Here is a 72,089-nt window from a genome sequence, read left to right as displayed (position 1 = left end):
CACATTGAATAACAGATAGTCCTTACTGCTATTAGCCCATAGAAACACATTGAATAACAGATAGTCCTTACTGCTATTAGAAACACATTGGATAACAGACATTCCTTACTGCTATTAGCCCATAGAAACACATTGAATAACAGATAGTCCTTACTGCTATTAGCCCATAGAAACACATTGAATAACAGATAGTCCTTACTGCTATTAGCCAATAGAAACACATTGAATAACAGATAGTCCTTACTGCTATTAGAAACACATTGAATAACAGATAGTCCTTACTGCTATTAGCCCATAGAAACACATTGAATAACAGATATTCCTTACTGCTATTAGAAACACATTGAATAACAGATAGTCCTTACTGCTATTAGAAACACATTGAATAACAGATTGTCCTTACTGCTATTAGCCCATAGAAACACATTGAATAACAGATAGTCCTTACTGCTATTAGAAACACATTGGATAACAGACATTCCTTACTGCTATTAGCCCATAGAAACACATTGAATAACAGATAGTCCTTACTGCTATTAGAAACACATTGAATAACAGATAGTCCTTACTGCTATTAGCCATTAGAAACACATTGAATAACAGATAGTCCTTACTGCTATTAGAAACACATTGAATAACAGATTGTCCTTACTGCTATTAGCCCATAGAAACACATTGAATAACAGATAGTCCTTACTGCTATTAGCCCATAGAAACACATTGAATAACAGATAGTCCTTACTGCTATCAGCCAATAGAAACACATTGAATAACAGATAGTCCTTACTGCTATTAGCCAATAGAAACACATTGAATAACAGATATTCCTTACTGCTATTAGCCAATAGAAACACATTGAATAACAGATAGTCCTTACTGCTATTAGAAACACATTGAATAACAGATATTCCTTACTGCTATTAGAAACACATTGAATAACAGATAGTCCTTACTGCTATTAGCCCATAGAAACACATTGAATAACAGATAGTCCTTACTGCTATTAGCCAATAGAAACACATTGAATAACAGATAGTCCTTACTGCTATTAGAAACACATTGGATAACAGACAGTCCTTACTGCTATTAGCCCATAGAAACACATTGAATAACAGATAGTCCTTACTGCTATTAGAAACACATTGAATAACAGATATTCCTTACTGCTATTAGCCAATAGAAACACATTGAATAACAGATATTCCTTACTGCTATTAGCCAATAGAAACACATTGAATAACAGACAGTCCTTACTGCTATTAGAAACACATTGAATAACAGATAGTCCTTACTGCTATTAGCCAATAGAAACACATTGAATAACAGATAGTCCTTACTGCTATTAGAAACACATTGGATAACAGACAGTCCTTACTGCTATTAGCCCATAGAAACACATTGAATAACAGATAGTCCTTACTGCTATTAGAAACACATTGAATAACAGATATTCCTTACTGCTATTAGCCAATAGAAACACATTGAATAACAGATATTCCTTACTGCTATTAGCCAATAGAAACACATTGAATAACAGACAGTCCTTACTGCTATTAGAAACACATTGAATAACAGATAGTCCTTACTGCTATTAGCCAATAGAAACACATTGAATAACAGATAGTCCTTACTGCTATTAGCCCATAGAAACACATTGAATAACAGATATTCCTTACTGCTATTAGAAACACATTGAATAACAGATAGTCCTTACTGCTATTAGCCAATAGAAACACATTGAATAACAGATAGTCCTTACTGCTATTAGAAACACATTGGATAACAGACAGTCCTTACTGCTATTAGCCCATAGAAACACATTGAATAACAGATAGTCCTTACTGCTATTAGAAACACATTGAATAACAGATATTCCTTACTGCTATTAGAAACACATTGAATAACAGATAGTCCTTACTGCTATTAGCCCATAGAAACACATTGAATAACAGATAGTCCTTACTGCTATTAGAAACACATTGGATAACAGACATTCCTTACTGCTATTAGCCCATAGAAACACATTGAATAACAGATAGTCCTTACTGCTATTAGCCAATAGAAACACATTGAATAACAGATAGTCCTTACTGCTATTAGAAACACATTGAATAACAGATAGTCCTTACTGCTATTAGCCCATAGAAACACATTGAATAACAGATATTCCTTACTGCTATTAGAAACACATTGAATAACAGATAGTCCTTACTGCTATTAGAAACACATTGAATAACAGATTGTCCTTACTGCTATTAGCCCATAGAAACACATTGAATAACAGATAGTCCTTACTGCTATTAGTCCATAGAAACACATTGAATAACAGATAGTCCTTACTGCTATTAGCCCATAGAAACACATTGAATAACAGATAGTCCTTACTGCTATCAGCCAATAGAAACACATTGAATAACAGATAGTCCTTACTGCTATTAGCCAATAGAAACACATTGAATAACAGATATTCCTTACTGCTATTAGCCAATAGAAACACATTGAATAACAGATAGTCCTTACTGCTATTAGAAACACATTGAATAACAGATATTCCTTACTGCTATTAGAAACACATTGAATAACAGATAGTCCTTACTGCTATTAGCCCATAGAAACACATTGAATAACAGATATTCCTTACTGCTATTAGAAACACATTGAATAACAGATAGTCCTTACTGCTATTAGAAACACATTGAATAACAGATAGTCCTTACTGCTATTAGCCAATAGAAACACATTGAATAACAGATAGGCCTTACTGCTATTAGCCCATAGAAACACATTGAATAACAGATAGTCCTTACTGCTATTAGCCAATAGAAACACATTGAATAACAGATAGTCCTTACTGCTATTAGAAACACATTGAATAACAGATAGTCCTTACTGCTATTAGAAACACATTGAATAACAGATAGTCCTTACTGCTATTAGCCAATAGAAACACATTGAATAACAGATAGTCCTTACTGCTATTAGCCCATAGAAACACATTGAATAACAGATAGTCCTTACTAGTATCAGCCAATAGAAACACATTGAATAACAGATAGTCCTTACTGCTATTAGCCAATAGAAACACATTGAATAACAGATATTCCTTACTGCTATTAGCCAATAGAAACACATTGAATAACAGATAGTCCTTACTGCTATTAGCCCATAGAAACACATTGAATAACAGATAGTCCTTACTGCTATTAGAAACACATTGAATAACAGATAGTCCTTACTGCTATTAGCCAATAGAAACACATTGAATAACAGATAGTCCTTACTGCTATTAGAAACACATTGGATAACAGACAGTCCTTACTGCTATTAGCCCATAGAAACACATTGAATAACAGATAGTCCTTACTGCTATTAGAAACACATTGAATAACAGATATTCCTTACTGCTATTAGCCAATAGAAACACATTGAATAACAGATATTCCTTACTGCTATTAGCCAATAGAAACACATTGAATAACAGACAGTCCTTACTGCTATTAGAAACACATTGAATAACAGATAGTCCTTACTGCTATTAGCCAATAGAAACACATTGAATAACAGATAGTCCTTACTGCTATTAGCCCATAGAAACACATTGAATAACAGATATTCCTTACTGCTATTAGAAACACATTGAATAACAGATAGTCCTTACTGCTATTAGCCAATAGAAACACATTGAATAACAGATAGTCCTTACTGCTATTAGAAACACATTGGATAACAGACAGTCCTTACACTGCTATTAGCCCATAGAAACACATTGAATAACAGATAGTCCTTACTGCTATTAGAAACACATTGGATAACAGACAGTCCTTACTGCTATTAGCCCATAGAAACACATTGAATAACAGATAGTCCTTACTGCTATTAGAAACACATTGAATAACAGATATTCCTTACTGCTATTAGAAACACATTGAATAACAGATAGTCCTTACTGCTATTAGCCCATAGAAACACATTGAATAACAGATAGTCCTTACTGCTATTAGAAACACATTGGATAACAGACATTCCTTACTGCTATTAGCCCATAGAAACACATTGAATAACAGATAGTCCTTACTGCTATTAGCCAATAGAAACACATTGAATAACAGATAGTCCTTACTGCTATTAGAAACACATTGAATAACAGATAGTCCTTACTGCTATTAGCCCATAGAAACACATTGAATAACAGATATTCCTTACTGCTATTAGAAACACATTGAATAACAGATAGTCCTTACTGCTATTAGAAACACATTGAATAACAGATTGTCCTTACTGCTATTAGCCCATAGAAACACATTGAATAACAGATAGTCCTTACTGCTATTAGCCCATAGAAACACATTGAATAACAGATTGTCCTTACTGCTATTAGCCCATAGAAACACATTGAATAACAGATAGTCCTTACTGCTATTAGAAACACATTGGATAACAGACATTCCTTACTGCTATTAGCCCATAGAAACACATTGAATAACAGATAGTCCTTACTGCTATTAGCCATTAGAAACACATTGAATAACAGATAGTCCTTACTGCTATTAGAAACACATTGAATAACAGATTGTCCTTACTGCTATTAGCCCATAGAAACACATTGAATAACAGATAGTCCTTACTGCTATTAGCCCATAGAAACACATTGAATAACAGATAGTCCTTACTGCTATCAGCCAATAGAAACACATTGAATAACAGATAGTCCTTACTGCTATTAGCCAATAGAAACACATTGAATAACAGATATTCCTTACTGCTATTAGCCAATAGAAACACATTGAATAACAGATAGTCCTTACTGCTATTAGAAACACATTGAATAACAGATATTCCTTACTGCTATTAGAAACACATTGAATAACAGATAGTCCTTACTGCTATTAGCCCATAGAAACACATTGAATAACAGATAGTCCTTACTGCTATTAGCCAATAGAAACACATTGAATAACAGATAGTCCTTACTGCTATTAGAAACACATTGGATAACAGACAGTCCTTACTGCTATTAGCCCATAGAAACACATTGAATAACAGATAGTCCTTACTGCTATTAGAAACACATTGAATAACAGATATTCCTTACTGCTATTAGCCAATAGAAACACATTGAATAACAGATATTCCTTACTGCTATTAGCCAATAGAAACACATTGAATAACAGACAGTCCTTACTGCTATTAGAAACACATTGAATAACAGATAGTCCTTACTGCTATTAGCCAATAGAAACACATTGAATAACAGATAGTCCTTACTGCTATTAGAAACACATTGGATAACAGACAGTCCTTACTGCTATTAGCCCATAGAAACACATTGAATAACAGATAGTCCTTACTGCTATTAGAAACACATTGAATAACAGATATTCCTTACTGCTATTAGCCAATAGAAACACATTGAATAACAGATATTCCTTACTGCTATTAGCCAATAGAAACACATTGAATAACAGACAGTCCTTACTGCTATTAGAAACACATTGAATAACAGATAGTCCTTACTGCTATTAGCCAATAGAAACACATTGAATAACAGATAGTCCTTACTGCTATTAGCCCATAGAAACACATTGAATAACAGATATTCCTTACTGCTATTAGAAACACATTGAATAACAGATAGTCCTTACTGCTATTAGCCAATAGAAACACATTGAATAACAGATAGTCCTTACTGCTATTAGAAACACATTGGATAACAGACAGTCCTTACTGCTATTAGCCCATAGAAACACATTGAATAACAGATAGTCCTTACTGCTATTAGAAACACATTGGATAACAGACAGTCCTTACTGCTATTAGCCCATAGAAACACATTGAATAACAGATAGTCCTTACTGCTATTAGAAACACATTGAATAACAGATATTCCTTACTGCTATTAGAAACACATTGAATAACAGATAGTCCTTACTGCTATTAGCCCATAGAAACACATTGAATAACAGATAGTCCTTACTGCTAATAGAAACACATTGGATAACAGACATTCCTTACTGCTATTAGCCCATAGAAACACATTGAATAACAGATAGTCCTTACTGCTATTAGCCAATAGAAACACATTGAATAACAGATAGTCCTTACTGCTATTAGAAACACATTGAATAACAGATAGTCCTTACTGCTATTAGCCCATAGAAACACATTGAATAACAGATATTCCTTACTGCTATTAGAAACACATTGAATAACAGATAGTCCTTACTGCTATTAGAAACACATTGAATAACAGATTGTCCTTACTGCTATTAGCCCATAGAAACACATTGAATAACAGATAGTCCTTACTGCTATTAGTCCATAGAAACACATTGAATAACAGATAGTCCTTACTGCTATTAGCCCATAGAAACACATTGAATAACAGATAGTCCTTACTGCTATCAGCCAATAGAAACACATTGAATAACAGATAGTCCTTACTGCTATTAGCCAATAGAAACACATTGAATAACAGATATTCCTTACTGCTATTAGCCAATAGAAACACATTGAATAACAGATAGTCCTTACTGCTATTAGAAACACATTGAATAACAGATATTCCTTACTGCTATTAGAAACACATTGAATAACAGATAGTCCTTACTGCTATTAGCCCATAGAAACACATTGAATAACAGATATTCCTTACTGCTATTAGAAACACATTGAATAACAGATAGTCCTTACTGCTATTAGAAACACATTGAATAACAGATAGTCCTTACTGCTATTAGCCAATAGAAACACATTGAATAACAGATAGGCCTTACTGCTATTAGCCCATAGAAACACATTGAATAACAGATAGTCCTTACTGCTATTAGCCAATAGAAACACATTGAATAACAGATAGTCCTTACTGCTATTAGAAACACATTGAATAACAGATAGTCCTTACTGCTATTAGAAACACATTGAATAACAGATAGTCCTTACTGCTATTAGCCAATAGAAACACATTGAATAACAGATAGTCCTTACTGCTATTAGCCCATAGAAACACATTGAATAACAGATAGTCCTTACTAGTATCAGCCAATAGAAACACATTGAATAACAGATAGTCCTTACTGCTATTAGCCAATAGAAACACATTGAATAACAGATATTCCTTACTGCTATTAGCCAATAGAAACACATTGAATAACAGATAGTCCTTACTGCTATTAGCCCATAGAAACACATTGAATAACAGATAGTCCTTACTGCTATTAGAAACACATTGAATAACAGATAGTCCTTACTGCTATTAGCCAATAGAAACACATTGAATAACAGATAGTCCTTACTGCTATTAGAAACACATTGGATAACAGACAGTCCTTACTGCTATTAGCCCATAGAAACACATTGAATAACAGATAGTCCTTACTGCTATTAGAAACACATTGAATAACAGATATTCCTTACTGCTATTAGCCAATAGAAACACATTGAATAACAGATATTCCTTACTGCTATTAGCCAATAGAAACACATTGAATAACAGACAGTCCTTACTGCTATTAGAAACACATTGAATAACAGATAGTCCTTACTGCTATTAGCCAATAGAAACACATTGAATAACAGATAGTCCTTACTGCTATTAGCCCATAGAAACACATTGAATAACAGATATTCCTTACTGCTATTAGAAACACATTGAATAACAGATAGTCCTTACTGCTATTAGCCAATAGAAACACATTGAATAACAGATAGTCCTTACTGCTATTAGAAACACATTGGATAACAGACAGTCCTTACTGCTATTAGCCCATAGAAACACATTGAATAACAGATAGTCCTTACTGCTATTAGAAACACATTGGATAACAGACAGTCCTTACTGCTATTAGCCCATAGAAACACATTGAATAACAGATAGTCCTTACTGCTATTAGAAACACATTGAATAACAGATATTCCTTACTGCTATTAGAAACACATTGAATAACAGATAGTCCTTACTGCTATTAGCCCATAGAAACACATTGAATAACAGATAGTCCTTACTGCTATTAGAAACACATTGGATAACAGACATTCCTTACTGCTATTAGCCCATAGAAACACATTGAATAACAGATAGTCCTTACTGCTATTAGAAACACATTGAATAACAGATAGTCCTTACTGCTATTAGCCCATAGAAACACATTGAATAACAGATAGTCCTTACTGCTATTAGCCAATAGAAACACATTGAATAACAGATAGTCCTTACTGCTATTAGCCAATAGAAACACATTGAATAACAGATAGTCCTTACTGCTATTAGAAACACATTGAATAACAGATAGTCCTTACTGCTATTAGCCCATAGAAACACATTGAATAACAGATAGTCCTTACTGCTATTAGAAACACATTGAATAACAGATAGTCCTTACTGCTATTAGAAACACATTGAATAACAGATTGTCCTTACTGCTATTAGCCCATAGAAACACATTGAATAACAGATAGTCCTTACTGCTATTAGCCCATAGAAACACATTGAATAACAGATTGTCCTTACTGCTATTAGCCCATAGAAACACATTGAATAACAGATAGTCCTTACTGCTATTAGAAACACATTGGATAACAGACATTCCTTACTGCTATTAGCCCATAGAAACACATTGAATAACAGATAGTCCTTACTGCTATTAGCCATTAGAAACACATTGAATAACAGATAGTCCTTACTGCTATTAGAAACACATTGAATAACAGATTGTCCTTACTGCTATTAGCCCATAGAAACACATTGAATAACAGATAGTCCTTACTGCTATTAGCCCATAGAAACACATTGAATAACAGATAGTCCTTACTGCTATCAGCCAATAGAAACACATTGAATAACAGATAGTCCTTACTGCTATTAGCCAATAGAAACACATTGAATAACAGATATTCCTTACTGCTATTAGCCAATAGAAACACATTGAATAACAGATAGTCCTTACTGCTATTAGAAACACATTGAATAACAGATAGTCCTTACTGCTATTAGCCAATAGAAACACATTGAATAACAGATAGGCCTTACTGCTATTAGCCCATAGAAACACATTGAATAACAGATAGTCCTTACTGCTATTAGCCAATAGAAACACATTGAATAACAGATAGTCCTTACTGCTATTAGAAACACATTGAATAACAGATAGTCCTTACTGCTATTAGAAACACATTGAATAACAGATAGTCCTTACTGCTATTAGCCAATAGAAACACATTGAATAACAGATAGTCCTTACTGCTATTAGCCCATAGAAACACATTGAATAACAGATAGTCCTTACTAGTATCAGCCAATAGAAACACATTGAATAACAGATAGTCCTTACTGCTATTAGCCAATAGAAACACATTGAATAACAGATATTCCTTACTGCTATTAGCCAATAGAAACACATTGAATAACAGATAGTCCTTACTGCTATTAGCCCATAGAAACACATTGAATAACAGATAGTCCTTACTGCTATTAGAAACACATTGAATAACAGATAGTCCTTACTGCTATTAGCCAATAGAAACACATTGAATAACAGATAGTCCTTACTGCTATTAGAAACACATTGGATAACAGACAGTCCTTACTGCTATTAGCCCATAGAAACACATTGAATAACAGATAGTCCTTACTGCTATTAGAAACACATTGAATAACAGATATTCCTTACTGCTATTAGCCAATAGAAACACATTGAATAACAGATATTCCTTACTGCTATTAGCCAATAGAAACACATTGAATAACAGACAGTCCTTACTGCTATTAGAAACACATTGAATAACAGATAGTCCTTACTGCTATTAGCCAATAGAAACACATTGAATAACAGATAGTCCTTACTGCTATTAGCCCATAGAAACACATTGAATAACAGATATTCCTTACTGCTATTAGAAACACATTGAATAACAGATAGTCCTTACTGCTATTAGCCAATAGAAACACATTGAATAACAGATAGTCCTTACTGCTATTAGAAACACATTGGATAACAGACAGTCCTTACTGCTATTAGCCCATAGAAACACATTGAATAACAGATAGTCCTTACTGCTATTAGAAACACATTGGATAACAGACAGTCCTTACTGCTATTAGCCCATAGAAACACATTGAATAACAGATAGTCCTTACTGCTATTAGAAACACATTGAATAACAGATATTCCTTACTGCTATTAGAAACACATTGAATAACAGATAGTCCTTACTGCTATTAGCCCATAGAAACACATTGAATAACAGATAGTCCTTACTGCTATTAGAAACACATTGGATAACAGACATTCCTTACTGCTATTAGCCCATAGAAACACATTGAATAACAGATAGTCCTTACTGCTATTAGCCAATAGAAACACATTGAATAACAGATAGTCCTTACTGCTATTAGAAACACATTGAATAACAGATAGTCCTTACTGCTATTAGCCCATAGAAACACATTGAATAACAGATATTCCTTACTGCTATTAGAAACACATTGAATAACAGATAGTCCTTACTGCTATTAGAAACACATTGAATAACAGATTGTCCTTACTGCTATTAGCCCATAGAAACACATTGAATAACAGATAGTCCTTACTGCTATTAGCCCATAGAAACACATTGAATAACAGATTGTCCTTACTGCTATTAGCCCATAGAAACACATTGAATAACAGATAGTCCTTACTGCTATTAGAAACACATTGGATAACAGACATTCCTTACTGCTATTAGCCCATAGAAACACATTGAATAACAGATAGTCCTTACTGCTATTAGCCATTAGAAACACATTGAATAACAGATAGTCCTTACTGCTATTAGAAACACATTGAATAACAGATTGTCCTTACTGCTATTAGCCCATAGAAACACATTGAATAACAGATAGTCCTTACTGCTATTAGCCCATAGAAACACATTGAATAACAGATAGTCCTTACTGCTATCAGCCAATAGAAACACATTGAATAACAGATAGTCCTTACTGCTATTAGCCAATAGAAACACATTGAATAACAGATATTCCTTACTGCTATTAGCCAATAGAAACACATTGAATAACAGATAGTCCTTACTGCTATTAGAAACACATTGAATAACAGATATTCCTTACTGCTATTAGAAACACATTGAATAACAGATAGTCCTTACTGCTATTAGCCCATAGAAACACATTGAATAACAGATAGTCCTTACTGCTATTAGCCAATAGAAACACATTGAATAACAGATAGTCCTTACTGCTATTAGAAACACATTGGATAACAGACAGTCCTTACTGCTATTAGCCCATAGAAACACATTGAATAACAGATAGTCCTTACTGCTATTAGAAACACATTGAATAACAGATATTCCTTACTGCTATTAGCCAATAGAAACACATTGAATAACAGATATTCCTTACTGCTATTAGCCAATAGAAACACATTGAATAACAGACAGTCCTTACTGCTATTAGAAACACATTGAATAACAGATAGTCCTTACTGCTATTAGCCAATAGAAACACATTGAATAACAGATAGTCCTTACTGCTATTAGAAACACATTGGATAACAGACAGTCCTTACTGCTATTAGCCCATAGAAACACATTGAATAACAGATAGTCCTTACTGCTATTAGAAACACATTGAATAACAGATATTCCTTACTGCTATTAGCCAATAGAAACACATTGAATAACAGATATTCCTTACTGCTATTAGCCAATAGAAACACATTGAATAACAGACAGTCCTTACTGCTATTAGAAACACATTGAATAACAGATAGTCCTTACTGCTATTAGCCAATAGAAACACATTGAATAACAGATAGTCCTTACTGCTATTAGCCCATAGAAACACATTGAATAACAGATATTCCTTACTGCTATTAGAAACACATTGAATAACAGATAGTCCTTACTGCTATTAGCCAATAGAAACACATTGAATAACAGATAGTCCTTACTGCTATTAGAAACACATTGGATAACAGACAGTCCTTACTGCTATTAGCCCATAGAAACACATTGAATAACAGATAGTCCTTACTGCTATTAGAAACACATTGGATAACAGACAGTCCTTACTGCTATTAGCCCATAGAAACACATTGAATAACAGATAGTCCTTACTGCTATTAGAAACACATTGAATAACAGATATTCCTTACTGCTATTAGAAACACATTGAATAACAGATAGTCCTTACTGCTATTAGCCCATAGAAACACATTGAATAACAGATAGTCCTTACTGCTATTAGAAACACATTGGATAACAGACATTCCTTACTGCTATTAGCCCATAGAAACACATTGAATAACAGATAGTCCTTACTGCTATTAGCCAATAGAAACACATTGAATAACAGATAGTCCTTACTGCTATTAGAAACACATTGAATAACAGATAGTCCTTACTGCTATTAGCCCATAGAAACACATTGAATAACAGATATTCCTTACTGCTATTAGAAACACATTGAATAACAGATAGTCCTTACTGCTATTAGAAACACATTGAATAACAGATTGTCCTTACTGCTATTAGCCCATAGAAACACATTGAATAACAGATAGTCCTTACTGCTATTAGTCCATAGAAACACATTGAATAACAGATAGTCCTTACTGCTATTAGCCCATAGAAACACATTGAATAACAGATAGTCCTTACTGCTATCAGCCAATAGAAACACATTGAATAACAGATAGTCCTTACTGCTATTAGCCAATAGAAACACATTGAATAACAGATATTCCTTACTGCTATTAGCCAATAGAAACACATTGAATAACAGATAGTCCTTACTGCTATTAGAAACACATTGAATAACAGATATTCCTTACTGCTATTAGAAACACATTGAATAACAGATAGTCCTTACTGCTATTAGCCCATAGAAACACATTGAATAACAGATATTCCTTACTGCTATTAGAAACACATTGAATAACAGATAGTCCTTACTGCTATTAGAAACACATTGAATAACAGATAGTCCTTACTGCTATTAGCCAATAGAAACACATTGAATAACAGATAGGCCTTACTGCTATTAGCCCATAGAAACACATTGAATAACAGATAGTCCTTACTGCTATTAGCCAATAGAAACACATTGAATAACAGATAGTCCTTACTGCTATTAGAAACACATTGAATAACAGATAGTCCTTACTGCTATTAGAAACACATTGAATAACAGATAGTCCTTACTGCTATTAGCCAATAGAAACACATTGAATAACAGATAGTCCTTACTGCTATTAGCCCATAGAAACACATTGAATAACAGATAGTCCTTACTAGTATCAGCCAATAGAAACACATTGAATAACAGATAGTCCTTACTGCTATTAGCCAATAGAAACACATTGAATAACAGATATTCCTTACTGCTATTAGCCAATAGAAACACATTGAATAACAGATAGTCCTTACTGCTATTAGCCCATAGAAACACATTGAATAACAGATAGTCCTTACTGCTATTAGAAACACATTGAATAACAGATAGTCCTTACTGCTATTAGCCAATAGAAACACATTGAATAACAGATAGTCCTTACTGCTATTAGAAACACATTGGATAACAGACAGTCCTTACTGCTATTAGCCCATAGAAACACATTGAATAACAGATATTCCTTACTGCTATTAGAAACACATTGAATAACAGATAGTCCTTACTGCTATTAGAAACACATTGAATAACAGATTGTCCTTACTGCTATTAGCCCATAGAAACACATTGAATAACAGATAGTCCTTACTGCTATTAGTCCATAGAAACACATTGAATAACAGATAGTCCTTACTGCTATTAGCCCATAGAAACACATTGAATAACAGATAGTCCTTACTGCTATCAGCCAATAGAAACACATTGAATAACAGATAGTCCTTACTGCTATTAGCCAATAGAAACACATTGAATAACAGATATTCCTTACTGCTATTAGCCAATAGAAACACATTGAATAACAGATAGTCCTTACTGCTATTAGAAACACATTGAATAACAGATATTCCTTACTGCTATTAGAAACACATTGAATAACAGATAGTCCTTACTGCTATTAGCCCATAGAAACACATTGAATAACAGATATTCCTTACTGCTATTAGAAACACATTGAATAACAGATAGTCCTTACTGCTATTAGAAACACATTGAATAACAGATAGTCCTTACTGCTATTAGCCAATAGAAACACATTGAATAACAGATAGGCCTTACTGCTATTAGCCCATAGAAACACATTGAATAACAGATAGTCCTTACTGCTATTAGCCAATAGAAACACATTGAATAACAGATAGTCCTTACTGCTATTAGAAACACATTGAATAACAGATAGTCCTTACTGCTATTAGAAACACATTGAATAACAGATAGTCCTTACTGCTATTAGCCAATAGAAACACATTGAATAACAGATAGTCCTTACTGCTATTAGCCCATAGAAACACATTGAATAACAGATAGTCCTTACTAGTATCAGCCAATAGAAACACATTGAATAACAGATAGTCCTTACTGCTATTAGCCAATAGAAACACATTGAATAACAGATATTCCTTACTGCTATTAGCCAATAGAAACACATTGAATAACAGATAGTCCTTACTGCTATTAGCCCATAGAAACACATTGAATAACAGATAGTCCTTACTGCTATTAGAAACACATTGAATAACAGATAGTCCTTACTGCTATTAGCCAATAGAAACACATTGAATAACAGATAGTCCTTACTGCTATTAGAAACACATTGGATAACAGACAGTCCTTACTGCTATTAGCCCATAGAAACACATTGAATAACAGATAGTCCTTACTGCTATTAGAAACACATTGAATAACAGATATTCCTTACTGCTATTAGCCAATAGAAACACATTGAATAACAGATATTCCTTACTGCTATTAGCCAATAGAAACACATTGAATAACAGACAGTCCTTACTGCTATTAGAAACACATTGAATAACAGATAGTCCTTACTGCTATTAGCCAATAGAAACACATTGAATAACAGATAGTCCTTACTGCTATTAGCCCATAGAAACACATTGAATAACAGATATTCCTTACTGCTATTAGAAACACATTGAATAACAGATAGTCCTTACTGCTATTAGCCAATAGAAACACATTGAATAACAGATAGTCCTTACTGCTATTAGAAACACATTGGATAACAGACAGTCCTTACTGCTATTAGCCCATAGAAACACATTGAATAACAGATAGTCCTTACTGCTATTAGAAACACATTGGATAACAGACAGTCCTTACTGCTATTAGCCCATAGAAACACATTGAATAACAGATAGTCCTTACTGCTATTAGAAACACATTGAATAACAGATATTCCTTACTGCTATTAGAAACACATTGAATAACAGATAGTCCTTACTGCTATTAGCCCATAGAAACACATTGAATAACAGATAGTCCTTACTGCTATTAGAAACACATTGGATAACAGACATTCCTTACTGCTATTAGCCCATAGAAACACATTGAATAACAGATAGTCCTTACTGCTATTAGCCAATAGAAACACATTGAATAACAGATAGTCCTTACTGCTATTAGAAACACATTGAATAACAGATAGTCCTTACTGCTATTAGCCCATAGAAACACATTGAATAACAGATATTCCTTACTGCTATTAGAAACACATTGAATAACAGATAGTCCTTACTGCTATTAGAAACACATTGAATAACAGATTGTCCTTACTGCTATTAGCCCATAGAAACACATTGAATAACAGATAGTCCTTACTGCTATTAGCCCATAGAAACACATTGAATAACAGATAGTCCTTACTGCTATCAGCCAATAGAAACACATTGAATAACAGATAGTCCTTACTGCTATTAGCCAATAGAAACACATTGAATAACAGATATTCCTTACTGCTATTAGCCAATAGAAACACATTGAATAACAGATAGTCCTTACTGCTATTAGAAACACATTGAATAACAGATATTCCTTACTGCTATTAGAAACACATTGAATAACAGATAGTCCTTACTGCTATTAGCCCATAGAAACACATTGAATAACAGATAGTCCTTACTGCTATTAGCCAATAGAAACACATTGAATAACAGATATTCCTTACTGCTATTAGAAACACATTGAATAACAGATAGTCCTTACTGCTATTAGAAACACATTGAATAACAGATAGTCCTTACTGCTATTAGCCAATAGAAACACATTGAATAACAGATAGGCCTTACTGCTATTAGCCCATAGAAACACATTGAATAACAGATAGTCCTTACTGCTATTAGCCAATAGAAACACATTGAATAACAGATAGTCCTTACTGCTATTAGAAACACATTGAATAACAGATAGTCCTTACTGCTATTAGAAACACATTGAATAACAGATTGTCCTTACTGCTATTAGCCCATAGAAACAGATTGAATAACAGATAGTCCTTACTGCTATTAGCCAATAGAAACACATTGAATAACAGATATTCCTTACTGCTATTAGCCAATAGAAACACATTGAATAACAGATAGTCCTTACTGCTATTAGCCAATAGAAACACATTGAATAACAGATAGTCCTTACTGCTATTAGAAACACATTGAATAACAGATAGTCCTTACTGCTATTAGAAACACATTCAATAACAGATAGTCCTTACTGCTATTAGCCCATAGAAACACATTGAATAACAGATAGTCCTTACTGCTATTAGCCCATAAAAACACATTGAATAACAGATAGTCCTTACTGCTATTAGCCCATAGAAACACATTGAATAACAGATAGTCCTTACTGCTATTAGCCCATAGAAACACATTGAATAACAGATAGTCCTTACTGCTATTAGCCAATAGAAACACATTGAATAACAGATATTCCTTACTGCTATTAGCCAATAGAAACACATTGAATAACAGATAGTCCTTACTGCTATTAGCCAATAGAAACACATTGAATAACAGATAGTCCTTACTGCTATTAGAAACACATTGAATAACAGATAGTCCTTACTGCTATTAGAAACACATTCAATAACAGATAGTCCTTACTGCTATTAGCCCATAGAAACACATTGAATAACAGATAGTCCTTACTGCTATTAGCCCATAAAAACACATTGAATAACAGATAGTCCTTACTGCTATTAGCCCATAGAAACACATTGAATAACAGATAGTCCTTACTGCTATTAGCCCATAGAAACACATTGAATAACAGATAGTCCTTACTGCTATTAGAAACACATTGAATAACAGATAGTCCTTACTGCTATTAGTCCATAGAAACACATTGAATAACAGATAGTCCTTACTGCTATTAGCCAATAGAAACACATTGAATAACAGATAGTCCTTACTGCTATTAGAAACACATTGAATAACAGATAGGCCTTACTGCTATTAGCCAATAGAAACACATTGAATAACAGATAGTCCTTACTGCTATTAGAAACACATTGAATAACAGATAGTCCTTACTGCTATTAGAAACACATTCAATAACAGATAGTCCTTACTGCTATTAGAAACACATTGAATAACAGATAGGCCTTACTGCTATTAGCCAATAGAAACACATTGAATAACAGATAGTCCTTACTGCTATTAGCCAATAGAAACACATTGAATAACAGATAGTCCTTACTGCTATTAGCCCATAGAAACACATTGAATAACAGATAGTCCTTACTGCTATTAGCCAATAGAAACACATTGAATAACAGATAGTCCTTACTGCTATTAGCCAATAGAAACACATTGAATAACAGATAGTCCTTACTGCTATTAGCCCATAGAAACACATTGAATAACAGACAGCCCTTACTGCTATTAGCCAATAGAAACACAGTGAATAACAGATAGTCCTTACTGCTATTAGCCCATAGAAACACATTGAATAACAGATAGTCCTTACTGCTATTAGCCCATAGAAACACATTGAATAACAGACAGACCTTACTGCTATTAGCCAATAGAAACACATTGAATAACAGATAGTCCTTACTGCTATTAGCCCATAGAAACACATTGAATAACAGATAGTCCTTACTGCTATTAGCCAATAGAAACACATTGAATAACAGATAGTCCTTACTGCTATTAGCCAATAGAAACACATTGAATAACAGATAGTCCTTACTGCTATTAGCCAATAGAAACACATTGAATAACAGATAGTCCTTACTGCTATTAGCCAATAGAAACACATTGAATAACAGATAGTCCTTACTGCTATTAGCCAATAGAAACACATTGAATAACAGACCGTTCCAGAAGCTTGTGAGAAGACCAATTTTCAGGATGTCTCATGGTCTGACAAACACAGCTCGGTCACATTTCACCGCAGATCAAATCAATTTTATTTGTCACATACACATGGTTAGCAGATGTTAATGCAAGTGTAGCGAAATGCTTGTGCTTCTAGTTCCGACCATGCAGTAATAACCAACAAGTAATCTAACAATTTCACAACAACTACCTTATACACACAAGTGTAAAGGAATGAATAGGAATATGTACAAAAATATATAAATGAGTGATGGCCGAACGGCATAGGCAAGATGCAGTAGATGGTATAGCGTACATTATATTCATATGAGATGAGTAATGTAGGGTATGTAAACATTATATAAAGTGGCATTGTTTAAAGTGGCTAGTGATATATTTTTCATCATTCATGCTGACGGAAGTGAGTGCTACAGGGCGGTAGTCATTTAGCTCAGTTACCTTAGCTTTCTTGGGAACAGGAACAATGGTGGCCCTCTTGAAGCATGTGGGAACAGCAGACTGGGATATGGATTGGTTGAATGTTTTCTGTAAACACAACAGCCAGCTGGTCTGCGCATGCTCTGAGGGCGCGGCTGGGGATGCCGTCTGGGCCTGCAGCCTTGCGAGGGTTAACACGTTTAAATGTTTTACTCACATCGGCTACAGTGAAGGAGAGACCGCAGGTTTTGGTAGTGGGCCGTGTCAGTGGCACTGTATTGTTCTCAAAACGAGCAAAGAAGTTGTTTAGTTTGTCTGGGGGCAAGACATCCTGGTCCGTGACAGGGCTGGTTTTCCTTTTATAGTCTGTGATTGACTGTAGACCCTGCCACATGCCTCTTGTGTCTGAGCCGTTGAATTGCGACTCCACTTTGTCTCTATACTGATGCTTAGCTTGTTTGATTGCCTTGCGGAGGGAATAGCTACACTGTTTGTATTCGGTCAGGTTTCCGGTCACCTTGCCCTGATTAAAAGCAGTGGTTCGCGCTTTCAGTTTTGTGCGAATGCTGCCATCAATCCATGGTTTCTGGTTTGGGAAGGTTTTAATAGTCACTGTTGGTACAACATCACCGATACACTTGCTAATAAACTCGCTCACCAATTCAGCGTATACATCATTGTTGTTGTTCGACGTTATGCGGAACATATCCCAAGCAATCTTGAAGCGTGGAATCCGATTGGTCAGACCAGTGTTGAACAGAGCGCGGGTGCTTCCTGTTTTAGGTTCTGTCTCTAGGCTGGAAGCAATAAAATAGAATTTGGGGAGCCTTGTTTTCAGATTAGCCTTGTTAAAATTCTCTTGGTAGATAATGCAGTCTGCATTTTGATTGTGAGGAATTCTAGGTCAGGTGAACAAAAGGACTTGAGTTCCTGTATGTTGTTATGATCACACCACGTCTTGTTAATCATAAGGCATACATCCCCGCCCTTCTTCTTACCAGAGAGATGCTTGTTTCTATCGGTGCGATGCGTGAAGAAACCAGGTGGCTGTACCGACTCTGATAGCATGTCTCGAGTGAGCCATCTTTCTGTGAAACAAAGAACGTTCCAGTCTCTGATGTCTCTCTGGAATGCTACCCTTGCTCGGATTTCGTCTACCTTGTTGTCAAGAGACTGGACATTGGCGAGTAGTATACTCAAGTGCACCACTTGACCAGGGCCTATATAGAACATGACTTCACCAGGGCCTATATAGTACACCATTTTACCAGGGCCTATATAGTACACCACTTCACCAAGGCCTATATAGAACACAACTTCACCAGGGCCTATATAGTACACCATTTTACCAGGGCCTATATAGTACACCACTTGGCCAGGGCCTATATAGTACACCACTTGGCCAGGGCCTATATAGTACACTTCTTGACCAGGGCCTATATAGTACACCACTTCACCAGGGCCTATATAGTACACCATTTTACCAGGGCCTATATAGTACACCACTTGGCCAGGGGCTATATAGTACACCACTTTGACCAGGGCCTATATAGTGTACCATTTAACCAGGGCCTATATAGTACACCACTTGACCAGGGCCTATATAGTGTACCATTTAACCAGGGCTTATATATAGTACACCACTTGGCCAGGGCCTATATAGTGCACCACTTCACCAGAGCCTATATAGTACACCACTTCACCAGGGCCTATATAGTACACCATTTTACCAGGGCCTATATAGTGCACGGTGTAGGGAATAGGATGCCATTTGGGACATTGAGTCGTGGCTAGTCACTACTAACCCTTCAAAGTAGTGTCCCTCTTATGGCAGTGTTTATATGTCAAGGACAAAAGTAGTGCACTATATCAGGAACAGGGTGCATGTTGGGACAACCACAGTCATGGTTCTCATCAGTTTCAAGAGAAAATACTACTTCCATAACTAAATTGTAGAAGTTAATAGAAACAAATCAATAGATTAAAGTGATAATTTGGGATTTTGGCATTGAGGCCCTTCATCTATACCTCCCCAGAGTCAGAGGAGCTCCTGGATACCATTCTCTGTGTCCAGAATGAAGAAAGTGAAGAGGTAGTTTTGTGAGCCAATGCTAACTAGCGTTAGCGCAATGACTTGTAAAATCCATGCGCATCTGCTAGCATGCTACCTCAAATTTCTTCATACTGGACAGAAGCTAGGATGCCATCCAATTGGCAACATATGTTCATGAAAATATTTTTAAAAATCTAAAAGTTCAGTGTTTTTCCATTGCACTTTCAACTCTGATAGTTTTATCAGGAAAAACTGTTGTGTTAAATAGCACATGTGCCTCCTCTGGTCTTGGCTTGTGGTCTCCAGCCCAACAGCTGGCAGATACAGTACTGGTAGGCTCGTCTACATGACGATGATGATTATTATGGGTAAGAGAGGGCTGGTTCTATACAGGGCTGGTTCTATACAGGACTGGTTCTATACAGGGCAGGCCGATACAGGGCTGGTTCTATACAGGGCTGGTTCTATACAGGGCTGGCAGATACAGGGCTGGTTCTATACAGGGCTGGCAGATACAGGGCTGGTTCTATACAGGGCTGGTTCTATACAGGGCTGGCAGATACAGGGCTGGTTCTATACAGGGCAGGCAGATACAGGGCTGGTTCTATACAGGGCAGGCAGATGCAGGGCTGGTTCTATACAGGGCTGGTTCTATACAGGACTGGTTCTATACAGGGCTGGTTCTATACAGGGCTGGCAGATACAGTGCTGGTTCTATACAGGGCAGGCAGATACAGGGCTGGTTCTATACAGGGCAGGCAGATACAGGGCTGGTTCTATACAGGGCAGGCAGATACAGGGCTGGTTCTATACAGGGCTGGTTCTATACAGGGCTGGTTCTATACAGTGCTGGTCTGCTAGTCTACATGATGAGATTAAGGATAAGAGAGAGGTTTGTTCTATACAGGGCTGGTTCTATACAGGGCTTGTTCTATACAGGGCTGGTTCTATACAGGGCTGGTTCTATACAGGGCTGGCAGATACAGGGCTGGTTCTATACAGGGCTGGCAGATACAGGGCTGGTTCTATACAGGGCAGGCAGATACAGTGCTGGTTCTATACAGGGCAGGCAGATACAGGGCTGGTTCTATACAGGGCTGGTTCTATACAGGGCTGGTTCTATACAGGGCTGGTTCTATACAGGGCTGGTTCTATACAGGGCAGGCAGATACAGTGCTGGTCTGCTAGTCTACATGATGACATTAAGGATAAGAGAGAGATTTGTCAAACGGCAGTCGAGCATCGATCCTCATGTCACCAGAATAAGACTGGTTATTTATTGGAGAGGAGCATCAAGCTCATTGGAAAGGAGCATCAAGCTCATCACTGTGCACCTTCACCATCATTTACATTTACGTCATTTAGCAGACGCTCTTATTTCTTATTATTATACTTACAAATTGGTGAATTCACCTTCTGACATCCAGTGGAACAGCCACTTTACAATAGTGCATCTAAATCATTAAGGGGGAGGGGGGGGGGTGAGAAGGATTACTTATCCTATCCTAGGTATTCCTTGTTCACCATAACCCTGTTCACCATAACACATTTCATCTGTAGCCTGATAAACTGCATGGTTTCCTGAGTCGTAGTGGGAGGACCACACAGCATGTAATCACATGACTCCAAGTTGACTTAAATATGATTGTTGTTATTTTTATATTTTAGCTTTAAGGCATTTCCACAGCAATTTGTCACAAATAAAGGAGCATCAAGCTCATCACTGTGCACCTTCACCACCCTGTTCACCATAACACATTTCATCTGTAGCCTGATAAACTGCATGGTTTCCTGAGTCGTAGTGGGAGGACCACACAGCATGTCATCACATGACTCCAAGTTGACTTATTATGGTAATTATATCAACATTGGCTCAGAAAGGCATTTTGACTGCCATTTCTCACATAACAGCACTGAAAAACCTCACCATGTCGAACGAACAAATTATACGTCTGCATATCATACAATTGTCCAGAAACGTTTTGTTTCCATCACAGCTGTCACGATTTAATTTATTTAGATGATATGCATGACTTGGATACTGTGGATAGAAACGTGGATACACAGACAGGAAAAAAGATATCCAGGTGGACACCTGACTGGGGAAGTAGATAAAGGGATTCATTGACAAAAATCTCAAAGTATCCCTTTAAGAAAATGAAAAGAACAATAACAGGAAAAGAAGAAGAATTGCAGTTTATTTTTATCCACAAAAAGGTGTCGTTTCTGATATGAACCATAAGGACCACAGAACCCTGTTTTTTAAAAGACATGTTTCACTGAGGAAATTCAACAGAAGTCAAACATTATTTTTTGTTTAATTTGGGTTTGAATTTAACAACTGACAGTTACAAAATATATATATTTTTTTTAAAGGTCAAAATTTAAGGGAACAGGGCCGCTCCTGCCTCCCGGACTCCTCTCCTGCCTCCTCTCCTGCCTCCTGGACTCCTCTCCTGCCTCCTCTCCTGCCTCCTGGACTCCTCTCCTGCCTCCTATCTCCAAAGTCGGGTCAGTGGCATTTCTCTTTGAGGAGCAGATTCGCCCGAACCTCTCATCTGATGACCTTTTGCATAGCTCTGTGTGTTTGTTATATTGAGATAGAAGAGAGCTGTGTCTGCAGACAACCAATTAGGGTAAGCCTCTTTCAAGAGTAGTGCACATTTTCTCCAGACAAACACTGTCAAAGACATTGTCAGGTGAACAAACAGAAATACCTTTTATAATAAACAAGAGCTGTTCATACATTGCCCATACTCATTCAACTCAAACTAGGAACAACACTGTCGATCGTGAAACATTAAAACAGCATTTATTGTCTGTTGCCAAATGCTCCGAGAGATTAGTCATATCTTTCCCCAGTTTCTCCCAATGTCACCTTCAAACAGGCAGCATTGGAGACAATTGATTCATTTAGACATGAGTCACACAAAACACACCACTAGATCTGATTGTATTATCTTTAAACCAATCACTGCACATCTCACACCACTAGATCTGATTGTATTATCTTTAAACCAATCACTGCACATCTCACACCACTAGATCTGATTGTATTATCTTTAAACCAATCACTGCACATCTCACACCACTAGATCTGATTGTATTATCTTTAAACCAATCACTGCACATCTCACACCACTAGATCTGATTGTATTATCTTTAAACCAATCACTGCACATCTCACACCACTAGATCTGATTGTATTATCTTTAAACCAATCACTGCACATCTCTCTGTCTACGTCCTAAATAGCTTCCCATCCTCTTTGAAGTGCACTAGGGCCCTGGTCTAGAGTAGTTGACCATATAAGGGAATGGGGTCCCACTTACAGTTTGTATGGAAATGCTTCCTGACTAACCAGGAGTTCAGCTTCTACTTGGATGGAGATTATTGTTGTTTGTGATTTCAGTTCAATATCAGTTACCATGATCATCATGTGTGTAAGGTGTCAGTTTAATATCAAGCAGTGAGAACACTCACAGTCTACGATAGATAGTGGCACACACACACACACCCAAACCCATCATCTTCATTTTCAGACTCTGTACAGTTTAACCATCAACATCCAGCATTAACATTTTAAAAGCTCCGAAGTCCCCCCCACTCCGCCCCAATCCTAACTATTAGTGGGGAAATCTGACCAGAGATCAGCGTCTAGGGGCAACTCCACCCTACACCCATTGAATTTCATAGGAACAGAGTTTGGGCTGCGCAGAGCAGGGCCACAGAGACGCTGACGCTTAGACACGAGGCGAAGCCGTTTCCGTTGCTGCCAGAGGTGAGCCGGTCGCCGTACTGAGACAGGAGCTGGAGAGCCACACCATTGGTCCAACCAAATCCCAACTACAACACAGACACAAAGAGACAGACACACAGAGTCAACTCAAAAAGATGAGTTCTTATCCAGAGCACCTTCTCAGAAGAGATATCTTAGTGTACCTGAACTTCGTATTCTCCTCCTCCGCCCGGCTTCCCATCGCCGTTCACATTATACTGACAGAGAGAGAAAACAAAACCACAGATATGTAGAGCTTTTATGAAAAAGGCACAATGTGTACGTGTTGTGGATATATTCTCATTGTGGGCTCTCCTAGATACAGATCTAGGAACAGCTTTCCCTCCGCCAATCCCAACCAGTAGTGGGGGAAATGCTAAACTGACCCATGAATGTCGTCTCGGGCAGGGGAAGACAAATAGACACCTAAAACCTTGGGGTGGGGAAAAAAACAAATATCTAATTTTCGGGCTGGTTTTGGCCTATTACCAACCCTTGTCTCGGGGCAACATCACCCTGCACCTCATTGTGGTCACACACATTATAAACCTCGTCTTAATCACCTTCTCAAACATGGCTTCATACTTGACGTAGGCCAGCCAGTTGGTTCTGATCCAGCGCTGAGCCAAATCAAACCCCAGCTCTCTAGCTTCCTGTGAGGGCAAACTGGACAGGCCTGATTGGAAGATAACAGAGTGACAGATTGGACAGGCCTGATTGGAAGATAACAGAGTGACAGATTGGACAGGCGTGATCGTGCATCTTATAGGGTGTCATTTGGGATGCGGATGCAACATGAAAACCATATCAGGGTTAACTAGGTCCTACCTTGGATGAGTATGTGTTGCAGAGGGGGCCATGCGTTGGGGTAGTCCCACTGCTGACCACTGTCAACCAGGGACGTAGGGACACCGTTGGGGAACGCAAGACCACCACTCGTCTACAGAGGGAGGAAGGAAGAATTGATTTATTTAACCCCCCCCCCCCCGAGGAGGACAAATGTCTTTGTTTTTTTGACCGCTTTTTAAAAAACTACATTACAGTTGAAGTCGGACGTTCACATACACCGTAGCCAAATACGACAGAGCTGCTGTAACTGAGTCAGGTTTGTTTTCCTCCTGACAGAGCTGGTGTAACTGAGTCAGGTTTGTTTTCCTCCTGACAGAGCTGGTGTAACTGAGTCAGGTTTGTTTTCCTCCTGACAGAGCTGCTGTAACTGAGTCAGGTTAGTTTTCCTCCTGACAGAGCTGGTGTAACTGAGTCAGGTTTGTTTTCCTCCTGACAGAGCTGGTGTAACTGAGTCAGGTTAGTTTTCCTCCTGACAGAGCTGGTGTAACTGAGTCAGGTTTGTTTTCCTCCTGACAGAGCTGGTGTAACTGAGTCAGGTTTGTTTTCCTCCTGACAGAGCTGCTGTAACTGAGTCAGGTTTGTTTTCCTCCTGACAGAGCTGGTGTAACTGAGTCAGGTTTGTAGGCCTCCTGACAGAGCTGGTGTAACTGAGTCAGGTTTGTTTTCCTCCTGACAGAGCTGGTGTAACTGAGTCAGGTTTGTTTTCCTCCTGACAGAGCTGGTGTAACTGAGTCAGGTTTGTCGGGCTCCTTGCTCGCACACACTTTCAGTTCTGCCCACAAAATGTGTATAGGATTGAGGTCAGGGTTTTGTATAGGATTGAGGACAGGGCTTTGCTCTCCTTACGCCATTTTGCCACAACTTTGGAAGGATGCTTGGGGTCATTGTCCACTTGGAAGACCCATTTGCAACCAAGCTTTAACTTCCTGACTGATGTCTTGAGATGTTGTTTCAATATATCCACAATTTTCCTACCTCATGATGCCATCTATTTTGTGAAGTGCACCAATCCCTCATGCAGCAAAGCACCTCCACAACATGATGCTGCCACCCCCATGCTTCACGGTTGGGATGATGTTCTTCGGCTTGCAAGCCTCCCCCTTTTTCCTCCAAACTATCAGAAGCTTCTAAAGCCTTGACATCATTTTCTGGAATTTTCCAAGCTGTTTAAAGGCACAGTCAACTTAGTGTATGTAAACTTCTGACCCACTGGAATTGTGATACAGTGAATTATAATGGAAATAATCTGTCTGTAAACAAGTGTTGGAGAAATGACTTGTGTCATGCAAAGTAGATGTCCTAACAGACTTGCCAAAACTATAGTTTGTGGAGTGGTTTGAAAAAAAAGAGGTAATGACTCCAACCTAAGTGTATGTAAACTTCAGACTTCAACTGTACATACGTTACCTATACATTTGACATACAGTACATGGTACTTTTATATATAAAACAAAAATCACCAAATGCTTTAATCCCACCCTTCAGCCCATCCCACCTATCAGCATAGGGAGGGAGGGAGTTAACTACTATAAATACACATTGCTACAGTAACTCAATGGGCGTGTGTATTTCAGTGACCAATCAATGTACATGCTCGTTCAGTCACAGTATTTCAACAGGACAATGATTCGTTCCACAAAGAGCGAGGTCTTGGCACCAGCAAGCTAAACTAACCTGTAGATAGTGGAGTGCCTTCTGTCCCATGGAAGGCTGGGAGTAGCAGTCTGCCCAGACAGGGGCCAAGTTAGTGGGGTAGAATGCAGGGTGGGAGGTGTTGGTTACCAGGCTGTAGTCCAACCAGACTCCCCTCTTCTCATCCCACAGCACTGCCTCTATGGCCTCTTGTCTGGCTGATACAGCTTTGTCATACCGCGCAGCTTCAGACTCATGACCTGGAACAGATTATACAGGACTTTTACTGGACCACATGACCTGCTGACAAATATCTCTGGGCCTATGGCTACACCAGAGGATGTACCTAGGACCCAGAGGATGTTATATCTAGGGCCCAGAGGATGTTATATCTAGGGCCCAGAGGATGTTATATCTAGGGCCCAGAGGTTATAACTAGAACAGGTGGTAAAGAAAATTCCTTCCGCGAGTCACACGTTATATGTGGCAAGTCATTCTCCTCACCCAGCGTCCTGTAGAAGTAGGCCAGTGTCCTTTCGTTGCGACAGAGCAGAGCGTTGAGGTCTGTCGGAATGAGCAGACTGGTTCTGGTGTCTTCCAGAGATCCGTTGTTGTTCCCCAGGCCGTCCACAAACCAGCGAGACGAGAAGTCCCACCCGGACTCTGCTCCTGAATGCAGCTCTTTCCACAGCCTCTCTGCAGCATCTGAGTACAGGGACGCAGGTAAAGACCAGGGCTCAGAACGGCTTCCCTCTACTCTAAAGTACACCACTTCAGACCAACCCAATAGATCGTGTGTTCATGATGGGAATGTTGTTCGTTCATGAAGTAGGGGGTTAACGTTTACCCGCGGTCAGACCTTCAGCCAGCTCGAGATCATCACTGTAGGACTCCGGTCTGGAAGAAAAGTAACAGACGAAACACAGACAAACAAATCAACTCCAAAAATACATGTACGTGGGTGGGATGTTGTGTTGTGACAGATGGACTAATAAAGTTGTGTTGTATTGAAGGGGATGAGGGTAACGTTCCTGTTGTGTTCCTTACCTGGGCAGGCCGACCTGGACATCAAAACGGTTCAGAACATGCTTATTCCCCTTCACTTCAACGGCCACAGAGCGGTTCCTCATCCAGAACAGGTACTCCTGCTCTAGGGCTGGCAGAGCAGTCCTACACAGTAGAGTAGGACGGGATTATATATAATCTAGGGCTGGCAGAGCAGTCCTACACAGTAGAGTAGGACGGGATTATATATAATCTAGGGCTGGCAGAGCAGTCCTACACAGTAGAGTAGGACGGGATTATATATAATCTAGGGCTGGCAGAGCAGTCCTACACAGTAGAGTAGGACGGGATTATATATAATCTAGGGCTGGCAGAGCAGTCCTACACAGTAGAGTAGGACGGGATTATATATAATCTAGGGCTGGCAGAGCAGTCCTACACAGTAGAGTAGGACGGGATTATATATAATCTAGGGCTGGCAGAGCAGTCCTACACAGTAGAGTAGGACGGGATTATATATAATCTAGGGCTGGCAGAGCAGTCCTACACAGTAGAGTAGGACGGGATTATATATAATCTAGGGCTGGCAGAGCAGTCCTACACAGTAGAGTAGGACGGGATTATATAATCTAGGGCTGGCAGAGCAGTCCTACACAGTAGAGTAGGACGGGATTATATAATCTAGGGCTGGCAGAGCAGTCCTACACAGTAGAGTAGGACGGGATTATATAATCTAGGGCTGGCAGAGCAGTCCTACACAGTAGAGTAGGACGGGATTATATAATCTAGGGCTGGCAGAGCAGTCCTACACAGTAGAGTAGGACGGGATTATATAATCTAGGGCTGGCAGAGCAGTCCTACACAGTAGAGTAGGACGGGATTATATAATCTAGGGCTGGCAGAGCAGTCCTACACAGTAGAGTAGGACGGGATTATATAATCTAGGGCTGGCAGAGCAGTCCTACACAGTAGAGTAGGACGGGATTATATAATCTAGGGCTGGCAGAGCAGTCCTACACAGTAGAGTAGGACGGGATTATATAATCTAGGGCTGGCAGAGCAGTCCTACACAGTAGAGTAGGACGGGATTATATAATCTAGGGCTGGCAGAGCAGTCCTACACAGTAGAGTAGGACGGGATTATATAATCTAGGGCTGGCAGAGCAGTCCTACACAGTAGAGTAGGACGGGATTATATAATCTAGGGCTGGCAGAGCAGTCCTACACAGTAGAGTAGGACGGGATTATAATCTAGGGCTGGCAGAGCAGTCCTACACAGTAGAGTAGGACGGGATTATAATCTAGGGCTGGCAGAGCAGTCCTACACAGTAGAGTAGGACGGGATTATAATCTAGGGCTGGCAGAGCAGTCCTACACAGTAGAGTAGGACGGGATTATAATCTAGGGCTGGCAGAGCAGTCCTACACAGTAGAGTAGGACGGGATTATAATCTAGGGCTGGCAGAGCAGTCCTACACAGTAGAGTAGGACGGGATTATAATCTAGGGCTGGCAGAGCAGTCCTACACAGTAGAGTAGGACGGGATTATAATCTAGGGCTGGCAGAGCAGTCCTACACAGTAGAGTAGGACGGGATTATAATCTAGGGCTGGCAGAGCAGTCCTACACAGTAGAGTAGGATGGGATTATAATCTAGGGCTGGCAGAGCAGTCCTACACAGTAGAGTAGGTTGGGATTATAATCCAAGTTGAAGACTACTGAGATTTGATACTCTTTATGGTTGTGTGGTAAAAGAGTTGATATTTTGATTGTATGATTGAGACTGGGTTGGTTCCACTACACTTTATGAACGTGCAGACATTGCGCGACTCCTTTTCCCAGGCTGGACTCTTGTCGGCCCGAGGCACGGGACTTTTCTTGAGGAACCAGAGCTCGTTGTTTGTTATATCATTATGTGTGTGATCATTTGTTAGTAATACAACCCACGCAAAATAACACTGATGAAGTTATTTCCAATGTGTTAAGGGTTTATGAAAAGAGTATTTCCATGAGTCCTTTGTATTGGTGTAGACGTGACGAACCAGATGGGACTCATTCCCTCCCAAACCAAAAGGAGGAATGGTTTCTCTGGTAGGCACCACCTACGTGTCACCCTTACAAACAATAACCTCAAGTCAAAACCTTTACAACCTGAACAGAGAGTTCTGCCAACTTTTAGAATGGACGCCATTGTTAGCGCCTTTGAGCATCTCATCCATTCATGACAAGCCCCATTCATGACAAGCCCCATTCATGACAAGCCCCATTCATGACAAGCCCCATTCATGACAAGCCCCATTCATGACAAGCCCCATTCATAAACAAAATGGTGGGGAAAAAGAAAATCGGTACCTGAGGAAATCTTTGTCGTTAGTGGTCTGATATTAACTACCTGAGGAAATCTTTGTCGTTAGTGGTCTGATATTAACTACCTGAGGAAATCTTTGTCGTTAGTGGTCTGATAGTAACTACCTGAGGAAATCTTTGTCGTTAGTGGTCTGATAGTAACTATCCACCATCAGAGACAGGAAGGGGGGCTGACTGCGACGCTCGTAGTAAACTCTGGCCCCGTTGGGGATGAAACCATATCTGGAGAGGAATGGAAAAAAGAAAATATAGATATTACAAAATTTTCATTAGTTTTGCATATTTCATTTGATGATTTTTAAAAACATTGTATCCAGATTTGTGGTTGTATTGTGTCCTTTAAATTGACAAATACATAAAACATTGTAAGGTCATTCTTACCTATTCGGAAAGAATTCAGACCCCTTGACTTTTTCCACATTTTGTTACGTTACAGGCTTATTCTAAAATGGATTGAATTGTTTTTTTCCCCCCTCGATCTACATACGATACCCCATAACAACAAAGCAAAAAACTGTTTTTTTAATATATTTTTGCTAATGTATTAAAAATAAAACTGAAATATCATATTTACATAAATATTCAGAGCCTTTCCTCAGTACTTTGTTGAAGCACCTTTGGCATAGATTTGGCATAGATTCCTACCCAAGAAGACCGAGTCTTCTTGGGTAGGACGCTACAAGCTTGACACACCTGTATTTGGGAGTTTCTCCCATTCTTCTCTGCAGATCCTCCCAAGCTCTGATCGGTTGGATTAAGGAGTGTCGCTGCACAGCTATTTTCAGGTCTCTCCAGGGATTCAAGTGGGTTCAAGTCCGGGCTCTGGCTGGGCCACTCAAGGACATTCAGAGACTTGTCCTGAAGCCACTCCTGTGTCATCTTGGTCCTTTAGGTGGCTTTTGGCAAACTCCAAGTGGGCTGTCATGTGCCTTACTGAGGAATGGCTACCGTCTGGCCACCATAAAGGTCTGGTTGGTGGAATGCTGTAGAGATGGTTGTCCTTCTATAAGGTTATCCCATCTCCACAGAGGAACTCTGTCAGAGATAACATTACGTTCTTGGTCACCTCCCTGACCAAGGCCCTTCTCCCCCGATTGCTCAGTTTGGCCGGGCAGCCAGCTCTAGGAAGAGTCTTGGTGGCTCCAAGCTTCTTCCATTTAAGAATGATGGAGGCCACTGTGTTCTTGAGGACCTTCAATGCTGCAGACATTTTTTGGTACCCTTCCACAGATCTGAACCTCGTCTCAATCCTGTCTCGGAGCTCTATGAACAATTCCTTGAATCTCATGGCTTGGTTTTTGCTCTGACATGCACTGTCAACTATTGGACCTTATATAGACAGGTGTGGGCCTTTCCAAATCATGTCCAATCAATTGATTTTACCACAGGTGGGCCCCAATCAAGTAGTGGAAACATCTCAAGGATGATCAACGGAAACCGGAAGCATCTGAGATCAATTTCCTCAAAGCAAATGGTCTGAATACTTATGTTAATAAGGTATCTGTTATGTTTAATACATTTGCAAAAAAAACAACCAAAAAAACAGTCATTGCTTTGTTATTATGGGGTATTGTGTGTAGATTGATGAGGGAATCCATTTTTAGAATAAGGCTGTAACATAACAAAATGTGGAAAAAGTCAAGAGGTTTGAATAATTCTCCTGGACATCTGACTATCCTGTTAATGGTTGTCCCTGAGCCAACCAGAGACTCAGGAGTCAGAGTTCTAGCACCTATCACACACACAGCATCAACGTTTATGTAAAGAGTCTGGGCACTTAATATTCAGGGAGTTGGTGGTGAATAGACATGGCAGGCAGACGGACAGAGACAACAGCTCACCGGTTGATGAGGTGGATGAAGTTGAGGATCATCCCACGGGCGGTGTCGGTCATCTCAGAGAGCAGGAGACCATTGATCACCCAGTAGGAGTCCCTGGGAGGAACAGAGAGCAGATCCACCTCACTGTCCCTGGTAATAATACACACTGGAGGGCTGAGCGGTAAGGTCTCTGAATGAACAGGCCCTCTGTCCCCTGAGGGCTCTTTTATTAATTTCACCTTTATTTAACCAGGTAGGCCAGTTCAGAACAAGTTCTCATTTACAACTGCGACCTGGCCAAGATAAAGCAAAGCAGTTTGAACAGCCAACACGGAATTGCACATGGAGTAAAACAATAAACAAGCCAATAACACAATAAACAAGTCAATGACACAGCAGAAACAAAGAAAGTCTATATACAGTGTGTGCAAAAGGCATGAGGAGGTAGGCAATAAATAGGCCATAGGAGTGAATAGCTGCAATATAGCAGATTAACACTGGAGTGATAAATGAGCAGATGATGTGCAGGTAGAGATACTGGTGTGCAAAAGAGCAGAAAAGTAAATAAAAAAAACAGTATGGGGATGTGGTAGGTAAATTGGGTGGGCTATTTACAGATGGACTATGTACAGCTGCAGCAATCGGTTAGCTGCTCAGATAGCAGATGTTTGAAGTTGGTGAGGGAGATAAAAGTCTCCAACTTCAGCGATTTTTGCAATTCGTTCCAGTCACAGGCAGCAGAGAACTGGAAGGAAAGGTGGCCAAAGGAGGTGTTGGCTTTGGGGATGATCAGTAAGATATACCTGCTGGAGCGCGTGCTATGGGTGGGTGTTGTTATCGTGACCAGTGAGCTGAGATAAGGCGGAGTTTTACCTAGCATGGACTTATAGATGACCTGGAGCCAGTTGGTCTGGTGACGAATATGTAGCGAGGGCCAGCCGACTAGAGCATACAGGTTGCAGTGGTGGGTGGTATAAGGTGCTTTAGTAACAAAACGGATGGCACTGTGATAGCAAATTGGATGCAGTCTGAGTATTGGAAGCTATTTTGTAGATGACATCGCCGAAGTCTTGGATCGGTAGGATAGTCAGTTTTACTGGGGTAAGTTTCACGGCATGAGTGAAGGAGGCTTTGTTGCGAAATAGAAAGCTGATTATAGATTTGATTTTGGATTAGAGATGTTTAATATGAGTCTGGAAGAAGAGTTTACAGTCGAGCCCGACACCTGGAGGGCTCTGAGAGGTAAGGTCTCTGAATGAACAGGCCGGTCTGTCCCCATAGAGGGCCAGCATTAGTCAGACCCCCTAACCTGCCCAGTCTGTGTAGCCCTACCCGCTAGCAGTCAGACCCCCTAACCTGCCCAGTCTGTGTAGCCCTACCCGCTAGCAGTCAGACCCCCTAACCTGCCCAGTCTGTGTAGCCCTACCCGCTGGCAGTCAGACCCCCTAACCTGCCCAGTCTGTGTAGCCCTACCCGCTGGCAGTCAGACCCCCTAACCTGCCCAGTCTGTGTAGCCCTACCCGCTAGCAGTCAGACCCCCTAACCTGCCCAGTCTGTGTAGCCCTACCCGCTAGCAGTCAGACCCCCTAACCTGCCCAGTCTGTGTAGCCCTACCCGCTAGCAGTCAGACCCCCTAACCTGCCCAGTCTGTGTAGCCCTACCCGCTAGCAGTCAGACCCCTAACCTGCCCAGTCTGTGTAGCCCTACCCGCTAGCAGTCAGACCCCCTAACCTGCCCAGTCTGTGTAGCCCTACCCGCTAGCAGTCAGACCCCCTAACCTGCCCAGTCTGTGTAGCCCTACCCGCTAGCAGTCAGACCCCCTAACCTGCCCAGTCTGTGTAGCCCTACCCGCTAGCAGTCAGACCCCCTAACCTGCCCAGTCTGTGTAGCCCTACCCGCTAGCAGTCAGACCCCTAACCTGCCCAGTCTGTGTAGCCCTACCCGCTAGCAGTCAGACCCCCTAACCTGCCCAGTCTGTGTAGCCCTACCCGCTAGCAGTCAGACCCCCTAACCTGCCCAGTCTGTGTAGCCCTACCCGCTAGCAGTCAGACCCCCTAACCTGCCCAGTCTGTGTAGCCCTACCCGCTAGCAGTCAGACCCTTTGGTAGGCCTGGCTATAGCTTGGGCTGTGACCTGCCACACTCAAAACCCTGGATGACAGACATATAGATAATGAATTGGACAGGAGAGCACTCAAGGACACGCTTCAGTCATTCATTTATTTACAACCAACAGCATCCATTTGGCCAGATGGGTTCCTCAGTTGACCTCCCTTTCTGCTATAGCATCCCTGGGTTGACCTCCCTTTCTGCTATAGCATCCCTGGGTTGACCTCCCTTTCTGCTATAGCATCCCTGGGGTGCCAGATGGGTTGACCTCCCTTTCTGCTATAAGCACCCCTGGGGTGCTCCAGGCAAGCTCAATCAATCCCAGATAAAGTATTTGAAAATGATTTTAAATAGTATTTGAACCAAGGTGTGCTATATGCAGACAGAGCAGTACAGAGAGAGTGACAGCTTCACTGACCAGTAGTACAGCTCCCTGAAGCGTCCTCCAGGTACGACGAAAGGGTGGGGGGTGAAGATCTGAGAGTACTGTTCTGGGTGGGCCAAAGCTTCACTGCTGATCTGGTACACACACACACACACACACCCCATTGTTGACTACCACATCATATTTGACCAGACGTACTGTAAGTACACTACTACAATTACACTACTACTACAAGTACACTACTACAACTACACTACTACTCGCTAGTTGTGCAAAATGTTTTATAGATATAAAGGATATGTAGCATAGCATTATAATTTGTTTAAAGTTGGCACACTTTTCTCCAGTGAGAAAACAATAGCTTATTTCAAAAAGGGGTGTGGCAGATTAAAACTCTTCAGCAAAGGACTATAGAGGAAGGAAAGAGGCTCGGTGGGAAATCTGTCTCCCTCCAGCAGGGGGCGATATGTTGTTTCACCCACCAAGCAAGGAGATTTTGTATGGAGGTCAATGAATTGTATGGAGGTGTTAAATTTGGTCAAAAATAAAAGTGAATGGTATATTTGCTGCGTGAGGTTTATTTGCTCGAATAGATGTTTTGTAATATTTAAGTAGTTATGAGTGTTCTGATATAAGTAGGACACGTGACATCCCAGCCACTTGGAGAGAAAAACACTATATCAAGAGTTCTATCCAGATAGCTATGCATATTCAGAGCATGAGGTTAGTAGTATCTCTCCTTTCAATACAGGCGGTTGACGTCAACAACCCACATCGAATATTCAAAAAAGGATTACAATAATAAGATGTATCCACCAATCCAAAGAATGGATAGAGGAGAGCAAGACAGCCCAACTGTGCTGCTTTGTGGACAACGACTCCCATTGTTACGGGGGAGAGACATCTTGTTAGTCGGTCCCCTCCTCCCCCTAGTCTACTTTAGGCGAGGAAGCACAAGCGTATCCTGCCGCTGAGAAGGTTGGAAATCTGCCACACCCCCCTTTGAATTAGCTTTTGTTTTGTCAGAAAAACATGCACTCATTTAAAACTATATGCTACTTATCATTTTAATCTATGAATTGTCAACAAACTTAATGTGTTTTGAACACTTTGAAGAAAGTCTAAGTTAATGAAGGGGAGTGAGTCTGAGTGGGCCATTAGTGCAACTGGCATTAAAACCTGTTGACGCACTTCAGCCAAAGGGGAAATACTGCCCTCTCTCTCTAACGGGCGGATCCCACAGTTGCACTAATGGCTCGCGAGAAGAGAACAAGAATCTTCTCATTCCAAACAAGCGCAGAACCATCCAGACTCACTCCCTTCATTAACTTAGACGTTCTTCAAAAGGAGGTGACAGAGGACGTAGGAGGTGAGTAAATCTAACTGATAGATAAACCCCATGAGATCACCTTTCTCCCAAGAGACTTCCACAGATGGTGCAGCTTCTCGGCCCAGCTACGCAGTTCTGCATCTGCTATTCCAGCCAGGAACTGTGGCCTGCACACAGAACATGACTTGTATTGGATAGAACAGACTACCTTCTGAGTCCAAAATGGCACACTATTCCCTACAGAGTGCACTACTTATAGGGAAGAGGGAGACATTTTGGACTCTAAACATTTCACGCCTCAGTGTGGTCAGGATCAATCAGAATGATTGGCTCTCTCACTTGTCATGCCAGTCAGGTGGGGACCACGGCGCAAACTCTTTCCCTGGTTCGTCGAAGTACGTGTGAAGGAAGTCTCTCAGTACGGCAGGCGGGACAGAGTTAGGCTCTCCGCGTGTCAGGTTGTGAAACGCTGCCAGGATAATATCTGAGTGTATGAAGGGAGGTGATTAGGTGTGTGGAGAGATAGGAGTGATCTCTGATCCTAGATCAGTACTCCTACTCTGACAATTCATGAATAATCTTTATTTAATCTGTAATCTTTATTTTTTAAATAATTTTCAGTCACATGACTTCCTTAAAGATTTCAGAAGTCTAAAAGTTCAACCTGATACTTTATAAACAATCCTACTTAGAAGCTTGATAAATACAGCCCCAGTCCTCAAGCAAAGAATTAGCAGACATTGGAGGCACAAAGCCTGTATTGGGACTGATTCCCCTACGAGACTTACCGGGGGCTGACTGATTCCCCTACGAGACTTACCGGGGGCTGACTGATTCCCCTACACGAGACTTACCGGGGGCTGACTGATTCCCCTACACGAGACTTACCGGGGGCTGACTGATTCCCCTACACGAGACTTACCGGGGCTGACTGATTCCCCTACACGAGACTTACCGGGGCTGACTGATTCCCCTACACGAGACTTACCGGGGCTGACTGATTCCCCTACACGAGACTTACCGGGGCTGACTGATTCCCCTACACGAGACTTACCGGGGCTGACTGATTCCCCTACACGAGACTTACCGGGGGCTGACTGATTCCCCTACACGAGACTTACCGGGGGCTGACTGATTCCCCTACACGAGACTTACCGGGGGCTGACTGATTCCCCTACACGAGACTTACCGGGGGCTGACTGATTCCCCTACACGAGACTTACCGGGGGCTGACTGATTCCCCTACGAGACTTACCGGGGGCTGACTGATTCCCCTACGAGACTTACCGGGGCTGACTGATTCCCCTACGAGACTTACCGGGGGCTGACTGATTCCCCTACACGAGACTTACCGGGGGCTGACTGATTCCCCTACACGAGACTTACCGGGGGCTGACTGATTCCCCTACGAGACTTACCGGGGGCTGACTGATTCCCCTACACGAGACTTACCGGGGGCTGACTGATTCCCCTACGAGACTTACCGGGGGCTGACTGATTCCCCTACACGAGACTTACCGGGGGCTGACTGATTCCCCTACGAGACTTACCGGGGGCTGACTGATTCCCCTACGAGACTTACCGGGGGCTGACTTCAGCTTCATGTCCACAAAGTGCTTGTCATCATCAAACAGTTTGGCGGTCTGAACCTGCCTCAGGATGTCCCCATAACAGTAGATCTCACTGAGGAGTGAATCATTAAATAAAACCTTATCTGGATGGCAGGTTAAGAAAACACCCATAAAATGACCTGCATCAAACCGATATTACAGAAGATGCAGGTCTGAATCACATTTTAAATCCCAATCAAGTCCAATTTCTCAGGTCTGTGTTCATCTTTAAGCCTCTTTGAACAGAACAAATCCAACCTCACAGACATTTTGCTGAGTTCTATCAGAACGCCATGCATCAATCCCGAGTCATAAACATACCCCCCCAGGAACCAAAGTTCAGCTCTGGAATAACAGAGCAACATGGTTCAAGATGATTCATAATAGGTTCATAAAAGAGCCCCCCAAAAGAAGTCAATGTAGCAGAAAATGTTACCTGTCACAAGGTGGAGGCAAGGCACAAGAGTAGAGAGGACAGAGGAACAGCACCAAACAGAGACACAAACACATCACTGCTGCTTGAAACCCTCTCATGTTTAGAAGGAACTCAAACGCACCGGGACTTATCTCGAATTACATACAGGTCAAAGGGCACATTGTCGATCACATGACACATTCCCTATCCAATTGAAAGAGGGGAAATAACAGGATGAGATCCCTTACAGTTACAGCGGTCCTGAGCGATAATGTCCGTCCCAAATGGAGATGAGCGATTGGTGTTTTTTTTTAAAGGTTGGTTTCAGTTCAATTATTACAAGATATATATTTAAATACACAATGTTAGTGTGTTTAAAGTTAAATATACAATGCATTATGTAGGTTGAACGCTGTAACACGGAGTAAAATAGGTCCCATGATAGTAGAGTGACTGCTCATTACGTAACCATCATTAAGTCACGTTAGTTTAATAAAATATTTATATTTATTATAATAAAATATTTATTTGATGCCTGATTTAATCCCAAATCATCTGATCACTATAGAGCTGCTGTCTACACGGTCATGAATCACAATTTGCTCCAAAATAAAAATAAAGCCTACTTTTATGACTGCGGAATACCAACTATCACTCACTTGTGTAGATTCAGGCAGAGATCCCTCTTGATCACACATTCTTCAGTCTCTTACATAGCAGGCATAAAAGAAACAGACTGGACAAATAGGAACGGAATGGATTATGGTCATTGTAGTTAATTACCAGGTTTTCTTGACTAAACTACGTATACATGTTGGCCTGTTGGACACAACTTCCGACTGGATCGCAGAGTTGGCGTTTTGATCTAGAGAAACTGCGCATCACGCAGACTTAATTTAACTTAAAAAATTTTTTTTATTTAAAGCATTGAACTGCTGTTGGTCAATTGGTTTAAGAAAATAGGTTCATTGCTCAATACTAGTCCAAAATGGCACCCTTTTCTCTATATAGTGCACCACTTGTCCAGGGCCCATAAATGCACTACATATAGGGAATAGGATGCCATTTGGGCCATTGAGTTGTGGCTAGTCACTACTAACCCTTCAAAGTAGTGTCCCTCTTAATACATCGTAAGACTAGGGGGCAGTACTTTCTCATCTAGATGAACAACGGCCTGTAACTCAGCCCCAGAAGCTAGGATATGCATAGAATTGGTAGAGTTGGATAGAAAACTCTAGAAAGTTTCTAAAACTGTTCAAATACTGTCTGTGTATAACAATTGATTTGTCAGGCAAAACCCCAAGGACAAACCATCCAGGGAAAAAAGAAAATTGGGTTTTCCCCCCAATGGGTTTCTATGGGAAGCCTTATTTAATAGGAACCTGCTTGCAGTTCCTATGACCTCCACTAGATGTCAACGGTCTACAAATTGGTTGATGTTTTTCAATGGAGAAATGAAGAAGTACAGCTGTTCTTTAGAAGTGTCCCTCCAGGTGGACTGTTTTGTTGCGCTTGAACTGGAACTTGCTTCGTTGTTTTAATCTGGTATTGAACACAGTATATTCAGTCTTAAATTTGATTATTTACATTTTAGGTTGGATTAGGAACAACCACAGTCATGGTTCTCACCAGTTTCAAGAGAAAATACTACTTCCATAACTAAATTGTAGAAGTTAGAAACAAATCATAGTTTAAAGTGATAATTTGGGATTTTGGCAATGAGGCCCTTCATCTATACCTCCCCAGAGTCAGAGGAACATGTTGATATAATTTATAGAAATGGTATCCACAAGTTCACCTGACTCTGGGGAAGTATCAAGGGTTTAGTTGCCAAAATCCCAGGGTAAACCTTGAAGAAATAAAAACAGGAAACAGAAGGATTTCAGTGAGCTTTATTTTTTAACCAAAAGTGTCATTTCTGATATGAACCATCAGGACATGTCCACAACACAGAAGACATGTATTATTATTATTTAAACACAGCTCCACTGAGAAACAGCCAATTCCCAAAAATTAAATGCTTTTTCACTTAAATTTGGTTTTGAATTTAACAAACTTCTAATCCAACTGACATCGAGTTACAAAATAAAAAAATGGTCAAAATTTAAGGGAACAGTTATATGAAACAAGTTGAAACCCAGAACCTTGCTTGTGGATATTCTGATTGTTTAAATATCCTAAGACCCCCCCCCGGGACACAGCCATCCCACCCTGAAATAAAACTGACACATCTAGTCAGAGGGATCCGCCACTGCATCCAAATGTAATCCTACTCCCTACATAGCGCACTACTAACATAGACCTCTGGTCTAAAGTAGAGCACTATATAGGGAATAGGGTACCATTAGGGACTTGATAAGGTCTCCTCTCCAACCCTCCCTGACATGCTAGTGATCTTACAAGACAACATTCTCCAACAGTAGTGTACAACACTGTCCAGAACCAATCCCTGCCTTCCTCCGAGTTGTACATCTTGACAGAACCATGTAGATTCTACGTGAAGCTCCACCCCAAACAGCTCCACTTACACCTGTCCTGCCATGTCAGACCTGCACAAGGGTAGAGGAGAGCCTGGTCCAAGAGCTGTTTCTGCCCTGGCCCTACTCATCACTCCAAAACCTAAACAACTCCATAAGGAGTTGGAATGGGCAGGAACAGACTGCCAACCAGGCTAGCGCCGAATGGGGTACGGTTAGGGGTTGATTCTGGAGGGGGACGTGGTGTCACATCAAGGGAGGTGTTATCGATGCATCAGGGCAGCTTGTATTAACCCTCCCACCCCAAAATAAAAACCCTTGAAGGAGGAGACCATTTCCTGGTGTATCATATATCCAATTGAAATTAATCTTAAAAAAAAAAAAACAGCAAGATGCTCGTCTCCTCCTTCAAGATCAGAAACCCCACTCCACTGGGAGGGACAGCCACAACCAATCACAGTAGAGTTATGGTAAAATGAGAGCATGTCAGAGGCTGCTTGCCAAATAGCACCCCAATTCTTTATGTAGTGCACTACATTTGACCAGAGCCCTATGGCTTGTGCACCAGGACTAGGGAACTAGGACAGATGAGCAAGGGGACTGGGGCAAGGGGACTCGGACAGATGGACTAGGACAGATTGACTAGGGGATGGGCTGTGGCTACAGCTGCCAGTGGGGCTGAAAAATACATTAAATAAAAACCAGGCAGCTGCCAAAGTGCCTGTGGTTTGACCCCTGTTCTCTCATCTAGTCATTTTAAATGTGTAACGCCCTTCCTGCAGTGGCCCACCCTTTCCAAAATAAACCTTAAAAACCATCCCAAAAGCTAGATGTTTTATTCTGGGTCTACAATAGACCAGAGAAAACAGGGGTCACAGACCCAACCAATGAGAAAGCAGAAAGACCACAGCATGTACATTCTCCCAACACTGTAGTTCAACTTAGTACAGATTGAATTTCTTTTTGACAACAGCATGTAGACACACATTTGTAGAAATCCAATATTTGTCATTGGAAAAGAGAAACAGAAAGAGCATCTTCACCATCTTGTTTTCAGGGATCCCCAAAGCAACATGGAACAGAGGTTGATCTGGGGAAAGTTTAGAAATTACAATACCAAAAGCCATGACCCCCCCCTACCAATTCCAGAAGACACCCCTCTCAATCCCCCCCCCCCTCCCCAACAGACACCCCTCTCAATCCCCCCCTCCCCAACAGACACCCCTCTCAATCCCCCCCCCCTCCCCAACAGACACCCCTCTCAATCTCCCCCCTCCCCAAGAGACACCCCTCTCAACAGACACCCCTCTCAATCCCCCCCCTCCCCAACAGACACCCCTCTCAATCCCCCCCCCTCCCCAACAGACACCCCTCTCAATCCCCCCTCCCCAACAAACACCCCTCTCAATCCCCCCCCCTCCCCAACAGACACCCCTCTCAATCCCCCCTCCCCAACAGACACCCCTCTCAATCCCCCCCCTCCCCAACAGACACCCCTCTCAATCCCCCCTCCCCAAGAGACACACCTCCCAATCCCCCCTCCCCAGAAGACACACCTCCCAACCCCTCCCCAACAGACACCCCTCCCCCCCCTCCCCAACAGACACCCCTCTCAATCCCCCCTCCCCAACAGACACCCCTCTCAATCCCCCCCTCCCCAACAGACACCCCTCTCAATCCCCCCCCTCCCCAACAGACACCCCTCTCAATCCCCCCTCCCCAACAGACACCCCTCTCAATCCCCCCCTCCCCAACAGACACCCCTCTCAATCCCCCCTCCCCAAGAGACACACCTCCCAATCCCCCCCTCCCCAGAAGACACACCTCCCAACTCCCTCCCCAACAGACACCCCTCTCAATCCCCCCCTCCCCAACAGACACCCCTCTCAATCCCCCCCCTCCCCAACAGACACCCCTCTCAATCCCCCCCCCTCCCCAACAGACACCCCTCTCAATCCCCCCTCCCCAAGAGACACCCCTCTCAACCCCCCAATCCCCCTCCCCAGAAGACACCCCTCCCAACCCCCCTCCCAATCCCCCCCCCCAGAAGACACCTCCCAATCCCCCCTCCCCAGAAGACACACCTCCCAATCCCCCCCCTCCCCAACAGACACCCCTCCCAACCCCCCTCCCAATCCCCCCTCCCCAGAAGACACACCTCCCCTCCCAATCCCCCCTCCCCAGAAGACACACCTCCCAATCCCCCCCCCTCCCCAGAAGACACACCTCCCCTCCCAATCCCCCCCCCTAGAAGACACACCTCCCCTCCCAATCCCCCCTCCCCAGAAGACACACCTCCCCTCCCAATCCCCCCTCCCCAGAAGACCCCCCCCCACCCCAGGAGAAACCCCTCCCCAGAAGACACACCTCCCCCCCCACCCCAGGAGAAACCCCTCCCCAGAAGACACACCTCCCCCCCCCCCCCCACCCCAGGAGAAACCCCTCCCCAGAAGACACACCTCCCCCCCCCCCCCCCCCAGGAGAAACCCCTCCCCAGAAGACACACCTCCCCCCCCACCCCAGGAGAAACCCCTCCCCAGAAGACACACCTCCCCCCCCCCACCCCAGGAGAAACCCCTCCCCAGAAGACACACCTCCCCCCCCCCCCCCACCCCAGGAGAAACCCCTCCCCAGAAGACACACCTCCCCCCCCCCAGGAGAAACCCCTCCCCAGAAGACACACCTCCCCCCACCCCAGGAGAAACCCCTCCCCAGAAGACACCTCCCAACCCCCCCCACCCCAGGAGAAACCCCTCCCAACCCCCCCCCCCCAGGAGAAACCCCTCCCCAGAAGACACCCCTCCCAATCCCCCCCCTCCCCAGGAGACACCCCCCCCCCCTCTCCATCCCCCCTCCCCAGGAGAAACCCCTAGATGCTGTGCTCAGAGCTGCTGTAGCTTAAAGCTCTAATATTCTCCACGTGGCAGGCTTCACCTTAACTAGGCTCAGACAGGGATCTTCACCCAACTCTGGTGTAAAGAGGGCAATACATGGTTTTTAATAGGCCCCCCTCCCAAACTGCAAGTCTATTATCCTCCTGTTTGGGGTTAAAACAAAATGAAACACTGAGCGCATCTGTAGTCCAGCAGGCTGGTTTCAGTACAGGGACGGCCGAGCAGTCGGCGTGTTGGCCTGTTCCCCGACTCACCATAACTCTGAAACGCCGTCCGTCCACACCACTAAGGATTGAACTTCATATTGTACAACAAAACTACAAACTGCTGTGTAATTCTAACCAGCTGACTTGCGTGAAGCACAGAAACGTCTTCCCCTGCTACATTGAGGGGTCTGATGGTTTGTTCAGATACAAAGCAACTGGTTTAACGTGAGGGAAGAAGAATAAAACCGTATAACGTTCTCTAATACTTGCAGCGATAGTGACGTCCCCCATTGCCGATCACACAGACCAACCTAACAGCTAGAGTGTAGATCAGATACCCATTCATATACGTCACTCCTCAGAGACAATTTGAGCTGCACGTCGCTTCAACTACATGATACAATATTCATTGACCTTTTTTTTTTTTTTAAATAATAATAACAGTCACTCTTCGCAGGGGGTTGTGGCTTGTTGAGTCAGTCGAAGGAGGAAAGGCTGGTGAGGAACATAACATTATGCTGCTCTGATCCTTTACCACCTGTCTAGAGGGACATTCTGTCAACACTGGAAGGAAAATAGAGGAATATTATTTAAAACAAGAAATCTAAACTTAATGTAACACGTTTGAACAACTGCATTGATTATCAAATGTCAAAAGGGTGAAACTGTAGTTTAATCCGAGCTTTAAAAAGCACAAGGAACACATTTCATCATACACAATGTGACAACTAAATGGTCATGGACCACATCCGAACACAGCGTGCTCGTCGAGAAATCAGGACTTCACTGACTAAACAGGCCATCGTTGCAGCTCGTTCTGTGAAGGGGGTTTGAGTATAAAGGGGAAAAATATCATCTCCAGTCCTGACCAGATTCAAAACTTAAAGATGCTTCAGCTCATCCTCAACATGTCAACCAGCCTTTTAAACTTGTTTTTAAAACTATTAAAAATGAAATCAAGTATTTACAAAGTGTACAGGGTGCCAAGATGGTTTAGCTGTGGCACATCAAGGAGAATAAAGTGGAGTGACCAACTGCCCACCCAGAAGAACGTCAAACTGCAACAGGAACACCACCCATTTCTTCTCCTTTGCATCGTACGGTAGGTAGATAAGTCCTCCCGAACAGGAAGGAACCCCCGGACACTCCGGGGAGGGTGGAGCTACTTAACGTTCCAGTTCTAGAATAGATCAGTTCTTAGTGTTCTGATTGTGAAGCTCGAGGAACGTTAGGATCCTAATGAACTAGTCTGCACTCTGGCTGCGTTCTAATAGGAGCCTCTAAACATCCTGCTCCTTGAGCTGTCATCTTCATCCAGGGCCTTTCTCCGCCGTGGATCATCTTCATATACTTGTCAATATTCTGGGGCACTGCAGCCGAGCCAGCAGCAGAACTTATTTCATCCACCCTCCATCCAACTATAGAAAAACGGCCTAAACCTTGATGCAATGTGTCTTACTGAACATCAAAAGTGGTAGGATGGGTGTTGATTCAATGTGTGGAACATAAAGTGGTGTTACGTGATGAGTAACACCGTGGGTGGACGGATGTTTCCACAGAGACGGAGAACGGGTTATTACTTCAGAACAAGCTGCTTGTTAAGGCACTTCATACAAAGAGCTACAAACAAAAGGACAACAAAGGAGGTGGATCGGAAAGGAAGAACGGAGGAGGGGGCCAGGGGAGGAGTGAGGGAGGGAGCCGGGAGGGAGCCGGGAGGGAGGGGTCCGGGAGGGAGGGGTCAGGGAGGGAGGGGTCAGGGAGGGAGGGGTCAGGGAGGGAGGGAGCCGGGAGGGAGGGGGTCAGGGAGGGAGGGAGGGGTCAGGGAGGGAGGGAGCCGGGAGGGAGGGAGCCGGGGGTCAGGGAGGGAGGGAGCCGGGAGGGATGGAGCCGGGAGGGGTCAGGGAGGGAGGGAGCCGGGAGGGGTCAGGGAGGGAGGGAGCCGGGAGGGTCAGGGAGGGAGGGAGCCGGGAGGGGTCAGGGAGGGAGGGAGCCGGGAGGGGTCAGGGAGGGAGGGAGCCGGGGGGGTCAGGGAGGGAGGGAGCCGGGAGGGGTCAGGGAGGGAGGGAGCCGGGAGGGGTCAGGGAGGGAGGGAGCCGGGAGGGGTCAGGGAGGAGGGAGCCGGGAGGGGTCAGGGAGGAGGGAGCCGGGAGGGGTCAGGGAGGAGGGAGCCGGAGGGGTCAGGGAGGAGGGAGCCGGAGGGGTCAGGGAGGAGGGAGCCGGAGGGGGGGGAGGGAGGGAGCCGGAGGGGTCAGGGAGGGAGGGAGCCGGAGGGGTCAGGGAGGGAGGGAGCCGGAGGGGTCAGGGAGGGAGGGAGCCGGAGGGGTCAGGGAGGGAGGGAGCCGGAGGGGTCAGGGAGGGAGGGAGCCGGGAGGGGTCAGGGAGGAGGGAGCCCGGGAGGGGTAAGTGCTGACTGGCAGGCAGTGCTCAGGGTAGATTGGAGCAGGAGGAGTAAGATGGAAATGATCAAATCCATTTCCATTGAAAGACAGTTCTCCACGTTCCCTGCCTCCCTCCTCCCAGTACTGTAGGAGTAGTCGTAGTCTTCAGTGCATCGCAGCAGAGAGAGGACCCTAGAACAGGGACATCACGAGTTCCTCTGCAGGTTTGTTGTCCCTCACAGATCGTACACGTTTCCATGAGGTGGCACCCAAAAACAGGAAGGAAGACCGACGGGAAGTTAGATATCCAAAAAAAAAAAAAAAAAAAAAAAAATAGTCCAGGACACAGAAGGGAGGGGGGACGGGGGTCTCATCTGATCTGCAGAGGAGAGAAACAGTATCGCTGTTGTGTTTAGTATGACGAGTCAAACATTTCTCCTCCTGCTTTCAGTGAGTACAAACAATCTGAAACCCATGAACATGTTTAGTAGCTGACATTTTACTTGGTAAGCATTCCTCAAGAAAACACATGTCACATGTCTCAAAGAGCTTGTACAGTTAAATAAATCCGGTTCGTTTCCAAGCCTCCCATCTCGCGTGACGTCTTTCAAGGACACATTCTAAAAAAATATTCGATATATAATTTAAAAAAAAAAAAGGCTTTATAAAATACATTTGATTGAAGAGACAGTTTCACCTCTGTTCGTCCTCCACCTCACAGCTTGACCTCTCCGTTCTCACTGTGGTACTCTGCGACGTACAGGCTCTTGTCTATGCTGCCGGGGATGGGTCTGATCTCGGTTCCCAGCTGCTCCTCAATGCCCTTCAGATTGAAGCGGTCATCGAATGTGATCAGGTTGATGGCCAGACCCAGGTGACCAAAACGACCTGAGGGGGTGGAGTAGGCGAGGTTAAAACGGGGCGGCAGTGTAGCCTAGTGGTTAGAGCGTTGAACTAGTAACCGAAAGGTTGCAAGTTCAAATCCCCGAGCTGACAAGGTACAAAATCTGTCGTTCTGCCCCTGAACAGGCAGTTAACCCACTGTTCCTAGGCCGTCATTGAAAATAAGAATTTGTTCTTAACTGACTTGCCTAGTAGAATAAAGGTAAAAACTAAAAAAATAATAATAAACAAACTGCCGAGACCTCCTTCAAATGACATTTATTAAGTCCCGCTTGAGAAAAGCCAAGGTTCTCACCAGATCTGCCGATGCGATGCAGGTACGTCTCTCCCAGCTTGGGGAAGTCAAAGTTGATCACCACATTCACCGCCTGAATGTCGATACCCCTTGTGAAGAGGTCTGTGCAGACCAGATTCCGGCAGAGCCCGTTTCTGAAGTCGTGGAACACTCTGTTACGGTGCTCCTGCAAAGAGACAGACAAGTAGACTCGTGGTTTTCAGACTAACTTAACCATGGAGATGTTGGGTCTGGTCAAAACAGAATGAAAGTCTGGTACAGTCTAATCTGGTCCAAAGAAAGGCTTGTTCTCCTCATAAAAACGCAAAGACTGGGGCCCGAGCCTGGCCAACGCAAAGACTGGGGCCCGAGCCTGGCCAACGCAAAGACTGGGGCCCGAGCCTGGCCAACGCAAAGACTGGGGCCCGAGCCTGGCCAACGCAAAGACTGGGGCCCGAGCCTGGCCAACGCAAAGACTGGGGCCCGAGCCTGGCCAACGCAAAGACTGGGGCCCGAGCTGAGCCATCTCATCAGCCCTGAGCATAAACCAGAGGTAAACAAGCTGACATCTGATCAACAGCAATGAGGCATCCCAAATGGCCCCCTATTCCATAAATAGTGCACTACCCATAGGGCTCCTGGTCTAAAGTAGTGCACTACCCATAGGGCTCCTGGTCTAAAGTAGTGCACTACCCATAGGGCTCCTGGTCTAAAGTAGTGCACTACCCATAGGGCTCCTGGTCTAAAGTAGTGCACTACCCATAGGGCTCCTGGTCTAAAGTAGTGCACTACCCATAGGGCTCCTGGTCTAAAGTAGTGCACTACCCATAGGGCTCCTGGTCTAAAGTAGTGCACTACCCATAGGGCTCCTGGTCTAAAGTAGTGCACTACCCATAGGGCTCCTGGTCTAAAGTAGTGCACTACCCATAGGGCTCCTGGTCTAAAGTAGTGCACTATGTAGGGTCCATTTGTTATGTTAAGCTTAGTCAGCTGCTCCTGGGGTAGTGAGGAAGCAGTGCACTAGAACCTGGGCTGACCTGTCTCATCTTGGCATGAATGTAGAAACACGAGTAGCCCAGCTGAGATATCTTCTTGGCCAGCAGCTCCACCCTCTGAGACGAGTTACAGAAGATTATAGACTGGTTGATCTGGAGCTGAGTGGGGAGAGGAAACAGATTATAGACTGGTTGATGTGGAGCTGAGTGGGGAGAGGAAACAGATTATAGACTGGTTGATGTGGAGCTGAGTGGGGAGAGGAAACAGATTATAGACTGGTTGATGTGGAGCTGAGTGGGGAGAGGAAACAGATTATAGACGGGTTGATGTGGAGCTGAGTGGGGAGAGGAAACAGATTATAGACTGGTTGATGTGGAGCTGAGTGGGGAGAGAGGAAACACCATCACAATAAATCCTTTATTTTAGAAACATCCTTTATCTAAAGAAACATGAATAAAATGTAGTCTATTTCAGAAAAACATCCTTCTGAGTTGTCCTTGTGTTACAGATCAGGACCTAGGCCATATAAGTGTTAGGTCCTGATCTGACTAGGCCATATGACTGGGCTTCACTAGTTCATTTAGCAGACAAGGTTTGCTTTGGATCCCTTGGCATTATTTTATGAAGAATACAATTGAACAAAGCCGAATAAAATAGAGAAGGATATTTTTTTCCCCCCCAAATGATTTGGCTGTTCTGTGTTGAGCGGTTAAATAAATACGTAGTCCTATACGAGTTCATCATCTTCAGTCGTTCCACAGTATGTTGAGATTTTTAACACATTGCAAGGCTGCATGATGCGACGAACGATGATTTGAAAAAAAGAAAAAGTCGCTTGAAAAGGCACAAGCTCAGCTCTTTTTTTTATTTTTTTGCACAGGCTGTACACACACGTCAATTTGACAAGCACTTGACAATGCCTCGAATTTCAGTTTGGCGTCGCCTTTACGTGGCTGTAATGCACCCGTTGTGTCCGCCATGGGTTCTGTGCGTTGAAGAAACTCATAAGGCATCTCATCGCGTGATCCGGTCTCACAGTGAAGACGGACACGGACGCCTTATCCAATTCCACATTTACTTTGTCAGTAGGCCTAACGAACAGCAAAAGCACTAGCCTGTGTCAATCTACTAACCCCCATAGTACAAAAGTAGATAAAGAAATATTTCCAAACAGTCTGGGACAGTAGCGGGATGCGATAGATCCCAAATTAATACAAACAAGAGCATCAAAAACAAAAGCTGAAATTCACACGCTGCTTCTGTACGCCAGTTATATTTTTATCAAAATGCCTTTTTTTGGGCAGAAATGTGAACTCTCGTGTGCTTTAATAACTAATGAGCATGTCCTCTGTAAATACAAACAAGCTTGTTAAATTACAAGCCTAGTTCATTTAGCCAAAGAAAAAGTCATGAACCTTCCCCCGCTAGCCATGATTGGCTGAAATAATGGGTGGGCTAGACATGCTGAGAGATGAGTTCGGATTGGTCTGCCATGTAGCATGCTTCTGTCTATAGGCATTTAAAAAAATATATCATGTAGTGGAACTACGTAACTGTTGCTCTTCACTTTCTGGTGGACAGAGTTTAGAAATCAGAGGAATTAGAGTATGATAGCTAAGGAGATGGAGAAATGGCAGGAGCTATTGCAAATACGCACACTGAGACGAAAAGAGAAAACAGATGGATACTGTATAAAACCGGTCTCAGGTTAACATTTTAGGGCAACCATGGAATTGGTGACAGAGGGAGAAAGGTCCGACCATGTATACCGGTAAGAGTATAAGCTAGCGACATTCCGTTTATACATGCTTCTAATTGTGTCCTTTTCATTTCAAGGTAAAGGGTTACCTAGCTAACGTTGCGTGTTTGATCAGTGTACTAATAGTTTTCCTATCTCAGATCCGTTAGCATTGCTAGTTACAGCCTGATGTTAGCTAGCTACCTGCAGAGTAGTAAACGCCATGAGTTGGGATTATGGTTCACTGTTTAACGAGCTACATGTCTAAACAAAAGACTCCGCTATGCAAGTAAATATTTCAATAGACTTCGTTGTCACCGTGTCGATAGACTGAGGTGGTAAATTTGCTCTGACTATCTACTCTGATTTTAGAGCAATCTCATCTGAGTGCCAGAGCGCAGAATAACTGAAACATTTACAAACGCTCAACACACGTTGAATATGGCCAGTTAACTTAGGCAAAAAGAAATGAGTAATTCCATTTGCCAGCAGCACAGTCAGTCACCAACACTCTGGATAACATAACAGCCTAACCAGTTATACTAGGGCAAGTAGAATTGTCAGTGAGCTGTTCTCTCATTTGTGTCTGGAAGTAGCTAGCAAGCTAGCAAATGTTAGCCAGTTAGTGTGGATGCTTGCCTGCTGTTAAGAGCAGAATGCCCTTCTCCTCGACCAAAGCGTCCAGTGTGTGCTCTGAATTTACGAACAAAACCTGACAACGCTCTGAGTCTACGAATGCCCAGAACACACTGGCACTCCAGATTAAATTTACAAACACATGTAGTATAAACCAGCCTTTAGTCTTTTTGCTAAATAAGATAACTACAAACAATTGGATACCACAAAATTGGGGTTAAAAAAAAAAGGGTTGGGGGGGGGGGGGGGGGGGACATTTAACTGAGGTCCGCGTTGAAACTCCCTAAGCAGTGTGCCGATGCCTGTATCACTATCAGAAGGTGATCAACAACGTCCGAAACCTCGTTTTGACGAACAACCACCCGGTCAGTTTGATAGAAGACAAAAGGGCAACGCGTTAAAGGGTGGGGGACTTCTAGGATTTAAATTAGTTTGACCAGCAGGTGCCACTAGTTGAGATAAATTGCACAACCACTATTTTGTAGTTTGGAAAAAATAATTTGGCAAACAGTTTTCCTTTTCACTTTTCACAGGTATCAAGTGAAATCCGACATGGAGGGAGGAAAATAGGGGGGGGGGGGCAGCGCTCAGCCGACTGGGTCAGCTACAACGGTTGAGAGAAGGGGGGCAGAGTCAGCCGGGGGGGGGGGGGGGCAGACGGCAGAGTCAGCTTTGCTCTGTAGCGTAGGAGTTAGGGGCCCTGGAAAATGTCTTGAGACAGTGGCCATGTCTCTGTAACCGAGGCTATATAATACTGGATGACCCCCTCCCCCCACCCTTCAGGGTCAGGGTACAAGGGGTTGCAGTGACAGCACTCACCCTGGAGAAGAGCGTGTTGAGACAGTGGACCTTCTGTCTCTCTGTAACGTAGGCATAATACTGGATGACCCCCCCACCCCCCCTTCAGGGTCAGGGTACAAGGGGTTGCAGTGACAGCACTCACCCTGGAGAAGAGCGTGTTGAGACAGTGGACCTTCTGTCTCTCTGTAACGTAGGCATAATACTGGGTGACCCCCTTCAGGGTCAGCTCCTCCATCAGGTTGATCTCGTAGGGCTTGGACAGGTGGGAGTTCTGAGACACAGGAAATAACTTCACATCACAAAGCATTGAGACGGTTTATGGAGGGTCATGACCAGACTACGTTGTTGATGTTTGTAAGCAGGAAGACGTCCCGCTGTGTGTCGTTAGTCCACCATTAATATTTTAACTATTAACAAAAAATATACAAAGCAAGACAATGGAAAGACCTTTAATATTCTATTACAGAGTCAAAATTAACGACTTAAGCGTTTTTACTGCACAATGCAGCAGGACTGTAGAAATCAACACAGGGCTTTCATTGTTCACAGACGCACACTAAAAACTAAGGCTAGTCCAACCCCCCCAAAAAAGGCCCCATTAATCAGAATCCAGATTTTACCATGAACTTCTGCACGCTGAGAGGGAAGGTAGCAGAGTAGAGCAGAATCTGTCTCTGCTTGGGCAGGTAGCTCAATATCTCCTCCATCATCACAACAAAGTCCTGGGACAACAGCTTGTCTGCCTGGGGGGGGGGGGCAGAGACAAGGACATAAATGGATCTACAGTAGATGGGTAAAGTAAGTTCTGTTGAGACGCCGGGACTTAAAAGGAACCTCATGGTAAACTAACACCACAGCTCACCTCATCCAAAACCATCATCTGGACCTGATTGACTTTGGCCACACCCTTCTTGATGAGGTCCAGGATCCTCCCAGGGGTGGCAATCACAACGTGTACTAGAGACAAAAGATTAGAATTATTATTAACAAAATCACAAGGTGAACTACAAAGAATAACGCAATTGAGAAGCATAAGCCTAGCATCATCATACATTTCAGACTCGAGTCAAGATAAATTGAACAACTGGCTCCTGGACAGGTGTGATGTACCTGTCTCGTCGAGCCTCATGATGTCATCGCGGAGGTTGGTGCCACCCGTTGTGGCCATGACTTTGACCCCTCCCATGTGTTTGCTGATCTGGATACAGATTTGGCTCACCTGCAATGCCAGTTCTCTGGTGGGAACGATGCCCATAGCTAGAGGAGGAGAGAACAATATATTTGCTGATTCACCCCTTGACTTTTTACACATTCGATTACGATACGACATTCTAAAATGGATTCAATAAAATAAATCCTCAGCAATCTACACACAATGACATCACAATACCCCGCAATGACATCACAATACCCCGCAATGACATCACAATACCCCGCAATGACATCACAATACCCCGCAATGACATCACAATACCCCGCAATGACATCACAATACCCCGCAATGACATCACAATACCCCGCAATGACATCACAATACCCCGCAATGACATCACAATAACACACAAATGACAAAGCAAAAAGTTAATTTTATAAATTGTATTAACAAAATTAAAACCTAAATATCACATTTACAGACGTATTCAGTCCCTTTAATCAGAACTTTGTTGAAACACCTTGGCAGCGATTAAAACCTAGTAAAAATTAACATTTCACTTGGCACATGCGCCAAATGCAGTGAATTGCTTACTTACAAGTCCTTTATTAACCAACAATGCAGTTCAAAATATAAATTATTAATGAGCAACAATAAATTAACAGTAGTGAGGCTATATACAGGGTATTACGGTACAAGAGTCAATGTGGAGGCTATATACAGGGTATTACGGTACAAGAGTCAATGTGGAGGCTATATACAGGGTATTTCGGTACAGAGTCAATGTGGAGGCTATATACAGGGTATTACGGTACAGAGTCAATGTGGAGGCTATATACAGGGGGTACTGGTACAGAGTCAATGTGGAGGCTATATACAGGGGCTACCGGTACAGAGTCAATGTGGAGGCTATATACAGGGGCTACCGGTACAGAGTCAATGTGGAGGCTATATACAGGGGCTACCGGTACAGAGTCAATGTGGAGGCTATATACAGGGGGTACCGGTACAGAGTCAATGTGGAGGGTATATACAGGGTGTTACGGTACAGAGTCAATGTGGAGGCTATATACAGGGTATTACGGTACAGAGTCAATGTGGAGGCTATATACAGGGTGTTATGGTACAGAGTCAATGTAGAGTTATATACAGGGTATTACGGTACAGAGTCAATGTGGAGGCTATATACAGGGTGTTACGATACAGAGTCAATGTGGAGGCTATATACAGGGTATTACGGTACAGAGTCAATGTGGAGGCTATATACAGGGTATATCAATGTGGAGGCTATATACAGGGGGTGTTCAATGTGGAGGGTATATACAGGGTGTTATACAGAGTCAATGTGGAGGCTATATACAGGGGGTACCGGTACAGAGTCAATGTGGAGGCTATATACAGGGTATTACAGTACAGAGTCAATGTGGAGGCTATAGACTTTGAGGATCTGAGGACTCATGCCAAATCTTTTTCGTCTCCCGTGGGGGAAAAGGTGTAGTCATGCCCTCTTCACAACTGTCTTGGTGTGTTTGGATCATGGCATCGTTTTTTTGTCAAAGAAAATATTGGCTATTGGACAGAAACGTAATATCGGTGCATCACTAGTTGTTACCTACCCTTACCACCTGGGGGCAGCCCGTCAGGAAGTCCCGGATCCAATTGTAGAGGGAGGTCTTTAGTGGGAGGTGTTTAGTCCCAAAGTTTTTTTTACTTACTGATGAGCTTCTAAGGAACTATGGTGTTGAACGCTGAGCTGTAGTCAATGAACAGCATTCTCACATAGGTGTTCCTTTTGTCCAGGTGGGAAAGGGCAGTGTGGAGTGCAATAGAGATTGCAGCATCTGTGGATCTGTTGGGGCGGTTGGCAAATCCAGTCTTCGTTCTGTATTGATGCTTTGCCTGTTAGATGGTTCGTTGGAGGGCAAAGCGGGATTTCATCAACGTCAGGGTTAGAGTCCCGCTCTTTGAAAGCGGTAGCCTTTAGCTCAGAGCGGATGTTGCCTGTAATCCATGTGTTCCGGTTGGGGTACGTACGGTCACTGTGGGGACGACGTCATCGATGCACTTATTGATGAAGCCAGTGACTGATATGGTGAACTCAATGTCATAGGAAGAATTCTGGAACAGTCTTCTTGGGTTTGACTCTACAAGCTTGGCACATCTGTATTTGGAGAGTTTCTCCCATTCTTCTCTGTAGATCATCTCAAGCTCTGTCAGGTTGGATGGGGAGCGTGGATGCACAGCTATTTTCAGGTCACTAAAGAGATGTTCAAGCGGGTTTAAGTCCTGGCTCTGGCTGGGCCTCTCAAGGACATTGAGACTTGTTCTGAAGCCACTCCTGCATTGTCTTGGCTGTGTGCTTTGGGTCGTTGTCCTGTTGGAAGGTGAACCATCGCCCCAGTCTGAGGTCCTGAGTGCTCTGGAACAGGTTGTCATGAACGATCTTTCCCTCGATCCTGACTAGTCTCCCAGTCCCTGCCGCTGAAAAACATCCCCACAGCATGATGCTGCCACCACCACGCTTCACTGTAGGGATGGTGCCAGGTTTCCTCCAGACGTGACGCTTGGCATTCAGGCCAAAGAGTTCAACCTTGGTTTCATCAGACCAGAGAATCTTGTTTCTCATGGTCTGAGTCCTTCAGGTGACTTTTGGCAATCTCCAAGCGTATTTCATCAGGCCACTCTACCATAAAGGCCTGATTGGTGGAGTGCTGCAGAGATGGCTGTCCTTCTAAAAGGTTCTCCCATCTCCAGAGAAACTCTAGATCTCTGTTAGAGTGACCATCAGGTTCTTTGTCACCTCCCTGACCAAGGCCCTCTACCCCAACTGCTCAGTTTGGCCAGGTAGCCAGCTCTAAGTAGTGTCTTGGTGGTTCCAAACTTCCATTTAACAATGGAGGCCATTGTGTTCTTGGGGACCTTCAATGCGCCAGAAATGTTTTGGTACTCTTACCCAGATCTGTGCCTCAACACAATCCTGTGTTGGAGCTCTACGGAAAATTCCTTCTACCTCATGGATTGGTTTTTGCTCTGACATTCACTGTCAACTGTGGGACCTTACATAGACAGGTGTGCGCTTTTCCAAATCAAGTCCAATCAATTGAAATTGCCACAGGTGGACTCCAATCAAGTAGTAGAAACATCTCCATGGTGATCAATGGAAACAGGAAGCACCAAAGCTTAATTTCAAGTCTAAAAGCAAAGCATCCGAATACTTAAGTAAATAATTTGTTACTTTGTTTATTACATTTGCAAAAAAAAATCTAAGAAACTGTCTTTGCCTAGTCATTATTGGGTATTGTGTGTAGATAAATTAGGGAATTTAAAAATAACTATATATTTTAGAATAAGGCTGTAACCAAACAAAACGCGGGGAAGGGGTCTGAATAGCGAAGGCACTGCATTATATCATACAGAGGCCTACACAGAGGTCCTAGCCTGCAGCACAGCTCGCTGTTGGACCTATATCCACAGCTGGACCACAACATACAGACGCAAGTCAGGTTGGGGTAGGACAACGGGCTATAAACTACACTGTAGTAGTTACAGATCCATACAGCCTCCATCCTACTAAACTACACTGTAGTAGTTAGACCCATACAGCCTCCATCCTACTAAACTACACTGTAGCAGTTAGACCCATACAGCCTCCCTACGAAACTATCATGTCCACAGCTGAACCACAGAACAGAGATAGAAGGCAGGTTGGGGGGGGGGGGGGGGGGTACATTAGTCTATACAAAGATCAGACTAGTCTGTCACTTTCACAAAATCAGCATTTTCAATTCTACTGAAGACAGTTGGTTTACTGAGACCCAAAGCAATGTCATGAAGTGTCTTAAATCTGTTTAAAACTAAGGCAATGGTCATAGATGTGACTTAAATCTGTTTAAAACAAAGGAAATGGTCATAGATGTGACTTAAATCTGTTTAAAACTAAGGCAATGGTCATAGATGTGTCTTACATCTGTTTAAAACTAAGGCAATGGTCATAGATGTGACTTACATCTGTTTAAAACTAAGGCAATGGTCATAGATGTGTCTTAAATCTGTTTAAAACTAAGGCAATGGTCATAGATGTGACTTAAATCTGTTTAAAACTAAGGCAATGGTCATAGATGTGACTTAAATCTGTTTAAAACTAAGGCAATGGTCATAGATGTGACTTAAATCTGTTTAAAACAAAGGAAATGGTCATAGATGTGACTTAAATCTGTTTAAAACTAAGGCAATGGTCATAGATGTGACTTAAATCTGTTTAAAACTAAGGCAATGGTCATAGATGTGACTTACATCTGTTTAAAACTAAGGCAATGGTCATAGATGTGACTTACATCTGTTTAAAACTAAGGCAATGGTCATAGATGTGACTTACATCTGTTTAAAACTAAGGCAATGGTCATAGATGTGTCTTACATCTGTTTAAAACTAAGGCAATGGTCATAGATGTGTCTTAAATCTGTTTAAAACTAAGGCAATGGTCATAGATGTGTCTTAAATCTGTTTAAAACTAAGGCAATGGTCATAGATGTGACTTACATCTGTTTAAAACTAAGGCAATGGTCATAGATGTGTCTTAAATCTGTTTAAAACTAAGGCAATGGTCATAGATGTGTCTTACTTCTGTTTAAAACTAAGGCAATGGTCATAGATGTGACTTACATCTGTTTAAAACAAAGGCAATGGTCATAGATGTGACTTAAAACAAAGGAAATCTGTTTAAAAACTAAGGCAATGGTCATAGATGTGACTTACATCTGTTTAAAACTAAGGAAATGGTCATAGATGTGTCTTACATCTGTTTAAAACTAAGGCAATGGTCATAGATGTGTCTTACATCTGTTTAAAACAAAGGTAATGGTCATAGATGTGTCTTACATCAGTTTAAAACTAAGGCAATGGTCATAGATGTGTCTTACATCTGTTTAAAACAAAGGCAATGGTCATAGATGTGACTTACATCTGTTTAAAACTAAGGCAATGTTCATAGATGTGTCTTACATCTGTTTAAAACTAAGGCAATGGTCATAGATGTGTCTTACATCTGTTTAAAACAAAGGCAATGGTCATAGATGTGTCTTACATCTGTTTAAAACTAAGGCAATGGTCATAGATGTGTCTTACATCTGTTTAAAACTAAGGCAATGGTCATAGATGTGACTTAAATCTGTTTAAAACTAAGGCAATGGTCATAGATGTGACTTACATCTGTTTAAAACTAAGGCAATGGTCATAGATGTGTCTTACATCTGTTTAAAACTAAGGCAATGGTCATAGATGTGACTTACATCTGTTTAAAACTAAGGCAATGGTCATAGATGTGTCTTACATCTGTTTAAAACTAAGGCAATGGTCATAGATGTGACTTACATCTGTTTAAAACTAAGGCAATGGTCATAGATGTGACTTAAATCTGTTTAAAACTAAGGCAATGGTCATAGATGTGTCTTACATCTGTTTAAAACTAAGGCAATGGTCATAGATGTGTCTTACATCTGTTTAAAACTAAGGCAATGGTCATAGATGTGACTTAAATCTGTTTAAAACAAAGGCAATGGTCATAGATGTGTCTTACATCAGTTTAAAACTAAGGCAATGGTCATAGATGTGTCTTACATCTGTTTAAAACTAAGGCAATGGTCATAGATGTGACTTACATCTGTTTAAAACTAAGGCAATGGTCATAGATGTGTCTTACATCTGTTTAAAACTAAGGCAATGGTCATAGATGTGACTTCAATCTGTTTAAAACTAAGGCAATGGTCATAGATGTGACTTACATCTGTTTAAAACTAAGGCAATGGTCATAGATGTGACTTACATCTGTTTAAAACTAAGGCAATGGTCATAGATGTGTCTTACATCTGTTTAAAACTAAGGCAATGGTCATAGATGTGACTTACATCTGTTTAAAACTAAGGCAATGGTCATAGATGTGACTTACATCTGTTTAAAACTAAGGCAATGGTCATAGATGTGACTTACATCTGTTTAAAACTAAGGCAATGGTCATAGATGTGACTTACATCTGTTTAAAACTAAGGCAATGGTCATAGATGTGACTTACATCTGTTTAAAACTAAGGCAATGGTCATAGATGTGACTTACATCTGTTTAAAACTAAGGCAATGGTCATAGATGTGACTTACATCTGTTTAAAACTAAGGCAATGGTCATAGATGTGACTTACATCTGTTTAAAACTAAGGCAATGGTCATAGATGTGACTTACATCTGTTTAAAACTAAGGCAATGGTCATAGATGTGACTTACATCTGTTTAAAACTAAGGCAATGGTCATAGATGTGACTTACATCTGTTTAAAACTAAGGCAATGGTCATAGATGTGACTTACATCTGTTTAAAACTAAGGCAATGGTCATAGATGTGACTTACATCTGTTTAAAACAAAGGAAATGGTCATAGATGTGACTTACATCTGTTTAAAACTAAGGCAATGGTCATAGATGTGACTTACATCTGTTTAAAACAAAGGAAATGGTCATAGATGTGACTTACATCTGTTTAAAACTAAGGCAATGGTCATAGATGTGACTTACATCTGTTTAAAACTAAGGCAATGTTCATAGATGTGTCTTACATCTGTTTAAAACTAAGGAAATGGTCATAGATGTGTCTTACATCTGTTTAAAACTAAGGCAATGGTCATAGATGTGACTTACATCTGTTTAAAACTAAGGAAATGTCATGAAGTGGAATCTCACCTTGTATACAGTCCTTCTTCAGGTCAATGCGTTCCAGTAAGGGAATCAGGTAGGCTCCGCTCTTTCCTGTCCCGTTCTTGGCCCTGGCCAGAATGTCCCTCCCAGACAACGCTATGGGGATGCTCTCCTCCTAGAGAGGAATGCAACACGTTAGGGTCCACCTATCCCATCGAGAACCCAGGGACTTGATGTCCGCTCGAGTCCCAAATGGCATCTCAATACCTATATTAGTGCACTACATTGGGAATAGGGCTTCTTTTGGAACACCTCTACACCTTGCTGGTGGTCATCCACCGCCCCCCACTCCCCTCTTATCAGAGATTCATTCAGACCTCTGCTGAGACGCCACCAGGTGAGTGGAATCTCTTGGCCAATCAGTGTCATGCCATTCAAATCAACCAACGAACTACACAGAAAAGCAGGAGCACTGCAGCTCTCAGGGCTCAGATTGGACCCCCCCCCCCCCCAATCATTTGGCCCTTATCTTTAATCACTAACGGTTACAGATCCATATAGCTATGGAGCCTCCATCCTACTGAACTACACTGTAGTAGTTATAGATCCATACAGCCTCCATCCTACTAAACTACACTGTAGCAGTTACAGATCCATACAGCCGCCATCCTACTAAACTACACTGTAGCAGTTACAGATCCATACAGCCTCCATCCTACTAAACTACATTCCGTCACAGGTGTTAGGGGCTTCTAGATAGCTAATTAATATAGGTGGTCGCCACGTCTTCCATAAACAATGGCTGTGATATGGCCACGCGGGAACACTGACCCTATCAAGGTGGCAGGGTAGCCTAGTGATTAGAGCGTTGGACTAGTAACCGGAAGTTCAAACCCCCGAGCTGACAAGGTACCTATCTGTCGTTCTGCCCCTCAACAGGCAGTTAACCCACTGTTCCTAGGCCGTCATTGTAAATAAGAATTTGTTCTTAACTGACTTGCCTAGTAAAATAAAAGGTAAAATAATTAAAATGTATCTATTTAACTTTTTACTTTATTCACACCGATATGCAAGGTCCATATGCGTCCAAAACCGTCCCGCAACCGCCACGTGTTTATGTTCAGAGAGAGAGCCGGCGCTCTTAATTACTCCCCCTTACAGAAGATGCCTTCTCCATCTACAATGGCTTTTTGGTAATGAGATAGAACAGAGTCATGAACAAGAGCTGATACACATACCATGCATTCAGTGTGCTGTATGCAGCTGCTACGTAGCACATGAGCTCTTAACGTACCTGTATTGGAGAGGGTTTCTCCCAGCCCATCTCAAAGATTCCCATCAGCAGCTCCCTCTTCAGGCAGTAGTCTTCAAACTCATTGCCTTTAGTTGCCGTTACGTCCTGTTGTACATCGGATTGACATTGAATCAACTTAACATTGGAGGCTTATAATTACTACTGCCCCAGAGTAACATAAGAACCCAACTACTACTGCCCCAGAGTAACATAAGAACCCAACTACTACTGCCCCAGAGTAACATAAGAACCCAACTACTACTGCCCCAGAGTAACATAAGAACCCAACTACTACTGCCCCAGAGTAACATAAGAACCCAACTACTACTGCCCCAGAGTAACATAAGAACCCAACTACTACTGCCCCAGAGTAACATAAGAACCCAACTACTACTGCCCCAGAGTAACATAAGAACCCAACTACTACTGCCCCAGAGTAACATAAGAACCCAACTACTACTGCCCCAGAGTAACATAAGAACCCAACTACTACTGCCCCAGAGTAACATAAGAACCCAACTACTACTGCCCCAGAGTAACATAAGAACCCAACTACTACTGCCCCAGAGTAACATAAGAACCCAACACTACTGCCCCACAGTAACATAAGAACCCAACTACTACTGCCCCAGAGTAACATAAGAACCCAACTACTACTGCCCCAGAGTAACATAAGAACCCAACTACTACTGCCCCAGAGTAACATAAGAACCCAACTACTACTGCCCCAGAGTAACATAAGAACCCAACTACTACTGCCCCAGAGTAACATAAGAACCCAACTACTACTGCCCCAGAGTAACATAAGAACCCAACTACTACTGCCCCAGAGTAACATAAGAACCCAACTACTACTGCCCCAGAGTAACATAAGAACCCAACTACTACTGCCCCAGAACCCAACTACTACTGTAACATAAGAACCCAACTACTACTGCCCCAGAGTAACATAAGAACCCAACTACTACTGCCCCAGAGTAACATAAGAACCCAACTACTACTGCCCCAGAGTAACATAAGAACCCAACTACTACTGCCCCAGAGTAACATAAGAACCCAACTACTACTGCCCCAGAGTAACATAAGAACCCAACTACTACTGCCCCAGAGTAACATAAGAACCCAACTACTACTGCCCCAGAGTAACATAAGAACCCAACTACTACTGCCCCAGAGTAACATAAGAACCCAACTACTACTGCCCCAGAGTAACATAAGAACCCAACTACTACTGCCCCAGAGTAACATAAGAACCCAACTACTACTGCCCCAGAGTAACATAAGAACCCAACTACTACTGCCCCAGAGTAACATAAGAACCCAACTACTACTGCCCCAGAGTAACATAAGAACCCAACTACTACTGCCCCAGAGTAACATAAGAACCCAACTACTACTGCCCCAGAGTAACATAAGAACCCAACTACTACTGCCCCAGAGTAACATAAGAACCCAACTACTACTGCCCCAGAGTAACATAAGAACCCAACTACTACTGCCCCAGAGTAACATAAGAACCCAACTACTACTGCCCCAGAGTAACATAAGAACCCAACTACTACTGCCCCACAGTAACATAAGAACCCAACTACTACTGCCCCAGAGTAACATAAGAACCCAACTACTACTGCCCCAGAGTAACATAAGAACCCAACTACTACTGCCCCAGAGTAACTGCCCCAGAGTAACATAAGAACCCAACTACTACTGCCCCAGAGTAACATAAGAACCCAACTACTACTGCCCCAGAGTAACATAAGAACCCAACTACTACTGCCCCAGAGTAACATAAGAACCCAACTACTACTGCCCTACAGTAACATAAGAACCCAACTACTACTGCCCCAGAGTAACATAAGAAAGCTCACTCAAAATGTTGCCAGAGGCGCTATCGAATTGGAGAATTGGATCCTTTTCTATAGCTTAACTGGTTTGTACGTTGTCAAGCAGACAGTCACGTGTGTTGGGCAGACAGAGGACCCTGGTTCAAGCCCAGTCAGAGGCAGCTTCAGGGATGCAACACAAAATGCTAAGCTAACACTCTTTTTGCTCATGCTAAGCTACTCTATGTAAGTTGCCCGTCTTGTTGTGATGTGTGTTTTGTCCTGTATTTGTATTGTATTTTTTTAATCCCAGTGCCCCGCTCCTGTAGGAGGCCTTTTGCCTTTTGGTAGGCCGTCACTGTAAATAAGAATTTGTTCTTAACTGACATGCCAAGTTAAATAAAGGTTAAATAAATAAAAAGCTAAACAAACGCCCTTTACACTAGACCACGGCAATAACTACAACAGTTTAAAGTACATTTTATTCAAAAGGGAGCATGTCTTTACCGAAGTTCTCATCCTCGTGTCTTTTGGAGGGAGCGTCAAATTCCTCTTCCAGTCATCTCCAGGTCTGTGGGAAAATATGACTTATGAGTACACCGCCAAAAGAGAACGCTTGAGAGCCATTCGGACACTGTACAAAATGAACTAGGACTCACTTGATGACAGTATTGGCTGTGGGGGTAGCTTTAGCCAGCTGGGTGCTGCTCGGCCCAGTGCCGTTGTTGATTGTGCTGGCAGCCTGCTTCATATGGCTGGGCTGCTGTGTCTGATGACTGCCTCCTCCGCTGCCCTGGCCTCCTGCAGGCTTCACCACCGGGCCTCGGAGCTGGCCATTCTGGTTGGAATGGCCCAGTGTCACTGGGTTCTGGGTACTGGCGGTACTCATGGCTAGTTAATTATCCAAGCCACTGTCCTTATTCTGATTGTGGTGGTGGGGGAGGGGGGGGGGGGTAAATCTTGAGGAATAGTCTGACTTCTCACAGGCTGTTATCCAAAACAAATGTAATTAGAAGCAATCGTCTCCTCTCCTGTTCCTCAATAGTATTGTTCTTTGCGGAACATCTCATCAAAAAAAAAAAAAGTCTACAAAATGACTGACACGAAACAAAATAAAAAATAACTCAGGTGTATGGCGGCTTGGTGTGGCACCGGTCAGAGCGCCTTACGCCAGAAGCTGCATCGTCACACCTGTCTCAAATACCTCCATCCCCACAACTCTTCACCCTGAGGTAGAGGAGGAGAGTGGCACAGGGTTTACACATTCATCACGGGAGAGAAGTCAGGTAGCAAACTTAGCTAGTTATCAAGTTCAGTTCACAGCGGAGTTGTAGCTAGTTAGTTAACCAAACCATGTCACTAACTAAACGCCTTAAACTAGTTAGTTTGTCAACTAGCCAGCTACAAGTTAACCTGCCGGGAGTGGTGCGTTTAATACAGTCTCACTAGTAGCTAATTGCTGCATGCATTGTTATTACAAAACATACACATAACAGACCCCAAAATGTTGTCAAAACGTGGTGCACCTTGAACCCGTTAGAGATAATATCTAACTAGCTAAACTTGCTAACTAACTAGCCGTGTGTTAGTTAGCTACCAGTTAGCAGACTGTGGCTAACTAGCTAACATTATCTCGGGTGTTTCTCCTGGACACAGTGTTTCTACATCTGCATTACTTGGCTGTTTGCTGTTTGAGACGGTCTCCTTTCGGTAGAAACATGTTGTGACATCTGCTGATGGAAAAAAGGGCTTTATAAATGCATTTGATTGATAACGAAACGTTAGCTAGCTAGCTAACGGCAACAAAAACGTCATTTATGCCAGGTGGATATTTGGAGAAAAGTCAACATAAAAATCACATATTTAGAAACAAACTGTTAAAAGTATTAAATAAACATCACTTTCCCGATGTAGTTACTACCTACGTTAGTTAACGACCTAAAGATTTAGTTAGCGACCCTAGCTGACTAATGCTAACTAATGCTAACTAAGGTTAAAACCAGAAGGGACGCAGAATCAACTAACGTTAACGCCGAGAGCATAACAACAAGATACACCCTACATAGAAATAGTGATCGCGACATATATATATTTTTATCAGGTGAAATATCGTCAACGAGGAGAGGATTAAGTGAACAGTCACCGTGTATTGTTGAGATGATCTGTTGGGTTGTTGTGGACTTCTCTGCTGTCAAGCTGCGGTTCGGTCTGAAACAGAAAGCCCAAGATGGCCTCCCCTCCTATTTAAACCCTCCCTCTGTCCGTCCTCATCACCTGATTCAATACCATAACAATCACCTGGGGGGGGGGCACGCTCTCTTCTTTAATACACACGATGTACACGTGTACAACACACAGCACAATAACTTCACAATATTCAGCAAGTTTAATACTTCTCAGTATCGTAGTCTAGCTATCCCTTTTCTTCAGATGTAGTTAAAGAAGGCATGCCTGTGTTTTCGTTTGTCCTCTGCCACCCATATATGCACCACACAAGTAAAATACACTTCCATTTTATTTAAATGTCAAATCTAAAGGTGAATCAAATAACACGCATGCATGATAAGTCATGATGAACTGCTCATGGTTCAATGGATATAAAACCTAAACCCAAGGAAATGTTCCAAATCTAAATTGTGCAAATTCTAAACATTGTTTAAACACTTATGTTAATGCATAACTCCCTCATTTGCATCAATTAATTCCAGCTTAACTACCTCATTAGTTCCTCTTCTATTTGATCTGATGAATAGAACACGGGAGGGAATAAAAATCACGCTTTTCGTTAAAGCTCATAACTTTATGAACCAATTTAACCCTACTAGCCAACTATAATCAATCAGATCACTCATGGGCGCATCATAAACAAGCCTATTGAGGAAGTGACTACTGCATTGGTTGAATAGTTCTTGTCTGTTTATAGCATTGGGAGGGGGTTCAAGGGATATAAAACCCAAACCCAGCATTACTCACACCACATCAGGGTCACCTGAAATTACTATAACAAGCTAAAAAAAAACAATGACTTATGATGAGGTGAGTCTGGCTAACTGAATGCATTACATCCATGCAGGTCTGAGCAGATTATTTTTGTAAATGAGGATTGCCTCCAGAGCTAGAAGTGTGGGTTTACCATATTTGGTTGTTCTGATTCTTGAGTTAACAGGACAAGAATATCCTTTTTTAATTGAAGGTTAAAACATTTTTTATATAATGTGCACTGTATCTTATTACTTTAGAAAATGTAAATCTATTGAAATGAAACAGTAATATTCAATTGGTTAGTTTATTGTAATGGTTTTGACAGAATAAATGATGTTTTAAATCCCTGTATTATTTTTTTTTTTTATCTGTACAATGTGTAACCTTTATTTAACTCGGCGAGTCCGTTAAGAAGAAATTCTTATTAACAACGACAGACTACTCCGGCCAAACCCGGACGACACTGTGCCAATTGTATGCCGCCCTACGGGACTCCCAATCAGAGTCGGATGTGATACAGCCGGGATTATTACAGCCACTTAGATTCTGACCATGGCTAAAAAAAAAGAGCTATTTCGTAACAACAACAGAGCAATGCATGTTTGATTGAATAGCATCGGTGCGGCAGGGTGGCCTAGTGGTTAGAGCGTTGGACTAGTAACCGGAAGGTTGCAAGTTCAAACCCCTGAGCTGATAAGGTACAAATCTGTCGTTCTGCCCCTGAACAGGCAGTTAACTCACTGTTCCTAGGCCGTCATTGAAAATAAGAATTTGTTCTTAACTTGCCAAGTTAAATAAAGGTAAAATAAAATCATAAGAAGGGTGAATTGGTTACGGATGCCTGATCACAGATCCATGTACTACTTACCGTAAGAGAGGAAGTGAAAATGTCTATTTGTGTTATATCTCTACAGAGAGGAAAGACACATTCTCTCTTTTATACTGCTGGGCTTCCTCTTTCCTACCTCTTTTCACTGCACTTGTCCACACCAATTAAAAGCAATTAAGCCACAAAACATTTTACATTGAAACAACAACGTCATCATCTTGTTATCTTGTCAAAGAGCTACAATGGACATTGACAGGATTTCAGGACTTCAAGCTGTGAGGTGTAAAGTAAAAGTACATCCAACAACAACAACAAAATATATAACTTTCACCAGCGAAACATGATTTACAATCTGCTTTTTAACCTGATTTTCAACTTGTTTTTCAGGGCTCATTTGAGGACGGGGGTCTTTTCTATGGCTTTGATAACTACTCAGAGCTGCTGGAGACTCCTGACAACAGTAGCAGTGATACTGAGTACACCTGTAATGACGGAGCAGGTCTCCACCTGTTTCATACTGTGTTCCAACCCCTGGTCTACAGCCTGGTGTTCTTCCTGGGGCTGACAGGTACACACACACCTGTTTCATACTGTGTTCCAACCCCTGGTCTACAGCCTGGTGTTCTTCCTGGGGCTGACAGGTACACACACACCTGTTTCATACTGTGTTCCAACCCCTGGTCTACAGCCTGGTGTTCTTCCTGGGGCTGACAGGTACACACACACCTGTTTCATACTGTGTTCCAACCCCTGGTCTACAGCCTGGTGTTCTTCCTGGGGCTGACAGGTACACACACACCTGTTTCATACTGTGTTCAAACCACTGGTCTACAGCCTGGTGTTCCTACGGGATCTTCCAATAGTCCAGGTATAACATTACCTAATAACAGTCTTGATGTGTATTATCTTCTGGTTCCACCAGGTAACAGTCTTTATGTGTATTATCGTCTGGTTTATATTCCACCAGGTAACAGTCTCGATGTGTATTATCTTCTGGTTCCACCAGGTAACGGGCTGATGTTAACGGTGCTGCTGAAACGCCGTGGCCTCCTGCGGATTACAGAGATCTATCTGTTACACCTGGGCCTGGCTGATCTGATGCTGCTAGCCACCTTCCCCTTCGCACTGGCACAGGTGTCCTTGGGAGTGGTGTTCGGAGACGTTCTGTGTAAACTGATTGGGCTGATGAACCGACTCAACTTCCTTTGTGGGAGTCTCCTCCTGGCATGTATCGGCTTCGACCGTTACCTGGCCATCGTGCATGCCATCACCAGCCTCCAGAGCCGACGCCCCAGGAATGTACACCTCACATGCCTGGCACTGTGGCTGGTCTGTCTGGCCTTGTCTGCTCCCAATGCTGTGTTCCTGTCTGTAGGGGAGAGTCCCATAGACCCGACTCGGCTCTCGTGCTTCTTTCACAGTCACGGTCTCCATGCAAACAACTGGGATCTGACGGTGGGTTCCCCTCAAACGGCTCAGCACTTCATTTCTCTGATCCAGTTATTTCATTGGCTTGTGACCTGGATGGAATCTCTCAGCCAGAGATAGATAGTTAGACCTGGATGGAATCTCTCAGCCAGAGACAGAGAGTTAGACCTGGATGGAATCTCTCAGCCAGAGACAGGGAGTTAGACCTGGATGGAATCTCTCAGCCAGAGACAGGGAGTTAGACCTGGATGGAATCTCTCAGCCAGAGACAGGGAGTTAGACCTGGATGGTATCTCTCAGCCAGAGACCGAGAGTTAGACCTGGATGGAATCTCTCAGCCAGAGACAGGGAGTTAGACCTGGATGGAATCTCTCAGCCAGAGACAGGGAGTTAGACCTGGATGGTATCTCTCAGCCAGAGACAGGGAGTTAGACCTGGATGGAATCTCTCAGCCAGAGACAGGGAGTTAGACCTGGATGGAATCTCTCAGCCAGAGACAGAGAGTTAGACCTGGATGGAATCTCTCAGCCAGAGACAGAGAGGGAGTTAGACCTGGATGGAATCTCTCAGCCAGAGACAGGGAGTTAGACCTGGATGGAATCTCTCAGCCAGAGACAGGGAGTTAGACCTGGATGGAATCTCTCAGCCAGAGACAGGGAGTTAGACCTGGATGGAATCTCTCAGCCAGAGACAGGGAGTTAGACCTGGATGGAATCTCTCAGCCAGAGACAGGGAGTTAGACCTGGATGGAATCTCTCAGCCAGAGACAGGGAGTTAGACCTGGATGGAATCTCTCAGCCAGAGACAGGGAGTTAGACCTGGATGGAATCTCTCAGCCAGAGACAGGGAGTTAGACCTGGATGGAATCTCTCAGCCAGAGACAGAGAGTTAGACCTGGATGGAATCTCTCAGCCAGAGACAGGGAGTTAGACCTGGATGGAATCTCTCAGCCAGAGACAGGGAGTTAGACCTGGATGGAATCTCTCAGCCAGAGACAGGGAGTTAGACCTGGATGGAATCTCTCAGCCAGAGACAGGGAGTTAGAGATGGAATCTCTCAGCCAGAGACAGGGAGTTAGACCTGGATGGAATCTCTCAGCCAGAGACAGGGAATGGAATCTCTCAGCCAGAGACAGGGAGTTAGACCTGGATGGTATCTCTCAGCCAGAGACAGGGAGTTAGACCGTCAAAGCAAAGAACAGATGCAGTTGTCTGTATCTCAAATGGCTCCCTATTCACTATTGGTCAAAAGTGTATATAGGGAATACATTACATTTACATTTAAGTCATTTAGCAGACGCTCTTATCCAGAGCGACTTACAAATTGGTGAATTCACCTTCTGACATCCAGTGGAACAGCCACTTTACAATAGTGCATCTAAATCATTTAAGGGGGTGAGAAGGATTACTTTATCCTATCCTAGGTATTCCTTAAAGAGGTGGGGTTTCAGGTGTCTCCGGAAGGTGGTGATTGACTCTGCTGTCCTGGCGTCGTGAGGGAGTTTGTTCCACCATTGGGGGGCCAGAGCAGCGAACAGTTTTGACTGGGCTGAGCGGGAACTGTACTTCCTCAGTGGTAGGGAGGCGAGCAGGCCAGAGGTGGATGAACGCAGTGCCCTTGTTTGGGTCTAGGGCCTGATCAGAGCCTGGAGGTACTGTGGTGCCGTTCCCCTCACAGCTCCGTAGGCGAGCACCATCTAGGGAATAGGGTGTCATCTGGACGGATCACTGGTGTCTCAATCTAGTAAACCAAGGGATGTATTTGTACCTCTGTTCCAGGAGCGGCTCCTGACCCACGTGCTGTGTTTCTTCCTGCCTCTCGGGGTCATGACCTACTGCTACGCTGCGGTGGCGGTCACCCTGCACCATAGCCAGAGAGGTCAGCGCAGCCTGGAGAAAGAGGGCGCCATCAGGCTGGCTGCACTAGTCACTGCTGTGTTCTGCCTGTGCTGGCTGCCCTACAACATCACCATGCTGGTGTGAACTGATTTATTCATTTATTGATTCATACGTTTCATTTAATTTATTTGACATTCAAAAAAAAAATTATCTAGTCAAGAACATGTAGAATATACTGTTTTTGTTTTTAAATCAACGATAACGCAAAGTCACTGCATGTGAATGAAATGGTCCCCTATTCCCTATATAGTGCACTACTCTTGACTATAATATAGTACAAAGTACATAGAACTATATAGTGCACTACTCTTGACCAGAACAAAGGTCAAAGAAGTGCAGTATAAACTGTAGGGAACATTGACTTCTCTCCACTGTGACGTTTAGGTGAAGACCCTGGTGGATCGGGGGTTGGACTCTGGTTTGAGCTGCCAGTCCCGGACTACTTTGGATAAGGCCTTGGTGGTGACAGAGAGCCTGGGGTACACACACTGCTGCCTCAACCCGCTGCTGTACGCCTTCACTGGGGTACGGTTTCGACAGGATCTCCTGAGACTGCTGGCCCACTGAGTCTGTGGTAAAGGGGGTACTCCGAGGGGACGGGAGTAAGACGTCAGCGTCATTCTCTAAAGGACTCACCACCACTATGATCCTCATGTTGACCACCAGATTTTACTGTTACAACTAAGGTGAAAAGGTGTCTTACTACACCTCGTTTCTTTAAAAGGATTCTGATGGTTAATTCTGATCTTTGATTTAATTATGAGTAAAACTATTGTATTTTCAGCTTACAAATTAATTTTACTGTTACAACTAAGAGCTGGGGGAGGGAGGGGGGGTTACTGTTAGAGCTTGTGGATCAATAATCAACCCCCTGTATGACTAACCTCTCTTTATGGGGTTGTGGATCAATAATCAACCCTCTGTATGACTAACCTCTCTTTATGGGGTTGTGGATCAATAATCAACCCCCTGTATGACTAACCTCTCTTTATGGGGTTGTGGATCAATAATCAACCCCCTGTATGACTAACCTCTCTCTATTTGTGTTCTGGATAGCTTATAAACGTCTATTTGTGTTCTGGATAGCTTATAAACGTCTATTTGTGTTCCGGATAGTTTATAAACGTCTATTTGTGTTCTGGATAGTTTATAAACGTCAATTTGTGTTCCGAATAGTTTATAAACGCGTGAAAGTGTAATATTGTTCTTTAGCCAGTAGGCCTGCATTGCCAATTATTGACTGAATGTGAAATGTATTGAATTTAAAAAATACATAAATAAAATATGATTGAGTGCTTCCCAATGTTGTTCACACCAGCCAATCTTTATCCTCCTACGACTCATCAGATTGGTGACTACTGTGCATAAAAGTATAAACTACTGTGTCTAGAAGTATAAACTACTGTGTTTAGTATAAACTACTGTGTCTAGAAGTATAAACTACCGTGTTTAGTATAAACTACTGGGTCTAAAGTATAAACTACTGTGTCTAGAAGTATAAACTACTGGGTCTAGAGTATAAACTACTGGGTCTAAAGTATAAACTACTGTGTCGAAGTATACACTACCGTGTTTAGTATAAACTACTGTGTCTAGAAGTATAAACTACCGTGTTTAGTATAAACTACTGGGTCTAAAGTATAAACTACTGTGTCTAGTATAAACTACTGTGTCTGAAGTATAAACTACTATGTCTAAATGTATAAACTACTGTGTCTGAAGTATAAACTACCGTGTTTAGTATAAACTACTGGGTCTAAAGTATAAACTACTGTGTCTAGAAGTATAAACTACTGTGTCTCGAAGTATAAACTACTGTGTCTGAAGTATAAACTACTATGTCTAAATGTATAAACTACTGTGTCTGAAGTATAAACTACTATGTCTAAATGTATAAACTACTGTGTCTAGATGTATAAACTACTATGTCTAGAAGTACAAACTAATGTGTCTAGAAGTATAAACTACTATGTCTGGAAGTATAAACTACTGTGTCTCGAAGTATAAACTACTGTGTCTGAAGTATAAACTACTGTGTCTAGAAGTATAAACTACTGTGTCTAGAAGTATAAACTACTGTGTCTAAATGTATTAACTACTGTATAAAAACTACTGTGTCTGAAGTATAAACTACTGTATAAACTACTGTGTCTAAATGTATAAACTACTGTGTCTAGAAGTATAAACTACTATGTCTAGAAGTATAAACTACTGTGTCTAAATGTATAAACTACTGTGTCTGAAGTATAAACTAATGTGTCTAGAAGTATAAAATACTGTGTCTAAATGTATAAACTACTGTGTCTAGAAGTATAAACTACTATGTCTAGAAGTATAAACTACTACTGTCTAGAAGTATAAACTACTGTGTCTAAATGTATATAACTACTGTGTCTAAATGTATTAACTACTGTGTCTCGAAGTATAAACTACTGTGTCTAAATGTATAAACTACTGTGTCTAGAAGTATAAACTACTATGTCTAGAAGTATAAACTACTGTGTCTAAATGTATAAACTACTGTGTCTGAAGTACAAACTACTGTGTCTAAATGTATAAAATACTGTGCCTAGAAGTATAAACTACTGTGTCTAGAAGTATAAACTACTATGTCTAAAGTATAAACT

The 72,089-nt window shown here is 42.3% G+C and overlaps 3 protein-coding genes across 3 annotated transcripts; 1 reads left to right on the top strand and 2 right to left on the bottom strand.

Annotated features, from left to right (window-relative positions):
- Positions 1-24,384: 24,384 nt before the first annotated feature.
- treh (trehalase (brush-border membrane glycoprotein)) lies at positions 24,385-38,214 on the bottom strand. The gene is made up of 15 exons (XM_064975398.1): positions 38,092-38,214; positions 37,628-37,728; positions 36,385-36,529; positions 36,125-36,212; positions 34,749-34,849; positions 32,244-32,336; positions 30,508-30,624; positions 28,080-28,202; positions 27,880-27,929; positions 27,537-27,737; positions 27,075-27,292; positions 25,380-25,491; positions 25,115-25,227; positions 24,716-24,769; positions 24,385-24,619 (listed from the first exon to the last, which is right to left on the bottom strand). Exons 1-15 carry the CDS (start codon positions 38,187-38,189, stop codon positions 24,464-24,466), a joined length of 1,770 nt encoding a protein of 589 aa, XP_064831470.1. The 5' UTR covers positions 38,190-38,214; the 3' UTR covers positions 24,385-24,463.
- Positions 38,215-38,282: 68 nt separating this feature from the next.
- Positions 38,283-70,273, top strand: LOC135546746 (C-X-C chemokine receptor type 5). Its single transcript, XM_064975399.1, is given in 6 exon segments — positions 38,283-38,387; positions 66,524-66,704; positions 67,143-67,591; positions 69,343-69,540; positions 69,847-70,037; positions 70,039-70,273. Coding segments are annotated over 6 exon segments (1,161 nt in total). The 5' UTR covers positions 38,283-38,354; the 3' UTR covers positions 70,148-70,273.
- On the bottom strand, positions 44,301-64,555 carry ddx6 (DEAD (Asp-Glu-Ala-Asp) box helicase 6). Its single transcript, XM_064975397.1, has 13 exons — positions 64,469-64,555; positions 62,985-63,552; positions 62,833-62,896; positions 60,503-60,607; positions 59,254-59,383; positions 52,487-52,633; positions 52,239-52,333; positions 51,997-52,119; positions 51,519-51,647; positions 48,243-48,359; positions 47,227-47,392; positions 46,726-46,916; positions 44,301-46,407 (listed from the first exon to the last, which is right to left on the bottom strand). Exons 2-12 carry the CDS (start codon positions 63,212-63,214, stop codon positions 46,744-46,746), a joined length of 1,479 nt encoding a protein of 492 aa, XP_064831469.1. The 5' UTR covers positions 63,215-63,552; positions 64,469-64,555; the 3' UTR covers positions 44,301-46,407; positions 46,726-46,743.
- Positions 70,274-72,089: the final 1,816 nt, after the last annotated feature.

Source organism: Oncorhynchus masou, chromosome 9, assembly GCF_036934945.1.
Source record: "Oncorhynchus masou masou isolate Uvic2021 chromosome 9, UVic_Omas_1.1, whole genome shotgun sequence".
NCBI classification, from domain to species: Eukaryota; Metazoa; Chordata; class Actinopteri; order Salmoniformes; family Salmonidae; genus Oncorhynchus; species Oncorhynchus masou.
This window is presented reverse-complemented; position numbering and strand designations above follow the sequence as displayed.

Bases quoted from the DNA above. Each gene is read 5' to 3' on its own strand.
- treh (XM_064975398.1), bottom strand. From the start codon at position 38,189: ATGAGAGGGTTTCAAGCAGCAGTGATGTGTTTGTGTCTCTGTTTGGTG. The intron at 30,625-32,243 runs GTGAGCTGTTGT...ATTCCTCTCCAG, and splicing joins TTCATCCACCTCATCAACCG to ATATGGTTTCATCCCCAACG. The intron at 24,620-24,715 runs GTACACTAAGAT...TCTGTGTTGTAG, and splicing joins GAGGAGAATACGAAGTTCAG to TTGGGATTTGGTTGGACCAA.
- ddx6 (XM_064975397.1), bottom strand. From the start codon at position 63,214: ATGAGTACCGCCAGTACCCAGAACCCAGTGACACTGGGCCATTCCAAC. The intron at 52,120-52,238 runs GTGAGCTGTGGT...CCCCCCCCCCAG, and splicing joins AGATGATGGTTTTGGATGAG to GCAGACAAGCTGTTGTCCCA. The intron at 48,360-51,518 runs GTGAGTGCTGTC...CTCCCCACTCAG, and splicing joins TCAACACGCTCTTCTCCAGG to CTCCAGATCAACCAGTCTAT.